General features: G+C 45.5%; 1 protein-coding gene across 1 annotated transcript; it reads left to right on the top strand.

Moving 5' to 3' along the window:
- The first annotated feature begins 42,156 nt into the window (after positions 1–42,156).
- On the top strand, positions 42,157–45,313 carry LOC137360211 (probable G-protein coupled receptor 139). Its single transcript, XM_068025749.1, has 2 exons — positions 42,157–42,226; positions 44,376–45,313. The coding sequence occupies exons 1-2, from the start codon at positions 42,157–42,159 to the stop codon at positions 45,311–45,313; spliced, it is 1,008 nt and encodes a 335-aa protein (XP_067881850.1).
- The last annotated feature ends 26,776 nt before the right edge of the window (positions 45,314–72,089 follow it).

Raw genomic sequence — 72,089 nt, 5'->3', positions numbered from 1 at the left:
TGGAGATGGTAGACTCGGGCACGATAGCGTCTTTTAAGATGTATCCAGACAGATACATGAATGGGCAGGAAGTAAAGAGATACAGACCCTTAGAAAATAGGCTTCATGTTTAGATAGAGGATCTGGATCAGCGCAGGCTTGGAGGGCCGAACGGCCTGTTCCTGTGCTGTAATTTACTTTGTTCTTTGTTCTTTGTATTCCACAACCACCTCCCTTAAACTTTTCAGAGCTGTGCCCTCAGTAATACCATTCCACACCTACCTCCCTTCAACAATGCAGAGCTGTGCCGTAAGTAAGGTCTTACCCCCACACACCTCCCTTCAAATATGCAGAGCTGTGCCCCAAGTAATACCATTCCCCACCAGCCTCGCTTCAAATATGCAGAGCTGTGCCCTAGGTAATACCATTCCCCCATCGACATCCCTACAGCTATGCAGATCAGTGCCCTAGGTAATACCATTCCCCCACCCACCTCCCTTCAGCTATGCAGAGCCGTGCCCTAGGTCATACCATTCCCCACCCACCTCACTTCAGCTATGCAGAGCTGTGCCCTCGGTAATACCATTCCCCCACCGACATCCCTTCAGCTATGCAGAGCTGTGCCCTAGGTAATACCATTCCCCACCAACCTCCCTACAGCTATGCAGAGCTGTGCCCTAGGTAACACCAATCCCCACCCACCTCCCTACAGCTATGCAGAGCTGTGCCCTAGGTAATACCAATCCCCAACCACCTCCCTACAGCTATGCAGCGTTGTGCCCTAAGATGCTCAATTTGCCACCCTCCTCCCTTCAACTATGCAGAGCTGTGCCCTAAGTAATACCATTCCCACCCACCTCCCTTCAACTATGCAGAGCAGTGCCCTATGTAATACCATTCCCCAACCACCTCCCTTCAACAATGCAGAGCTGTGCCCCAAGAAATACCATTCACCACCCACCTCGCTTCAAATATGCAGAGCTGTGCCCCAAATAATACTATTCCCCACCAGCCTCGCTTCAAATATGCAGAGCTGTGCCCCAAGTAATACCATTCCCCACCAGCCTCGCTTCAAATATGCAGAGCTGTGCCCTAGGTTATACCATTCCCCCACCCACCTCCCCACAGCTTTGCACAGCTGTGCCCTAGGTAATACCATTCCCCCAACCGCCATCCTTCAGCTATGCAGTGCTGTGCCACAGGTAATGCCATTACCCCACCCACCTCCTTTCACCTATGCAGAGCTGTGCGCTAATTAATAACATTCCCCACCCACATCCCTTCAGCTATGCAGAGCTGAGCCCTAGGTAATACCATTCCCCACGCACCTCCCTTCAGCTATGCAGAGCTGTGCCCCAAGTAATAGCATACCACCCTCCCCCACCTCTCTTCAGCTTTGCAGAGCTGTGCCCCATGTAATACCATTCCGCATCCACCTCCCTTCAACTATGCAGAGATGAGTCCGAAGTAATACTATTCCGCATCCACCTCCCTTCAACTGTGCAGAGCAGTGCCCCCAGTAATACCATTACCCCACTCACCTCCATTCAGCTATGCAGAGCTGTGCCCCAAGTAATACCATTCCATACCAACCTCCCTTCAGCTATGAAGAACTGTGCCGTAAGTAATACCATTCCCCACACACCTCCCTTCATCTATGCAGGGCTTTTCCCCGATTAATACCATTCCCCCACCCTCCTCCCTTCAGCTATGCAGAGCTTTGCCCGAAGTAAAACCATTCCCCACCCACCTCCCGACTGCTATGCAGAGCTGTGCCCTAATTAAAATAATTCCCCACACACCTCCCTTCAGCTATGCTGATCTGTGCCCAAAATTCTACCATTCCCCACCCACCTCCCTTCAACAATGCAGAGCTGTGCCCTCTGAAATACCATTCCCCCACCCACCTCGCTTCAACTATGCAGAGCTGCGCCCCAGGTAATACCATTCCCATCCCGCTTCCCTTCAACTATGCAGAGCGGAGCCCTAAGTAACACCATTCCCCAGCCACCTCCCTTCAACTATACAGAGATGTTACCTAGGTAATACCATTCACCACCCAACTCCCTTCAGCTATGCAGAGCGGGGCCCGAAGTAATATCATTCCGCACCCACATCACTTCAGCTACGCAGAGCTGTGCCCTAAGTAATATCATTCCCCACCCACATCCCTTCAGTAATGCAGAGCTGTTCCCCCAGTAATAACATTCCCCACCCACCTCCCTTCAGCTATGCAGACCTGTGCACGAAATAATACCATTCCCCACACACCTCCCTTAAGCTATGCAGGGCTGTGCCCCATGTGACACCATTCCCCACCCACCTCCCTTCAACGATGAAGAGCTGTGCCGCCAGTAATACTATTTCCCAGCCAACTCCCTTCAACTACGCAGAGCTGTGTCCCAAGTAATAACATTCCCTACCCACCTCCCTTCAAACATGCAGAGCTGTGCCCTAACTAATACCATTCCCCACCCACCTCCCTTCAGCTATGCAGAGATGTGCCTTAAGTAAAAGCTTTCCCCCACCCACCTCCCTTCAACTATGTGGAGCTGTGACCTTAGTAATACCATTCCCACATCCAGCTCCCTTCAACCATGCAGAGCTGTGCCATAAGTCATACCTTTCCCCACCCACCTCACTTCAGCTATGCAGAGCTGTGCCCGAAGTAATACCATACCCCACCCACGTTCCTTCAACTATGCAGAGCTGTGCCTGAAGTAATACCATTCCCCACCCACCTCCCTTCAGCCTTGCAGAGCCGTGCCCCAAGTAATACCTTTCCCCCATCCACTTCCCCACAACTATGCAGACTGTGCCCTACGTAATACCTTACCCAACCCACTCTCCTTCAGCTATGCAGAGCTGTGCCCTATGTAAAACCATTCCCCACCCACCTCCCTTCAACTATGCAGAGCTGTGCCCCAAGTAATACCATTCCCCACCCACCTCCCTTCAGCTACGCAGAGCTGTGCCCCAAGTGATACCGTTCCCCACCCATTTCCCTTCAAATTTCAGAGCTGCCTTGATGAATACCATTCCCCACCCACCTCCCTTCAACTATGCAGAGCTGTGCCCCAAGTAATACCGTTCCCCACCCACTTCCCTTCAACTTTGCAGAGCTGTGCCCTAAGTAATACTATGCCCCACACAGCTCCCTTCAACTATGCAGAGCTGTGCCCGAGGTAATACTATTCCCCAGCCAACTCCCTTCAACTACGCAGAGCTGTGCCCCAATTAATATCATTACCCACCCACCACCCTTCAACTTTGCAGAGCTGTACCCTAAGTAATACCATTCCACACCCACCTCCCTTCAACTATGCAGAGCTGGGCCTTAAGTAATACCATTCCCCATCCACCTCCCTTCAGCCTTGCAGAGCAGTGCCCTAAGTAATACCATTCCTCGACCACCTCCCTTCAACTATGCAGAGCTTTGCCCTAAGTAATCCATTCCCCAAGCACCTCCCTGCAACTATGCAGAGATGTGCCCCAAGTAATACCTTTCCCCCACCCACTTCCCTTCAACTATGCAGACTGTGCCCTAAGTAATACCTTACCCAACCCACTCCCCTTCATCGATGCAGAGCTGTGCCACCAGTAATACGATTCACCACCCACCTGCCTTTAGCTATGCAGAGCTGTGCCCTAAGTAATACCATTCCAAACCCACCTCCCTTCAGCTATGCAGAGCTGTGCCCTAAAATATACCATTCACCCACCCACCTCCTTTTTGCTCTGCAGAGCTGTGCCCCGAGTAAAACCATTCCCCCACCCACCTCCCTTCAGCTATGCAGAGCTTTGCCCTAGGTAATACCATTCCCCAACCATCTCAATTCAGCTATGCAGAGCTGTGCCCCAAGGAATACCATTCCCCACCTACCTCCCTTCAACTATGCAGAGCTGTGCCCTACGTAACACCATTCCCCCACCCACCTCGTCCAACTATGCAGAGCTGCGCCCTTGGTCATACCTTTCCTCTCCCACATCCCTTCAACTATGCAGAGCTGTGCCCAATGTAGTACCATTCCCCCACCCACCTCCCTTCAATTATACAGAGAAGTTACCAAGGTAATACCATTCCCCCACCCACCTCCCTTCAACTATGCAGAGTTGTGCTCAAAATAATACCATTCCCCTACTCACTTCCCTTCAACTATGCATAGCGGTACCCCCAGTAATACCATTCAGCCAACCTCATCCCTTCTGCTATGCAGTGCTGTGCCCTATGTAATACCATTCCCCACACACCTCCCTTCAGCTATGCAGAGCTGTGCCCCAAGTAATACCATTCCCCCACCCACCTCCCTTCAGCTATGCAGAGCTGTGCTCCAAGTAATATCATTCCTCCACCCACCTCCCTTCAGGTATGCAGAGCTGTGCTCCAAGTAATATCATTCCCCCACCCACCTCCCTTCAGCTATGCAGAGCTGTGCTCCAAGTAATATCATTCCCCCACCCACATCCCTTCAGCGATGCAGAGCTCTGCCCCAAGTAATACCGTTCCCGCACCCACCTCCCTTCAACTCTGCAGAGCTGTGCCCCCAGCAATATCAATCCACCACCCACATCCCTTCAACTGTATAGAAATGTGCCCCAAGAAATATCATTCCCCCACCCACCTCCCTTCAACTTTGCAGAGCTGTGCCCCAAGTAATATCATTCCCCCACCCACCTCCCTTCAACTTTGCAGAGCTGTGCCCCAGGTAATACCATTCCCCCCCACACCTTCCTTCTACTATACAGAGCTGTGCCCCGAGTAATACCATTCCCCGACCCACCTTACTTCAGCTATGCAGTGCTGTGACCCACGTAATATCATTCCCCCACCCACCTCCCTTCAACTATACAGAGCTGTGCCCCAAGTAATATCATTCCCCCACCCACCTCCCGACAAATATGCAGTGCTGTACCACAAGTAATATCATTCCCCCTCCCACCTCCCTTCAACTCTGCAGAGCTGTGCCCCCAGCAATATCAATCCACCACCCACCTCCCTTCAACTGTATAGAAATGTGCCCCAAGTAATATCATTCCCCCACCCACCTCCCTTCAACTCTGCAGAGCTGTGCCCCAAGTAATATCATTCCCCCACCCACCTCCCTTCAACTATGCAGAGCTATGCCCCAGGTAATACCATTCCCCACCCACCTCCCTTCAACTATGCAGAGCTGTGCCCTAAGTAATGCCATTCCCCATCCACCACCCTTCAACTATGCAGAGCTGTGACCCACGTAATATCATTCCCCCACCCACCTCCCTTCAACTATACAGAGCTGTGCCCCAAGTAATATCATTCCCCCACCCACCTCCCGACAAATATGCAGTGCTGTACCACAAGTAATATCATTCCCCCTCCCACCTCCCTTCAACTCTGCAGAGCTGTGCCCCCAGCAATATCAATCCACCACCCACCTCCCTTCAACTGTATAGAAATGTGCCCCAAGTAATATCATTCCCCCACCCACCTCCCTTCAACTCTGCAGAGCTGTGCCCCAAGTAATATCATTCCCCCACCCACCTCCCTTCAACTATGCAGAGCTATGCCCCAGGTAATACCATTCCCCACCCACCTCCCTTCAACTATGCAGAGCTGTGCCCTAAGTAATGCCATTCCCCACCCACCACCCTTCAACTATGCAGAGCTGTGCCCGAAGTAATATCATTCCCCCACCCACCTCCCTTCAACTATGCAGAGCTGTGCCCCAAGTAATACCATTCCCCCACCCACCTCCCTTCAACTATGCAGAGCTGTGCCCTAAGTAACACCATTTCCCACCCACCTCCCTTCCACTATGCAGAGTGCAGACTCCGATACTGACTTCTCCCCTCCCACCTCCCTTCTGGTATGCGGGTGGACACATTGATAGACAGAGACTTACCTGCACTGTGTCCAATTGCTGCCTATTGTCCTGTCCTGCCAGCTTCTCATATTCATGAATGGGACGGCACGTGACAGCTGCCCGTTCAGGGAAAAATGAGGAACTGAGGAGGTGAGAGCAGCGTGATGCATAATCAGGCAACGTATGTAACGCTTAGCATATGCAAATTGGGGTGGCGCTGCTGAGAGGATGGGGAGAGCCGCACCGAGGTCCTGCCACCGCTAGTTAAAATAAGGCGGGAGTCTTGGCGGGCCGCTCCTGGAAGAATTTTCCGGGCTCTCCCGCCACAACTCCCGACGCGGATGTCGAGTAAAATTTAGCCCTTAGTTTTTGAGTTATGGAAAGAGATTTTCAATGTTGGAACATTTTCCAAGGATTTGTGCTGATGTGGTCTCGCAGTCTCCGCCGATCTCCATTCATTGATTTTGCAATTTGTACTGGCTGCCTGTGTGGTAATGGTTGTTAACTGATTGCCTATGTTCCTGGATAATTCATCACAAGATATTCGGACTTCTCTCCTCCCTCCAATTGGTCTGCCCCACTGCCACACACTCACCATTGGTCACCCGACATGGCCATCCCCATGGTATTTCACCTTCCTGTGCCAATTAGAAAGCAAATTGATGCTTCATTACTCGATTGGTTGATTCTCTTTTTTCAGTGAAACAACCTTCCTCCCCATGTGCAATATTTTTATGACTAGGAAACAAAAGCTTTCACAGAAAGTATTTTAAAAGCACAATTGTATTTAATGCCCCTATGATTTTTCTCCTGGGTTGCTCACAGCAGTCCTGGAGATTAGTCTTTCAATTCTAGAACCTCTAGGATATTTCTAGTGAGGTCCCTGTGGTGATGAAAAGCCTTTGTAAAATTTACCAGTGAACAAATTCTGCTCAAATTTGGATCAGTTTCTTTCTTTCTGCCTGGCACATTGGCAACAGCCTTGGAATTAAATTGCTCAATTTGAGGTAAGTCACTGTGATACTGGGCAGTTTTAACTGATCTGAAGTGCGGTGATATCACTTTATTTTGATTTCCCTGATTCTTAACTAGGCAATTCGTCTGTATTCTAGGACTATAAGTATGTGCCAAAATAATAAGGACAAGCAAAATAAGGGATACATCTTCCTGGCAGCTGCAGTTACACTGCCAATTAGTTACAACAAATAACTCGATCTATACTCAGAGTAAGGTAATCCCCAGTGAAGAATAACGGTTAGCTACACTAAACATGATACAGCTGTTACTCTGACATTGAAAGATGATCAACATTTAGCAGACATGATCGGCCACATGTCGAATTTAATGCGTTTTCAAGTTCAGACTGAAAGTGGCTTACCAGAAACAAAATGCTAGTTGTTCAGTAATATGTCAGTCTATAGATCACATCGACTCAAACTGAAAGGAGGAAACAAGAGCTTTATAGTCAACCAGCAGGAGCAGTGGGAATATACTGCAGAGATGAATTAGTACATGATCCAACCTGTTAATCTGCTGTTAAATAGGAAGTAGGTCTCCTTCAAATCGAAATCATGGGACACAATCACTGACCAACGCTCTCAAATGGACCGCTGGGTGGACCACTACCTGGAACTGTACTCCAGGGAAAATGTTGTCACTGAGACTGCCCTCAATGCAGACCAGTCTCTGCCTGTCATGGATGAGCTGGACGTACAGCCAACAAAATCGGAACTCAGTCATGCCATTGATTCTCTAGCCAGCGGAAAAGCCCCTGGGAAGGACGGCATTACCCCTCAAATAATCAAGAGTGCCAAGCCTGCTATACTCTGAGCACTGCATGAACTGCTTTGCCTGTGCTGGGATGAGGGAGCAGTACCACAGGACATGCGCGATGCCAATATCATCACCATCTATAAGAACAATGGTGACTGCGGTGACTGCAACAACGACCGTGGAATCTCCCTGCTCAGCACACTGGGGAAAGTCTATGCTCATGTCGCTTTAAACAGGCTCCAGAAGCTGGCTGAGTGTGTCTACCTTGAGGCATAGTGTGGCTTTCGAGCAGAGAGATCCACCATTGACGTGCTGTTCTCCCTTCGTCAGCTACAGGAGAAATGCTGTGAACAGCAGATGCCCCTCTACGTTGCTTTCATTGATCTCACCAAAGCCTTTGACCTCGTCAGCTGATGTGGTCTCTTCAGACTACCAGAAAAGATCGGATGTTCACCAAAGCTACTAAGTATCATCACCTCATTCCATGACAATATGAAAGGCACAATTCAGCATAGCGGCACCACATCAGACCCCTTTCCTATCCTGAGTGGCTTGAAACAGGGCTGTCTTCTCGCACCTACACCGTTTGGGATCTTCTTCTCCCTGTTTCTCTCACATGCATTCAAGTCTTCAAAAGAAGGAATTTTACTCCACACAAGATGAGGTCGCAGGTTGCTGAACCTTGCCCAGCTAAGAGAGAAGACCAAAGTACGGAAAGTCCTCATCAGGGAACTCTTCTTTGCTGACGATGCTGCATTAACATTTCACACTGAAGAGTGTCTGCAGAGACTCATCGACAGGTTTGCGGCTGCCTGCAACGAATTTGGCCTAACCATCAGCCTCAAGAAAACGAACATCATGGGGCAGGACGTCAGAAATGCTCCATCCATCAATTTCGGCGACCACGCTCTGGAAGTGGTTCAAGAGTTCACCTACCTAGGCTCAACTATCACCAGTAATCTGTCTCTCGATGCAGAAATCAATAGGCGCATAGGAAAGGCTGCCACTGCTATGTCAAGACTGGCCAAGGGAGTGTGGGGAAATGGCGCACTGACATGGAACACACAAGTCCGATTGTATCCCAAGCCTATGTCATCAGTACCTTGCTCTATGGCAGCGAGGCCTGGACACTGCATGTCAGCCAAGAGTGATGTCCCAATTCATTTCATCTTCGCTGCCTCCGGAGAATCCTTGGCATCAGGTGGCAGGTCCGTATCTCCAACACAGAAGTCCTCGAGGCGGCCAACATCCCCAGCTTACACACCCTACGGAATTAGCGGCGCTTGAGATGGCTTGGCCATGTGAGCCACATGAAAGATGGCAGGATCCCCAAGGACACATTGTACAGTAAGCTCGTCATTGGTATCAGACCCACCGGCCGTCTATGTCTCCGCTTTAAAGATGTCTGCAAACACGACATGAAGTCCTGTGACATTGATCACAAGTCGTGGGAGTCAGTTGCCAGCGATCGCCAGAGCTGGCGGGCAACCATAATTTCGGGGCTAAAGAGTGGCGAGTCGAAGATACTTAGCAGTTGGCAGGAAAAAAGACAGAAGCGCAAGGGGAGTGTCAATTGTGTAAAAGCCCCAGCAACCAATTTTATCTGCAGCACCTGTGGAAGAGTCTGTCACTCTAGAATTGGCCTTTATAGCCACTCCAGGCGCTGCTTCACATTGTCTCTCGAGACAAGGAGGCCAAAGAAGAAGACTGAGTTATTCTCCCTGTTCTGGTACCTTGGTAATAGACACATTCAGTGACTCTCCCTGTGGTGATACGATCATAACGGACATACTCAGTGTCTCTCCCTGTTGAGAAACTATAAAAATACACCTACTCAGTGACTGTCCCTGTGGAGATAGTATAATTACTGACGCACTCAGTGAGTCTCCCTGCAGAGATTCTGTAAGAACAGAACCGAACAGTCTCCATGTTCAGATTCTATAGTGACAGACCCACAAACTGACTCTTCCCGTGGAGATACGATAATAACAGACCCACTCTGTGACGCTCCCGGTTCAGGTCCCATAAGAACAGTCCCATCGGTGATTCTGAGGAGATAGAATAATAACAGACCCACTCATTGACTCTCCCTGTGGGGGTACTATTATAACAGACCCACTCTGTGACTCTCCCTATGGCGATACTATAATAACAAACCCACTCAGTCAGTCTCGCTGTGGAGATACTTTAATAATGATACAGACACAGTGGTTCAGTCTGTTCTCCCCGCAGCCAGTGATACAGTCATTTAAGTCAATCTGCTCTCCCGGGGATCAGTGATACAGAGACAATGGGGACAGTCTGCTCTCCCTGGGGTCAGTGTTCCAGACACAGTGGGTCAGTCTGCTCTCCCCCGGGATCAGTGATACATACCGATTGGAGTCAGTCTGCTCTCCCCCTGGGCTCAATGCTGCAGACACAATGGGGTCTATCGGCTTTCCCCTGGTCAATGATTCAGACAGAGTGGGGTCAGTCTGCTCTCCTCAGGTCAGTGATACAGACACAGTGGTGTCAGTCTGCTCTCCCCGGGGTCGATGATACAGACACAGTGGAGTCAGTCTGCTGCCCCCCTTGAGTCAGTCATGCGGGGGCAATGGGCTCGGGCCTCTCTCTCCCCTGTGTTTTGTGACACCGAGACGGAGGGGTTGGTCTGTTCTCCCCTGGTTTAGTACATTCAGTGGAGACAGTTTTCTCTGCCTGGATTCCATGAGTTAAATACCGTTGAGTCAGTCGGCTGTCCTCGGGGGTCAGTGACATTTTAACAATCATCTTTAACATCGGCTTGACAACAACTACCCAGAGCAATAAACTGATGATTAATCATCAAATTTCTCATGACGCCAAAGCGCAGATGGAGAAATTTACAGTTAATTGTCACATTTCTCAGGAAAATAATACTCAGGGGAATAAACTGCAGTTAATTTTTATATTCGACCTAACTGTTTGTCTGCAGTATGAAATATTCATTTTCATCGCTACATTGGTCTTGAGAAGCAGACACAGAGCGATGATTTTGCATAAAATAAAAGCAAAATACTGCGGATGCTGGAAATCTGAAATAAAAACAAGAAATGCTGGAACCACTCAGCAGGTCTGGCAGCATCCGTGGCATGAGAAGCAAAGTTAACGTTTCGGGTCAGTGACCCTTCTTCGGAACTGACAAATATTAAAAATGTCGCAGGTTATAAGCAAGTGAGGTGGGGTGGGGCAAGAGATAACAAAGGATGAGGTGTGGATCGGACAAGGCCACATCGCTGACAAAAAGGTCATGTAGCAAAGGCAAACAATATGTTAATGGTGTGTTGAAAGACAAAGCATTAGTACAGAAAAGGTGTTGACGGACTGAATATTGAACAGCAGCAAGTGCAAACATGAAAAAAGACAGTGGATAAGCAAACTGAACAAACTAAGATGAAATGAAATAAATGCAAAAAAAGGGTAATAAATGAAGAAAAGAAAAAGGAAGAAAGAAAAAACAACTAAAAATGAAAATAAAATGGGGGGCTGTCATGCTCTGAAATTATTGAACTCAATGTTCAGTCCGGCAGGCTGCAGTGTGCCTAATCGGTAGATGAGATGCTGTTCCTCGAGGATGATTTTGCAGTTAGTTGTTCCATATTGATGGAACGAAGTAAGCTATTTTCTATGTTAGGCTTGATAATAGTTCTCATAGCAATAACGTTCGAGATAACATTTAGATCGACAATGCACAGGTTTAAATATAAAACAGAAAGCGCCAGAGAGACAATGGAATACCTGGCAACACAAATATATAGAGAGAGACTGAGTTAAAGTTCCAGCTGCATGACCTCACATTGGAATTTTTTTCAATTCAGATTTCCAACAGCCACAGTATTTTACTTTTCTTTTAATGCCTAAATAAAATTCATTAAATATTATTAATGGAAGTTAAATTACACTTAATTGTGAAATTATCCTTGATAACTAATGCACAGAATAATACATTTACAGTTAATTGCACAATTGGAGCGGATCACTAATACACAGATCAACAAAGTTACAGTTAATTATTATATTAGATTTGATAAGGGATACACTGTTTATAATGTTATTGCTAACTGTTGCACTGCTCCTAATAACAAGTACACAACTTACAAAACTGCACAAATTATTTAATATATTGAAGATAATGCTGAATGCACAGAAGTATAAAGGTAAATCTAATTGTTCAATCGGGTTGATAAGACATACTAATGGAAATAATGTTTGAGTTAATTGTTAAATTGGAAATGATAACCAATACACAGAGGAATATGAACATACGAATATATGAATTAGGAGCATAAACAGACCATTCGGCCCATCTAGCCTGCTCCACCATTCAATAAGATCATGGCTGCTCTGTTAGTGTCTCAAAATCCACACTCCCATCTACCTGCGATAACATTTGATTCTCTTGCCTAACAAGAATTTATCTACCCCGCCTTAAAATTATTCAATGACCCCGCTTTCAACACCTTCTGAGGCAGAGCGTTCCAAAGTTGCACAACGCTCTGCGAGAAAAAAAAAATCTCCACATCTCTGTCCGAAAAGGGCACCCCTAATTTTAAAACAGTGCCCCCTAGGTCCATGTTCGATGTTCTAGGTCTGGTCTCGCCCACAGAGGAAACATTGTTTCCACAGCCTCCTTGTCAAGGCCGTTCAGGATCCTATGTACTTCAATCAATTCTCCCCTCACTCTTCTAAACTCTAGTGAAAACAAGCCTAGTCTGCCAAACCTTTACTCATAAGGCAACCCGCTTATTCCAGGTATCTATCCAGTAAAGCTCCTCTCAACTGACTCTAACACATTTACATCTTGCCTTAAATAGGAAGACCAAAACTGCAGACAATATTCGAGATGTGGTCTCAACAATGCCTTGTATAACTGAAGCATAACATTCTTACTTTTATTTTAAATTTCCTTTGTAATAAAGGATAGCATTCCATTAGCCTTCTTTATTGCTTGCTTTACCTGCATACTACCTTTCTGTGACTCCTGCACTAGAACACCGAGGTCCCTCTGCACCTTGGATTTCTGCAGTCATTCTCCGTTTAAGTAATACTCTGCTTTGTCTTTATTCTTCCTGCCAAAGTGAACAATTTCAAATGAAGTTGCAGTTATTCATCACATTGAACATGATAGATAGCACACTTGCTGTGTTGGGCTTGATTTTTAAAAAACATCATGGTGTAAAGACTATATTTAGTTATGAAATTGAAATTGAGAAAATACACAGGGGAAGAAATTTGCATTGGAAGTTCATTTGGGTTTTATGGCAATTCACAGCAGAATAAAGTGGAAGTAAATTATTCAAATGCTTATAACTAATACATTAGCTAATAGAATTAGTTAATTGTTAAATGGTTCTTGATAACCGGTGTATGGGTTAAAAACTACAGCTGTTTGTTAATTTGGAAATAACAAAGCAGGCATAGGTTTGTTGTGATAAAATTGAATTATGTTTAATGGTTAAATTGGTCATGATAATTCATACACAAAGAAATAAAATTACAGGCAAATGACAAATTAGGCTTGATCACTGATACACAGTGAAATAAAGTTCCAGTTCTTGCTAAATTGCGCTTGATAACTCATATACAGGCTATCTAGTTGCAGTTAATTATTATACAGTGTTTGATAATAATTCACAAGTGAGTAATTTACAATTAATTGTTTAAGTGTACATGATAACCAATGTACAAGGGAAGAAAGGGACAAGTAATTGTAATATTGGACCAGATCTCTGGTACACAGGATATATAGTTGCCGTTAATTAGATTAGAGATACAGCACTGAAACAGGCCCTTCGGCCCACCGAGTCTGTGCCGAACATCAACCACCCATTTATACTAATCCTACACTAATCCCATATCCCCACCTGTCCCTATATTTCCCGACCACCTACCTATACGAGTGACAATTTATAATGGCCAATTTACCTATCAACCTGCAAGTCTTTTGGCTTGTGGGAGGAAACCGGAGCACCCGAAGAAAACCCACGCAGACACAGGGAGAACTTGCAAACTCCACACAGGCAGTACCTGGAATCGAACCCGGGTCTCTGGAGCTGTGAGGCTGCGGTGCTAACCACTGCGCCACTGTGCCGCAATGTAACAAAAGCACGAGATAATAAAATCATTCATTTAATTGGTCGGGATTAGAATATATGGGTTAAAAACATCACTGCAATGCCAAATTGGACATGGAAGCTAACGAACCATTTAAGGATATTACAGTTATTATATTTATTTAACAGCACCTAAGGGAAAAAAAATATCGCAATTTAAATCTGATATGGCAATTGTTATACTGGTGCCTAAATTTAACGCCATTGATGTATTGGGTTTGATAACAATATACAGGAAATTGATTGGCAAATGAAATATTCAATTGGGTATGGTAACCAATGCAGAATTTTGTCGCAGTAGAATTACACATGGTAACTCATACACAGGCGAATAGGGTTATTGTCAGTTGTTTAATCAGACATAATAATCAATACACAGGGGAACAAAGTCAGAATTAATTATTTAATTTGACCTGAGAAGTAATTCACAAGGAATAGCGTTGTCACCAATTGTTAAATTGGACCTGATAACTAGTACAGGGTATAAAAATTACAGTTAATAAGTACATTTGGCCAGATAGACTGTATGTAGAGGTATAAAATTACTGTCCCTTTTTTCAATTGAAAATAACAAATACACTGGGGCAAATGCCATTAGTTAATTGTTCAGTTGTTCATAATAACCCTTGTCTGGGGTATAAGGCTATAGTCACCTGTTAATTTGGACACAATAGCTAATAAACGGCTTAACAGAGTTACAGTTAATTAGAAAATTGAACATCTTAAACAATACATGGGGAAAATACATTATTTATATTTGATATGATAAATTATGCAAGGGTCAAACAACGACAGTGAATTGTTATATTGGATTATGATCAAAGGAAGGTGAATAAGCTGGTGCACCATTTCATGGTTAATTGTTCAATTGTTATACACGAATGAAAGGTGTTAATTCTTATACGGATCGAAATAATGACTGAACACGAGTACAACACGATAGGTAATTGCTAAATTTGGCTTGACAAGCAATAAAATTCGGAATAAATTTACAGTTAAGTGTTAAAGTGGACACGATGACGAACATGCAGGAAAGAGGATAGACAGTAAATTGTTATATTGTGCTACATAACCACATGCAAGGGAATAAAGTTGCAATTATTTCTTAAATGGGCCTTGATAACCGATACACAATGGAATAAATTTGCAAGTAGTGTTGCATTGTGCTTGATAACTCGTGTACAGCTAATCAAGCAGCGGTTAATTGATAGATTGAGATCCCGAACCAATACACGGGAAAGAGGGTTACCATTAATTACAAAATTGGACCTCATAACTAATGTACAGAGCATAAGTTTACAATAAGTGGTTTATTGTGCCTGATAACTAATGAACAGGGAATAACGTTGCAGTAGATTATTGTACGAGGATAGATGCAATGCAAGTGGGAATAAGCTTACTGTTAATGGCATAATTGCAAAATGACTGGTACACATGAAAATAAGGTTACAATACTGGCATATACCCGGCAATGTGCAAAATTGCTCAGCTCTGTCCTGTACACAAAAAGCAGGACAAGTCCAACCCGGACAATTGCCGCCTCATCAGTCTACTCTCAATCATAAGTAAAGTGATGGAAGGTGTCATCGACAGTGCTATCAATCGGGAATTACTTAGCAATAAGCTGCTGAGTGATGCTCAGTTTGGGTTCCGTCAGGGCCACTCAGCTCCTGACCTCATTACATCCTTGGTTCAAACATGGACAAAAGAGCAGAACTCAAGAGATGAGATGAGAGTGACTGCCCTTGACATCAAGGCAGCATCTCGAGTCACCAAAACAGGACCTTCGGCCCACCGAGTCCGTGCCGACCATCAACCACCCATTTTATACTGACCTTACATTAATCCCTTAATTCTCCTTCTACCTACCTATTCCAGGGTACTTTTTATAATCGGTAATTTACCTTTAATCCCACAAGTTTTGGCATGTGGAAGGAAAGCAGAGCACCCAGAGAAAACCCACAAAGTCACAGAGAGAACTTGCAGCCTCCGCCGTGGCAGTACCCAGAACTGAACCCGGCTGGTTGGAGTTGTGAGGCTGCCGTGCTAACCACTGTGTCACTGTGCCGTCATTCGGTGGCCGATGGCATCAAGGAGCTCTGGCTAAGCTGGAGTCACTGGGAATCGGGGGAAACGCTTCCCTGGTTGGAGTTGTACCTGACACAAAGGAAGGTAGGTGTCAATCATCTCAGTTCCAGGGCATCACTGCAGGAGTTCCTTAAGGTAGTGTCCTAGGCCTAAGCATAATCAATGACCTTCCTCCAATCATAAGGTCAGAAGTGGGGATGTTTGCTGATGATTGCACAATGTTCAGCACCATTCGTGACTCCTCACATACTGAAGCAGTCCGTGCAGAAATGCAGCAAGACCTGGACAATATCCAGGCTTGGGCTGATAAGTGGCAAATAACATTCACGCCACACATGTGCCAGGCAAAAGCCATCTCCACCAAGAGAAAATATAACCATGTCACCTTGACATTCAATGAATTTCTGATCGCTGAATCCCCCACTATCAACATCCTGGGATTACCATCGACCAGAAACTGAACTGGCTGCAAGAGCAGGTCAGAAGCTAGGACTTCTGTGGCGAGTAACTTACCTCCTGACTCGCCAAAGCCTGTCCGCCATCAACAAGGCACAAGTCAGGACTGTGATGGAATACTCTCCACTAGCCTGGATGGGTGCAGCTCCAACAACATTCAAGAAGTTCCACACCATCCAGGACAAAGTAGCCCACTTGATTGGTACCCCATCCATCAACATTTCCCCTCTCCAACACCGACACACAGTGGCAGTAGTGTGTACCATCTACAAGATGCACTGCAGCAACGTCACCAAGGCTCCTTAGACAACACCTTCTAAACCTGCGACCTCTACCAACTAGAAGGAAAAGGGCAGCAAATGCATGGGAACATCACCACCTGCAAGTCTCCCTCCAAGTTACACACCATCCTGACCTGGAACTATATCACTGTTCCTTCACTGTCGCTGAGTCAAAATTCTGGAACTCTCTTCCGAACAGCACTGTGGGTGTGCCTAGCCCACATGTACTGCAGCGGTTCAAGAAGACAGCTCACCAACACCTTCTCGAGGTCAATTAATTTTGGGAATTAAATTCTGGCCTAGCCAGCAATGAACTTAAAAAAATATTGGTTTACTCGGACACGATACACCATTGTTGAATTCAGCTTAATAACTAATATACATGACCTAAAGTTATTGCGAATTCTAACATTGGGTTTCATAACAGTTTAAGGGGAATTATGTTACAATTAGTTACCACTTTCGACTTGGTAACTGATACACAGTGGAATACAGTCCCAGTGATTGTTTACTCAGGATTGCCAGCTCATACACAGGGTATAAAGTTACTGTTAATTGTTTTATTTCATTTGATAACAATTAACAGGGGAGTAAGTAACATATAAGAAAACAGGCTCGCTCCTGGAGGTTACTTTAATGAGAAACACTACATGTTCTTCAGTCATTGGAAAGTACAAAGAGGCAACATGTGAGCATGAAGTGTGTTTCACAGTAATTTAAAAAAAAACACTACTTTCCTTGATTGGAACTCGTGGCTGGAGGCTTCGAGAGGCTTAGTAATCTTCTCCTATCAGCAAGTGTGGGCCCAGTTAATCCCATGTGCATCTATGCTGTAAAATTCGCCTCCCTCCAAGACATCGAGGATCAACTGGATGAGACACTTGAAGCTGCCATCAGGAGTATTCCCAAAACCCTGGGACTGTATCTTCAAGGGGAGTTCAACGAAAGGGTGGGTACCGACTCTTGACCAACGTGAATAGTGTACCAGGGGAATAGAAAGACGAACGGAAATGGACAGAATTTATTACAGTTATACTGACACCACGGACCCTTTGTGACAAAAAGCTACTCAGATCAACCGTGCTAAATGATGTGCTGACAGCATCTGAGAACATTTTCATGGCACCGGGGAGATCTTATCATCACAAGACTTATCACCCTCAACAGTGCCCTCATCACTCGCAGATATCAATGTGCTGACGATGACACTGATAATTCCCTGGTGTGTATCAAGGCCAAGCTTCATCCCAGGAAGCTTTACCCATCAAAGAAGATCAACATTTTCCGAACCACTGAACCAAAACGCTCCCAGGAGTTCCGAAACATTCTTTATGAGGCTCTTTCAGAGAACAACACCACAGTTCTGAGTGTGGTGTCGAAATAGGATCATCTGAACGTCACCATCTGTTACTCTGCACTCACTGTGTATGGAAAAGAGATCAGAGGAAGGCTGACTGCTTTGAGACTTATTGGACTGAAATGGAGACAGTGACTGTAATTAAAATGAAAACCTCCATGAACTACAAGCGTATTGCCAACAACAACAAAAAATGCTAGATCCTCTCAGAGCTGCCAGGAATAATTCTTAGCAGCCTGCCGGCACTGCGCCAATAAATACTGGTTGAATCTGCAACAACACACAATCTGCTGCTGACTCCAGGAATGCTAGAGGGGTGTATGAAGGAATTAACAAAGCAATGGGGCCAGCAGTAACTAAAACAGCTCCATTTAGATAAATACAGTGGTAATTATCACTGAATCTGGAAAGCAGATGGAAAGGTGTGTTGGGCATTATCGCAAACTCTGTGCAACTGACGACGCTGTCACTGAAGTAGCTCTCAGTGTTATTCAAGACCCCTGTTATGCAGGAGCCTCACAGCGAGACTTGGTGAGGACTGGACATGTACAGCAGTGTTTTTGATCAGTTGACATTGATGGCAGGTGGGGATTGCCTGGCCACTCAGGAGTGAAATGGAGGAATGGAGTCAGGAGGTGAGTTTATCCATTTTGATAGAAGGAATAGATGTGCAGAGTATTTCTTAAATGGTAAGAGATTAGAAAGTGTAGGTGCACAAAGGGACCTGGGTGTCCTCGTCAATAAGTCACTGAAAGTTAAGAGGCAGGTGCAGCCAGCAATTGGGAAGGCTACTGGTATGTTAGCTTTTATCACGGGAGGAGTAGTGAAGTCTTGCTTCAATTGTATCGAAGCTTGGTGAGACTGCACATGGAGTTTAGAACCAGGGGACACAACTCAAAGGAAGGGGGAAGTCACTTCGGACAGAGGTGAGGAGAAATTTCTATTCTCAGAGGGTTCTGAATCTTTGGAATTCTCTACTCCAGAGAGCTGTGGAAGCTCAGTCATTGAGTATTTTTAAAGCAGAGATTGAAAGATTTCTAAATACAAATAACATAAAGGGATATGAGGATCGCATGTGCAAAAGACGTCAAATTGAATGATTAGCCATGTAATTTTCTTTGTTCTTTGTTCTTTTTTCTATGATCGTATTGAATGGTGGAGCAGGTTCGATGGGCTAAATGGCCTAATGTTCCTATGCTCCTATTCACAAATTCACAGATTTACAGATTTGTTTCAGTGTCGAAGGATGCCATTCGGCTCATCATGTCTGCACTGGCTTTCTGAAAGAGTGATTCCCTCAGTCCCATTCCCCTGCATTCTCTCTGTGACCCTGCACAGTTTTCATTTTCTTTCCTCTGCCTGTCTAATTCCTTTTGAATTCTTCAATGGAAATATACTCCACCACTTTCTCAGGCAGCGTGTTCCAGACCTTAACCACTCGCTGTGTGAAAAAGCTTTTTTTTGTGTCACTTTTGCTTCTCTTACCAAATTATTTAAATTTTTGGACTCTCGTTCCCGATCCTTTCACGAGGTGGAACTGTTTCTCTCTATCTACTCTTTACAGACCTCTCATGATTTTAAACAGCTCTATTAAGTCACATCTCAGCCTTCTGTTCTCCAAGGAAAACAGCCCTAACTTCTTCAATCTATCTTCAGAACTGAAATTCCTCAACCCTGGAGCCATTCTCGTGAATTCTCGTGCACTGTCTCCAATGCCCTCACATCTTTCTTCAAGTGCGGCACCGAGAATTGGACACAATACTAAAGCTGAAGCTGAACTAGTGTCTTATACAAGTTCAATATACCTTTCCTGCTCTCATACTCTAGGCCACCTATTAATAAAACCCAAGATACTGTCTTGCAGTCATAGAGTTATAGAGCTCAGAAACAGGTCCTTCAGCCCATCGTATCTGTGCTGGCCATCAAGCACCCATCTATTCTAATCCCATTTTCCAGCACTTGGCCCGCAGCCTTGTATGCTATGGCATTTCAAGCGATCATCTAAATACTTCTCAGATGTTGTGAGGGCTCCTACCGCTCCCACTCTTTCAGGCAGTGTTCCAGATCACAACCACCCTCTGGGTGAAATTTCTTTTCTTCAAATCCCCACTAAACATCCTGCCCCTTACCTTAAATTTATAACCCCTGGTTATTGACGCCTCTACTAAGTGAAAAAAGTTTCTTCCAACCTATCCTATCAAGGCTACTCATAAATGTATATACCATCACCATCTCCATCTGCTGGTGTCCCTGTCTCACTGCAGCTTTTTCCCTCTCTCATCATCTCCATCTGCTGGTGTCCCTGTCTCAATACAGTTACTGCCCCTTCTCTCCCTCGCCATCTGCTGGTGTCCCTGTCTCACTGCAGTTACTGCTCCCTCACACAATTGCCATCTGCTTGTGTCGCTGTTCCACTGCAGTTACTGCCCAATCGCACCATCTCCATCTGCTGCTGTCCCTGCGTCATTGCAGGTATTGGTCGAACTCAAAGACAACATCTGCTGGTCTCCCTCTCTCACTGCAGTTACTGTCGGCTCCAACCACCTCCATCTGCAGGCGCCCCTGTCTCCCGACAGTAAGTATCTCTTCTCACCATCTCCATCTGCTGGTGCCCCTGTCTCAAGGCAGTTTTGCGATCTCTTACCATCTCAATCTGCTGGTTTCCCAGTCTGATTTCAATTACTGCCCCCTCTCTCCATCTCCATCTGCTAGGCTCCCTGTTAAACTGCTGGTGTCCCGGTCTCCCGACAGCAACAATCTCCTCCCACCATCTGCATCTGCTGGTGTCCCTGTCTCATTGCAGTTACTGCTCCGTCTCGCCAGCTCCATCAGCTGGTGTCCCCATCTTATTGCAGTTACTGTCCCCTCTCTCAAAGCTCCACCGTAATAGATCAGATTATCACTGAAATATAATCTAATATTTAGAGTTAAAATCATTTCTGTGCTTTGTGCTATGAATATAAAATGTATTTTCTGTCTTGTGGCGAGTGTAGGGAATGGAATATGAAATGGGATTTAGTTCCAAATCATTTATATTTACTACAAAGATCCCTGTGGAACACCACTAGTCACATCCCTCCATTCAGAAAAGCACCCTTCCACTGCTACCCTCTGTCTTCTATGACAGAGCCAGTTCTGTATCCATCTTGCCAGCTCACCTCTGATCCCGTGTGACTTCACCTTTTGTGCCAGTCTGCCATGAGGGACCTTGTCAAAGGCTTTACTAAAGTCCATATAGATAACATCCACTGCCCATTCTTCATTAATCATCTTTGTCGTTTCTTCAAAAAACGCACTCAAATTAGTAAGACACGACCTCCCCTTCACAAAACCATGCTGCCTTTCGCTAATAAGTCCATTTGTTCCAAATGGGAGTAAATCCTGTCCCGAAGAATCCTCTCTAATAATTTCCCTACCACTGATGTAAGGCTCACCGGCCTATAATTTCCTGGATTATCCTTGCTACCCTTCTTAAACAAAGGAACAACATTGGCTATTCTCCAGCCCTCTGGGACCTCACCTGTAGCCAATGAGAATGCAAGATTTCTGTCAAGGCCCCAGCTATTTCTTCCCTTGCCTCCCTTAGTATTATGGGGTAGATCCCATCAGGCCCTGGGGACTTATCTACCTTAATACTTTGCAAGACACCGAACACCTCCTCCTTTTTGATAATGAGATGACTGAGACTATCTACACTCCCTTCCCTAGGCTCATCATCCACCAAGTCCTTCTCTTTGGTGAATACTGATGCAATGTACTCATTCAGTACCTCGCCCATTTCCTCTGGCTCCACACATAGATTCCCTTCTCTGTCCTTGAGCGGGCCAACCCTTTCCCTAGTTACCCTCTTGTTCTTTATATATGTATAAATAGCCTTGGGATTTTCCTTAATCCTGTTTGCCAATGACTTTTCATGACCCTTCTTAGCCCTTCTGACTCCTTGCTTAGGTTCCTTTCTACTGTCTTTATATTCCTCAAGGGATTCGTCTGTTCCTAGCCTTCCAGCCCTGATGAGTGCTTCCTTCTTCATTTTGACTAGGCTCACAATATCCCTCGTTATCCAAGGTTCCCGAAACTTTCCAAACTTATCCTTCTTCCTCACAGGAACATTATAGTTCTGGATTCTTATTAACTGACGTTTGAAAGGCTCCCACATGTCAGATGTTGATTTACCCTCAAATAGCCGCCTCAATCTAAATTCTTCAGTTCCTGCCTAATATTGTTATAATTAGTTTCCCCCAATTTAGCACCTTCACCCGAGGACTACTCTTATCCTTATCCGCAATTATCTTAAAACTTGTGGAATTATGGTCACTGTTCCCTAAATGCTCCCCCACTGAAACTTCGACCACCTGCCCAGGCTCATTCCCCAATACCAGGTCCAGTATGGCCCGATCCCTAGCTGTACTATCTACATACTGTTTCAAGAAGCCTTCCTGGATGCTCCTTACAAATTCTGCCCCATCTAAGCCCCTAGCACTAACTAAGTTCCAATCAGTATAAGGGAAGTTAAAATCACCCACCACAGCAACCCTGTTACCTTTACATCTTTCCAAAATCTGTCCACATATCTGCTCCTCTACCTCCTGCTGGCTGTTGGGAGGCCTGTAGAAAACCCTCAACATTGTGACTGCACCCTTCCTATTCCTGAGCTCCACCCATTTGCCTCGCTGCACGTCCCCTCCGAGGTGTCCTCCCGCAGTACAGCTGTGATATTCTCCTGAACAAGTAATGTAACTCCCCCACGCCTTTTACATCCCCCTCTTTCCCGCCTGTAGCTTCTAAATCCGGGAACATTTAGCTGCCCATCCTGTCCTTCCCTCAATCAAGTCTCTGTAATAGCAACAACATCATAGATCCAATTACTAAGCCAAGCTCTAAGTTCATCTGCCTTGCCTGTTATACTTCTCGCATTGAATATAATATACTGGATGGATATTACAATTATGAGAGGCGTAACATTCATTTTCCATATTATTGTTTTAATCTTGTTGACTCCTGGCTTTTCTATTGTTAAATGTCGCTGATCTGCCTGTAGTGTACCCTGAATCCAGGGACAAAAGCAATTCTGGTTCACTCTGTTCCTGCCTTTTCCCAATTAAAATATGAAATTTGAGTCCTTGATTCGGGACCACATTCAGGTTTGCAGCCTAAAAACTATTGTGGGTGATATTAGGTTACAGACACTGTACACGTCCATTGGGGAGGCAGTCACGGAATCATAATAACAGTGGACTAGCAACCCAGAGCCCCAATGACTTCGCCCACAGCCCAAAACCTAAAAGCTTGCGGACAGGGTTCAAATACCACCATGACTGCTGCTGTAACTTAAATTCAATTAATTAACAAAAGTCTGCAATTGAAAACTATTCTATTTAAATGTGCCATGAAATAATCATCGATTGCTGTAAAAACCCATTTGTTTCGCTCAATACTTTTGGGAAGGAAATCTAACATCCTTACCTGGTATGGCCTACATGTGGCTCCAGACCCAGAGCAATGCGGCTGACTCTTAACTGACGTCTGAAACGGCCCAGCAAGTTGTCAAAGACAACAAATGATGAGCTTTTCAGCAGAGCCCACATCACATGAAAGAATAAAAGACAATCTTCTCTCTGCTATTTCACTGTAGATATTTACCTGTTTATTTTACTGTGGTTAATGCCTCTGGGAAAATTAGAATTTTGCCAACTCCTTACTCCTTTCCTCTAGTTCACCTCTGACCGGAGACTCATATTCCACATTCGTTCACTATCAACTGCTCCAAATCCCTGCTTCCATGTCCAACCCTCGTCAAGTCCAGCTCGCCAACATCTTCAGCCTAACTGACCTGCATTGGATCCCAGTCCTCTAAGTACTTCAATTTATAATTCTTCCCATGGATTAAAAATTTTCCATGTCCTCACCACTCCTCATCTCCAGTCACTGCTCCAAACATGCAGCAAATCCATCCGTGATCTTACCATACCTCTGTCATTGGTAACTTTCAGTGGAACTGCCCCCGCCTGGTTCCAATATTACGGATCTGATTGTAACCAGAGCATCTCCAGCCATGGCCTCTCTTCCCACACCAGCACTGTTACCTCTGGAATCAATCCATTCTTGCTCCCTCCTCTTCCGCATCTACACACTGCCCGCTGGCGACAATATCTACAGATATGGGGTTCGCTTCCACATGGGTGCTGACAACCCCCATTTCCAGCTCTCCATCGTCTCTCTCGACCCTCCACTGCCTCTGTTTTATCAGACTCTAGCAGTCTGTTTCCCATGAGCTGCAATTTCCTCCAATTATACATGGGGCAGAGTGAAGCATCCACCTTTGGCTCTACCACAAACACCAAACCCTTTCCATTGATTCCATCGTCATTCTTAGCTGTTGCATCAGGCTGAATATGATGTTGTGTAAAATACGATCCCTATTCATCCCTGACCTGAGCTTCTGACTTCATATTGGATTCAGCAGAAATGACGCCACTTTCACCCCCCGAACATCTTTGTCCTCTGCCCCTGCCTCAGCACATTAGGCACTGAAAACGCTCAATCACTCATCTGTGTAGGATTATTAGGTTACTACAATCTACTAACCAGTGTACTAATTGTTAAAATCTAGATATCATAAACTAACAATTGATTTTTTGTTATAAACTAACATTTAGCTTTATTAGAACCCTTCCTTGTAGTCTGGTAAAGTGGGGAAACTTGAGAAATAGGGCACAGTAGAGACAAGATATCAAGTTATACGGATTCTGGGAGATTATGTCATGTTTTGAAATGCTTATTTGCAAAAGGGTGAGACCATGAGAGCAGACAGTGGAAACAGCATCGATCTAGATTTGTCTCTTACTCAGATAAGGAAACTAGAAATGTAAGAGCATTGGGTAAAGTAATCAACACAACACTTGTGAAAATTGGAACGTTTAGCAACCATCAGATCATGATCCTTGGTTGGTTAAAAAAGACATCCTTTAATACAAAACTAGTCACTGATTTGCAGAGGGGATAGTTAACTGGAAAGCTGCCAGGATAAAAGAAGTCCTGTCTTTGACACTGTACGGCAGAGAATTTGAGAACAACAGGAGACCAGAGAAAGCTAGACTTACCAAAAACTTGAAGACCAAACGCTGCAAGAAAAAGAGTTATGCGCTCTGTTTTCCAGTCTCAAATATGGGTAGGATCTGTGTTAGACTGTTAATTATTGCCTGAGCTTGTGACTATGGTTTATCTTAAAACTGAACTAACTTGTCTTTGCCTTTATCTCAATTAAGTCGATTCACAACAAGCTTTGTGCTGCCAAATCTGTTTTCACCTTAGAAGGGGGTTATCAACCACCATCTTCTCGAATCTTACATTCTGAGACTTGGCACATTCCAAACACTTTTGGGAAGAATGGAAGGATCTCTGGATCGCGAGACTGGCCAACACAGGTTTTGAGAGGGAACCCGCTTTAGGAGGGTGTGGCGACCTTAATGTACCCAAAGGCATTTACACGAGAATATGTAATGCAAATTAATAAAGTCATGTCTTATAAAGATGTTAAATGGGTCTTCGAGGAGAAATACGAAGAAGTTATAGCGTTGATTAAAGATAAGACAAATAAGCAAAAGTTCAAGATGGACAAGACAAAAAACAAACCTTCTTTCTTACAGGATTTACAGTAATTTGGGGAGGTATGGCGTAGTGGTAATCTCACTGAACTAGTAATCCAGAGCTCAGGCTAATGCTCATGGGCCATGGGTTCGAATCCCAAGGCAGATGGTGCAATTTGAATTCAATTCATAAACCTGGAATTAAAAAGAAATTAGTGTAATGGTGACCATGAAGCATTTTTGAGTGATGTTAAAACTCATTTCGTGCACGGATGTCCCTTTAGGGAAAGAAATCTGCTACTCTTACCTTGTCTGGCCTACATTATATTTATTCGTTTGTGGGATGTGAGCATCATTGGCTCGGCTAGCATTTATTTCACATCCCTAATTGCTCTTGCACTGAGTCATTAGATAGGCAATTTTAAAGAGCACTTAAGTGGCGACCATATTGCTGTGGATCAGGAGTCACATGTAGGCCATACCAGGATATTTTCTTCTCTAGTGGACATCACTAAAAACAAAACAAAGTAATTCATGACAACGCTACTTAATCGTACACGTCATCAGGATGCGCCGCGGTGCGCACATGCGCAGACGGTCTCATGCCCCCTGCGCATGCGCTGCGGTCTGGCTTACCAGGACCGCTTTGCGCAGACGACGCGGTACGCGCATGCGCACACAGTCTCTTCATCACTGCGCATGCGCTGCGGTACTGCCTGCCATCATTGTTGTGCGCATGCGCAGTTGACGTCATCGCGTTATTTCGTCTTCCTCGCCGACGCGCCAGTTTGTCCTCTGCGCATGCGTCAAAGCTTCGGCGCGACTTTTTGAAAGTGGAAGGAGGGGAGGTTTCGCCGGGCATTTTCTCGCATTTTATCTGAATTATTTATTCGTTTTGGAGACGTGCTTCATTTTTATTTGACACAGGAGATTGTTCCAAGGTAAGTTGCTCTGCCTTTGTAAGTTGCTCTGAAAACATTTCCATTGTCTGGGCCACCGCATGTTCTCCAGTCCATGTTGTGAGTTGCTCTGAAAACATTTCCATTGTCTGGGCCACCGCATGCTCTCCAGTCCCTGTTGTGAGTTGCTCGGAAAACATTTCCATTGTCTGGGCCACCGCATGTAGCAGGATGAAGGCACAGTGACTGTGATTTCTGGCGCCAAACAGTACACACTGTAGATACATGATGGCCCGGCTACCTGCAGCTGCATCTTCTCCATTCAGACTTTGTTGCCTGGCAAACATGCTGTTGTTGTGCAGAGGCATCTGGGTCTGCCTTTGGACAGGCTCGCTTCCAATTGTCGCTGGCATGCATCTCAGACACCAACGATGACAGGCATGGCTGCTGCCATTGTGATTGCAGAGGAACAGCCAAGGCCCCTCAGCCACAATGAAAACTACCGCTTGCTTTCAGATCAATTGTACCAGCTACAACAGGCCGTTCTGCAGAGTGGAACGGCAGCATTCATGAGGAGACTGGACTGGCTGCGGAAACAGACTCTCCGCTGGCAGCCAGGACTGGCTGATGAGATGGAGCCATTTACTATGCCCAACAATTGCCCGGAAGCACCTTCGGATGGAGGTGGCCGCGTGCTGGACATCAGTCACGTGTCACAAACCCTGGATCCCGAGCGTCTCATCCCCTGGCCTAATGATCTGATGGACCATACATATGCCTGCCTGTTCAAATCTCCACTTCCCCTACCTGCGGTACCCTCTCCTTGCTGCTCAGTTACACAGTCACCTGCTCCTACACCCATCAGGGCAGTGCTCATGGGCACACAGTTACCTGCTCCTACACCCATCAGGGCAGTGCTCATGGGCACACAGTTACCTGCTCCGACACCCATCAGGGCAGTGCTCATGGACACACAGCCACCTGTTTCCCCATCCGACGTTGAAACAACCATGCAGAGCCTTGTGAGACTCCGCAATTGCCAGTTGCTGCCTGTCAAGCAGAGAGGGCGTCCAAAGGGGTCAAGCACTTGGGGAACATCCAGCAAGAAGAGACTGAGCACTAAAAGAAACAAGCATGCCGTGTCCAGTGGTAGCAGAAATGTGAATGCTCTTGCTGTGAACGCAACTGGTGATAGTCGTAGGCAGGATTAAATGGGAATGGATGGAAAGACGCACGAGTAACATAACCACTGGCAGGGAACTGCTGGGCTAAATGGCCAGCTTTATGTTCATAGCCCAAAAGAAATGTGCTTCTTTTCCAGCACCCTCACATCATTCATGTTTTTCCTGAGAGCAGCATTGAACCATCACGAGATAGGGGCAGTAACATCATCCTGCCTCCTACAGCTGAGGTGGGTACTAAGTGATTCATTGGCGGTGTTATCAGTACATGCCTTTACCGCAGAACACAAAGCATGCTCAACAGTAATTTCATTGGAGGGAGGGAAGCTCTGACACTGATGTACTTTCCTTATTTTCTTTCATGTAAAACGTGCCCTTGAGAAAACAATCCTTGACACTTAAGGACGGCATTCAAGCAAAGGTGGCAGTGCGGGAGAGGACGCAAGGATATGCTGATTCCTGCATCTGAGGTGGGTAATAAGTGCTTCATTGGCGACGTTATCAATTGGTGCCTTCACTGCAGAACTTAAAAAGGTGTGCACAACAGTAATTTCAGTGGATGGAGGGAGGCAAGCTCTGACTCTGATTTGCTTTTCTTCTATCCATGTAAAACATGCCGTCGAGAAAACAATCCTTGAGACTTAAGGTCAGCATTCAAGCAACGAAGGCAACTGGATCATGCTGCGGAGCTCGTCACGATGTGGAAAGGAACATTGCATTTATGGATGAATTGGGAATGCACATTGGAATGCGCTTGGGGAACATTCACCAAGAATGGACTGAGCTCAGACTCTTGTGACTTTGCCTTCTTTACATGGACAATACAGTAGTGGAAGAGAAAGCCAAGCGTTTATTCACCACAAGGCTCTCCAGGAACAATCTCTTTAGCTGTGCATAGCAGAGACTCGGCCTGTCTGTCTAACGGGAATGCTGGACACAACACTCATGTATCCATGCACAGCAGTTCCTCGGATACTTAATGAACTTAATAAAACTTTTCAATAATTAAACACAGAATTGTTGAGGTTTTGTTTTGCATGCTATTTCCCCGACTTTGCAACTGCACTTCAGATATTCAACTATAGTGGGGGTGGGGTAGGGGGAGGGGTGGGTGAAGAGGGGGAGGGGTGGGGAGAGCGGGGAGGGGTGGGGAGAGGGAGTATGCAAAATGCAGGGACCAAACAGTTGCAATGCCTGAAGAACTGTGGAGATGTAGAGAAAGCAACTGGGTAGGGGAGAAAGCAACTGGATTGGGCATCCGCAGCTGGAGGGAACGGCTGAATGGAGAGGGCCGGAAGCGAGAGGCCTCAGAGAGCCGCGGGGAGCGAGCGTGTGAAGACCTTGGTGTCACCGGGTCCAGGCACTGGCCAGTAAGTCTTTTGCTGTTGTGTTAATGGCGCATGCACTGAAAAAGGCACTCCTCTTCCGTTCCGCTGCTCCCCTCCCATTCTCTCCCCTTCCTCCCTCTCCCCCCAGCTTTCTCCCTCCCCCCTTCCTTACCCCTCCCTCTCCCTCTTTCTCCCCCCTTTCTCTCCCCCTCCCCCTCTTTCGCTCCCCCTCTCCCTCTTTCTCTCCCCCTCTCCCCCTTCCTCTTTCTCTCCCCCTCTCCCTCTTTCTCTCCCCCTCCCCCTGCCCCCTTTCTCTCCCCCTCCCCCTCTCCCTCTTTCTCTCCCCCTCTCCCTCTTTCTCCCCCTCTCCCTCTTTCTCCCCCTCTCCCTCTTTCTCCCCCTCTCCCCCTCCCTCTTTCTCCCCTCCCTCTCCCTCTTTCTCACCTCCCCCTCCCTCTTTCTCTCCCTCTCCCTCTTTCTTCCCCCTCCCTCTCCCTCTTTCTCCCCTCTCCCTCTTTCTCCCCTCCCTCTTTCTCCCCCTCCCTCTCCCTCTTTCTCCCCCCTCCCCGTCCCTCTTTCCCCCTCCCTCTCCCTCTTTCTCCCCCCTCCCTCTCCTGCTTTCTACCCCCTCCCCCTCCCTCTCCCTCTTTCTCCCCCCTCCCTGTCCCTCTTTCTCCCCCCTCCCTCTCCCTCTTTCTCCACCCCTCCCTCTCCCTCTTTCTCCCCCCTCCCCCTCCCTCTTTCTCCCCCCTCCCTCTTCCTCTCCCTCCCCCCCCTCGCCCGCCGGCACCGCCATCGCTGGTCTCCCCGCGATGCTGTCCCCGGCCCCCACGCAGCTCTCCCCGGCCCGCTCCACTCTCTCACTCCGGCCATTGAATTCTGCCACGTGTTTTTCAGGTTTCATCTCTGTGATTCTTTGAGCAGCGCCATCTTTCGTCCTGGCAGCTGCCACAGTCGCAAGTTGTGACGTTTTCGTGGCACATGCTGTATTTGCGCATGTGCCAAAACAGCGCCACCTACCGATCGCGTTGTCAACAATTGCGGTCTTAAAGATATGACAGCTCAGTATTTCATCCAGGACCTGTATTTAAATTTGTGACAGCTCAGTATTTTCTCAAGGCCCTGTGTTTACAGTTGTGACAGCTAAGTATTTTCTCACGGCCCTGTGTTTAAAGTTGTGACAGTTTAGTATTTCCCCCAGGACCCTTTTTTAAAGTTATGACAGCTCAGTATTTCATCCAAGACCTGTGTTTAAATTTGTGACAGCTCAGTATTTCATCCAAGACCTGTGTTTAAATTTGTGACAGCTCAGTATTTCATCCAGGACCTGTGTTTACAGTTGTGACATCTAAGTATTTCCTCCAGGCCCTGTGTTTAAAGTTGTGACAGTTCAGTATTTCCTCCAGGATCCTTGTTTAAAGTTATGACAGCTCAGTATTTCATCCAGGAACTGTGTTTAAATTTGTGACAGCTCAGTATTTCCTCCAGGTCCTGTGTTTACAGCTGTGACAGCTCAGTGTTTCCTCCAGGCCCTGTGTTTACAGTTGTGACAGTTCAGTATTTCCTCCAGGTCCTGTGTTTAAATTTGTGACAGCTCAGTATTTCCTCCATGTCCTGTGTTTAAATTTGTGACAGCTCAGTATTTCCTCCAGGTCCTGTGTTTAAATTTGTGACAGCTCAGTATTTCCTCCAGGTCCTGTGTTTAAATTTGTGACAGCTCAGTATTTCCTCCAGGTCCTGTGTTTAAATTTGTGACAGCTCAGTATTTCCTCCATGTCCTGTGTTTAAATTTGTGACAGCTCAGTATTTCCTCCATGTCCTGTGTTTAAATTTGTGACAGCTCAGTATTTCCTCCATGTCCTGTGTTTAAATTTGTGACAGCTCAGTATTTCCTCCAGGTCCTGTGTTTAAATTTGTGACAGTTCAGTATTTCCCCCAGTCCCTGTCTTTACAGTCGTGACAGTTCAGTATTTCCCCCAGTCCCAGTGTTTAAAGTTGTGACAGTTCAGTATTTCCCCCAGTCCCTATGTTTAAAGTTCTGACAGTTCAGTATTTCCCCCAGTCCCTGTGTTTAAAGTTGTGACAGCTCAGTATTTCCACCAGTCCCTGTGTTTACAGTTGTGACAGTTCAGTATTACACCCAGTCCCTGTGTTTAAAGTTGTGACAGCTCAGTATTTCCCCAAGTCCCTGTATTTACAGTTGTGACAGTTCAGTATTTCCCCCAGTCCCTATGTTTAAAGTTGTGACAGCTCAGTATTTCCCCCAGTCCCTGTGTTTACAGTTGTGACAGCTCAGTATTACACCCAGTCCCTGTGTTTAAAGTTGTGACAGCTCAGTATTTCCCCAAGTCCCTGTATTTACAGTTGTGACAGTTCAGTATTTCCCCCAGTCCCTATGTTTAAAGTTGTGACAGCTCAGTATTTCCCCCAGTCCCTGTGTTTACAGTTGTGACAGCTCAGTATTTCCTCCAGGACCTATCTTTAAAGTTGTGACAGTTCAGTATTTCCCCCAGTCCCTGTGTTTACAGTTGTGACAGTTCAGTATTTCCCCCAGGGCCTACGTTTACAGTTGTCACAGCTCAGTATTTCCTCCAGGACCTATCTTTAAAGTTGTGACAATTCAGAGTTTCCCCCAGGCCCTGAGTCTATCAATCTGACTGTTCAGGAATTCCCCCAAGCCCGTTGTTTAATATTGTGACAGTTCTGAAGTGGCTTAGTGTCAATTTTCTGTGTTTTTAAAATTAATTTGATTCAAGTGACATGTGTGTCAGTGGCAAGGCCAACATCTATTACCCATCCCTAATTGCCCTTTGAGAGGGTGGTGGTGAGCCATGTTCTTGTACCACTGCACTCCATGGCGGGTAGGTACAGCCGCAGTGCTGTTAGGGAGGGTGTTCCAAATTTTTGACACAGTGACAGTGAAGGAAGTGCAATATAGTTCCAAGTGAGGATGGTGTGTGACTTCAGTTGTTGTGTGTGGCCATATTTTTCAGATTTTGATCTTTCTGATATTTTTTTAACACGGTTAGATGTAAAATCTCTCCTCAAATCTGCCTGTCTCTCCCTGTCTCTCCCTCCATCTTTCTGCGCGTCGCTCCCTCCCTCTCTCTCTTTGTCTCTCTGAAGACTAAGATCGCATACGTCTTATGAATTACTCTCTTAATATATCCTATCGCCTTCAAAGATCACTGGTCGTGATCCTCCAGGTCCCTCAGTACCTGCACACGCTTGAGAAATATGACATAGTGCAATCAAACAATGTCAACATGGTTTCACGAAAGGGAAATCTCCTTTTAATCTTCTCTGCTCTAAGGAGAACAAGCCCAGCTTCTCCAGTCCATCAGTGTAACTGTAATAATCTCATCCAGGAACCGTTCTAGTAAATCTCTTCTGTACATTCACCAAAGCCTCCATGTACTTCCTAAAGTGTGGTCCCAGAATTGGACACAACACCTCAGCTGGGGACAAACTATTATTTTATAAAGGATTCACATCACTTCCTTTTTCAAACAGAAATGCATTGGCAGTGATATTATTAAAGCCCTTAGGAAGACGGAGAAGGCCATTCGGCCCCTCAAACCTGTCCCGCCATTCACTCAGGTCTTGGCTGATTTGCTCCTTATCCACATTGAGCTGTCTCGGCTCCGTAAACATTAATAACCTTTCCTAACAAATCTCGACCGACAATCAGGAATTAATGTCACTGCCTGTTAATACTGGGGAATTCCTTCCCTAAACCTCTCCGCCTCTCGACCTCTCATACTTGCTTCAAGATGTTCCTTAAAACTAACCTCTTTGATCGAGCTTTTAATCTCAATTTATATGGGTTTGGTGTCAGATTTTGCTTTTTAATGGACCCTGTGCAGCAGCTTTGGGACTTTTTATTTCTTGCCTTCTCCATCATCCGGTCTCTCTCTCTCTCTTTCTCCTCCTCACCCACCCCTCTCTCTCTTTCTCCCCCTCACCCCCTCTCTCTTTCTCCCCCTTACCCTGTATCTCCCTCCCTCTCCTCCTCACCTCTAAGACAAGTATATCCTTCCTTCAGTACTGAGACCAGGACTGTACACAGTACTCCAGGTGTGGGCTCACCAAACCCTGTCCCATTACAGCAAGACTTCCTCACTCTTGTACTCTAACCTCCTTGCAATAAAGGCCAACACTCCACTTGCTGTACCTCCATGTTAACTTTCTGTTATTTGTGTACAAGGATACCCAAATCCCTCTGAATACCAACATTTAATAGTTTCTCACCATTTAAAAAATATTCTCTGTTTCTATTCTTTTGGCCAAAGTGAAGAACCTCACATCTCTCCACATGATATTCCAGCAGCCACTTTCTTGCCCACTCGCTTAACCCGTCCATCTGCCAATGCAGTATCTTTGTGCCCTCCTCACAGCTTACAGTACCACCTATCTTTGTATCATCAGCCCATATAAACCATTCATAGGCCGTGTTTGAGAGGGGAACTTTTGTCCTGACAAGTATTAAGATACAACTGGTTGATATTTTGTGCAGGATATTTCTGTATATTTATTGGAGTTGTTAAGGTGAAAGATCTTTAATAAGAGATTAGAGTATGTCCTTAGTGTCCTCGCCCACCCTCACATCCAGAATTGGAAACACAAACAGACAGAGACACAAAGACAGCCAAGTAAACACAGACAGACTAACACGGCCAGATAAAAACACACACAGACACACACACAGACACACAAACACACACACACAGACACACACACAGACACACAGACACACACACACACACAGACACACACACACACAGACACACACACAGACACACACACACAGACACACACACAGACACACACACAGACACACACAGACACAGACACACACACACACACACACACATACACACACACACACACACACACACACACACACACACATAGAAATCCACACCCAGGCACATCCACTCCCACTGATCGAGAGAGAGAAAAACCCACACAGAGACACATATATTCACATTGACCAACTTAGACAGATAAACACAAATACTTCCTTCTGTTTAAATAATGTTTTTACAAACATCATAATCTCTCTTTTCTCCTTTTATATCTCACTCTCGGGTTTTAAACTTATTGTCAATCTGATTTCACAGGGACCAGGAGAATTTTTGCTTTCCTTTTCTTGCCTTTGGGGTCAGGGGTCATTGGTCAATCCCAGTGTCTGTACAGTCTGTGACCCCTGACCCAGCACTGTGACCCCGAGGGGGGTGGAGGGAGGAGGGAGAGAGTCAGTCCCAACCTCTTAAAGGGACCCCGCACTGCCAGAAATGCTCCTTCGGGTTAGAACTTCGAGGGAATCAGTAGGACTTTGAACAAGGATGGGAACAAAATGACATTGAATCTTTCAATATTAATTTATTCAGTGATGTTAATAAACAGCATATTATCTGTCAACCCCAAATTCACACAAATACTATTGTGAATTCGAATTAATAATTTTAAAGGAGAACTTGTTAATTACTTGCATTTCATTTGCTAAAAAATGACCAAGGCCTTGTTTATATCAGGATGTAATATTAATAAAGACCTTAGGAAGACAGGAGGAGGCTGTTCGGCCCCTCGAGCAAATCCCATCCCGAGGAGACATTCTATTCCTCGCCCTCTCCCTGACTGTGTGTGTGTCTCTCTCTCTCAGCCTGTCTCTCTCTCTATTCCTTTCCATCACAGGTATCTTTCTCTCCCTCACCCTGTCTCTCTCTATCCCCATCAGCCCATCTCTCTCTCTCTCTCTTTCCCTCACCCCGTCTATCCCTCTCTCTCTCTCTTTCCCTCACCCCGTCTATCTCTCTCCCTCTCTTTCCCTCACCCCGTCTATCTCTGTCTCTCTCAGAAGATGACTATAGAATCAAAGAGTAGTACAACACAGTAGGAGGTGATTCGATCCATTGAATCTGTGCTAGCTCCTTTGAAGAGCAGTCCACTTAGTGCCACTCTCCTGTTCTTCCCCAACACTTCATTCTTTTCCTGTTTCAGTTATTTATCCAATTCTCCTATTGAAAGATACTATTGAATCAATATCCATGGTACCATCAGACAGTGCATTTCAAACCCAAAGCGAGTATTGTTAAAAAGAAACGGTTTTCCTTCATGTTGCCTCTTTTTTTTTTGCCAATCACCTTCAGTCTACGTTCTCTGGTTATTGATCCTTCAGCCATTGGAAACAGTTTCTCTTTGTTTACGCTATCCAAACTTTTCATGATTTTAAACACGTCTATTAAATCACTTTTTAAACTTCTCCACCATAAAGAGAACAACGCCCGCTTCTCCAGTCTATCAGCGTATCACCCCTAGAACCATGCTAGCAAAACTTTTCTGTACATTGACCGAAGCATCTATGTCCTTCCTAATGTGTAGTGTCCAGAATTGGAGACAATACTCCAAACGAGGATAAACTATTATTTTATAAAGGATTAGCATCACTTCCTGACTTTTGTACTCGAGACCGCTGCATCCCCTATACCTTTTACATTAGTCTCAGTTATCAATGCACCAGTTAAGACCGGAATTGACCATGCTTCTGTTTATATTGTACGAACCCTGTCTCTGGTAAGAAAATGGTTAAAAAGTGAGTTAAAAAGGGTGAGATGTCTGTGGGCTTCCCCTGCATTTTTTTGTAAAGGGGGAGCTCCCACCATTTTATACACATTGGAGGAGCGCCCTCCATTTTAAATGTAGAGGGAGAGCTGTCATCATTTTGTACAGAGAGGGGATGTTCCCTCCATTTTATACACAGAAGATAAGCTCCCTCCATTTTTTACACTGATGTAAAGCTCCCACCATTTTATACACAGATGGAGAGCTCCCACCATTTTCTACACAGAGGGTGAGCTGCATCCATTTGATATGCAGAGGGAGCTCCCTGCACTTTATATGTAGACAGGAAGAGTATGTGGCTCTGTCACTGGTCCCAGTACATCACCCCAGGATCCCCACACAGCCTGTCTCCCGTCCCCTTGATTCAAAAGTGTCTCACGATAAACTGACACTTTCTACCTCTATGCTTCTGTCTCTATCCTTCACTATCTCTCTGCTCTCACTCCGTTTCTATCTCTCCCTATCTATCTGTTACTCTACCACTGTTCCTCTCTCTCTCCCTGCCTATCACTCTCTCTCACCATGTTGGTTATCATTAGGGTTCGAGTTAAATCATCGAGAAAATAAACACTTCACCTGTCTGTCCCGGAATAAATAGGAACATTTATGGTTATTTTATGTCTGTATTCAGGCAACATAGACAGCAAAGTATATTATATGATGGGATGCTGCACATCGATTTTCACTCATTTTGTCGGAAGAACAACTTAAAAAAACAATTATTCTCAGGTCTAGTCCTACTTAACTAAAGATTCGATCCGATAAGGAAAAGATTAAATATTCCACATAGGTTAGGATACATAGAATTCCAGTAAAACAGCACTAAAATCCCAGTGAATATTCCTGGAAAAATCAATACTGCAAATGATTCCCACAGACTCTCACCTAGTCTGTGTCTTTAATCTCACCAAGTTCCCACTGATGGATGATCAGTCGTTCAGGAGGGATCTTCTTCCAATAGCTGACCCGGGTATCTGGACTGCAGTGTCAGATAAAGGAAAGGGAGCCCCTTTTATCCAGGACTGACCGTCACTCTTCCCTCGTGCACCATGTCACTGGGCTCAGTGTTCGGGTCTTTCCCTGCATGATCAATCACTGTGTGTGATCAATATCTTTTCCTATACCCACATCTCATTGCACACGACTCCGCACACACATTGCAATTGCTTCTACATTCCAAGCCTCACCCGTACATAATCTCTTGTAATTAAAGACTCATTTTTATGATCCATGTCCTGCCTTCTTGTAATTCCAGGCCTTTGGTCATTTACTGTTCATATCTTGTCTTCGATATGCAGCACACAGGATATTCCATAGCAATGTCAGTTAAATGTTTATTTGTACAAGTGAATTGGCCATTTAATATGTTTAACTTACTTAACCCTTGTGTTCCCACAAAGATCAAGCTAGCAAATTCAACAGTGGCCACTTTGACTTCATCCCATCGTGTGTTATACACATTCTCACAGGATAGCAGGTATAACTGTAGACATAGCATGCAGCCGAAAATTGATCAGTTACATTGTCATTTCAGTCCACGTTTACAGTACACACAGGACCATACTGCCTCACATAGAGACAACATTTCACTGGGTCACCATTCTCACCAAATACAAAAGCATTCCACAATGCAAGACTCACAAATTCAACACAAGTTTCCTTTTCTGAGTCTCACTGGCCTGTTCTGATTCTCTGAGGCATTACTGATGCTTATCCTCCACATGAGCTGTCGTCCTAATCCCATGTGCCTGTCCTGCTCCCAAACCCGGAATCCACTGACATTAAGGCAAGTGACACAGGAGCGTCTCACTGACTGAGGCAGGTGAGTCTTGAGGCTGACCCGGTTACAGTGAGTGAGCCGGGTTAATCCGACATTCCAGGGACAGTTTAAATGGAGCTTTACTCCGTATCTAACCTGTCTGGTACCTTCTCTGAGTGTATTCGATGGGTCAGAGTAGACGTGGAGAAGTTATTCCTTCAACTACATATCCAAGTGTTTTTTTAATGTGATGAGGTTTCTATCTCTACCAGCTTTTCAAGCTGTGAGTTCCAGTCCCCTACCTGGGTGAAAAAATTACCCCTCATCTCTCTTCTAATCTTTGTACCAATTCCTTTAAATCTATGCTCTATACTTATTGACTCCTCTGCAAAGGGAAATAGGTCCTCCCGATCCACCCTATCAAGACATATCATCATTTTGTTACACCTCAATTAAATCTCCCCTTCAGGCTGACAGCCTGTCCAGTCTTTCCTCAAAGCAAAAATTCTCCATTCCTGAAAACATCCTCTGTAAATCTCCTTTGTATCCTCTCTTGTACAATCACATCCTTATTGTAATGTGGTGACTACAACTGTATGCTGTGGTCTAACTAGAGCTTTATATAGTTCTAGCCTAACCTCCCTGCTCTTATATTCTGCACATCGGCCAATAAAGGAGACTTCAATCGACAATCCTGTGAGAAAAACTATCAGCAATTGTCACAGTGCAACACAAGTGTGATTTATTAAACTTTGACAGAACAAAGTTTGTCACTATGTCGTGTGAAGTGCATTGCACTGTTACTGACCTTTACTCCAGTCCCTCAATCCCACTTCATCTCTGGGAGATTGTTATAAGATTCACCCCATCCTTTCAAACATAAATTTTACCCACATCAAACCAGAGCAATTAGAAATTGTACACAGCTGCTGATAGCTAATAACAAGACTGAAGGTATTCGAATAACCAGCAAATGAATTCATCCTCCAAATCAGAAAAATATATATCTTTATTTATCTGAATCTCTATCTGTGTGAATGGAGTCAAATGTAGGCCAGGCCTCTCCCATAAAGACATTGCTCGACCATTTCACTTCTTATTAAACACAGAAAGCTTTCCATCTGTCTTGTCTCTATTTTACTCAAATTCTTTCACTGATATTAATGAGATGTTTCTTTCTCTAGAATTTGCGATGACCTCTCCTGTGACAGAGAATCCACTGACAAGAACATCAGGTGACATCTTTCTCTCCTGAAATCTGTGTTTCCTGTTTGTTCTTTGCTGTCTTGTAGCCAATTCCATCTGTTTCGCTGTATTCAATTCCATCTTTTATGATTTTAAGCACCTTGATCAAATCTCCTTTTAAGCTTTGCTCCAAGGAGAACAGCCCCAGCTTCTCGAGTATATCAGCGTGACTGTAATAATCTCATCCCCGGAACCGTTCTCATATATCACTTCCATACATTCACCAAAGCCTTCATGTCCTTCCGAAAGTGTGGTCCCAGAATTGGACATAATTCTCCAGCTGGGAACAAACTATTGTTTTATAAAGGTTTAGCATCACTTCCTGACTTTTACACTCGATACATGTTTATAAAGCTCAGGATCCCATCGGCTTTACTAACCCATCAGTAAAGAGAGAAATTCTACCAGAACCATTGACCAGTTCCCTTAGACGTGAATCCAAGAGTCATTCAAAGGCTGGCAGGAGGGTTTAGGGGAGTCCAGAGAGAACCCCGACCTGGTCATATTTTTTCAAACAGAAATCCATCAGTGCATTGGCACCAATGACCTGGAACGAAGCTTCCTCCAGTTGGAACATTTGCAGCTGTAAATCAATGGATACAGAGTTCAAATCCATCACCACACCATCCTAGTGACTGCACACTGGAGATCTGCCTCTGAATTCTGTGCAGACATCTAGCGAGCTATTCAGCTGTGTGATCCATCCCACCTTTCTCTCAGTACTTCTCCACCTTGGCCTCGGCCTCGCCCTGTCATTCGCTGTGTCTTTCCCTCTGTCAACACCTCTTTGTCCTTTTCTCCCTTCCTGTCATAAGAACATAAGAAATAGGAACAGGACTAGGCCATATGGCCCCTCAAGCTTGCTCTGTCATCACCGCTAAGACAAGTATATCCTTCCTTCAGTACTGAGACCAGAACTGTACACAGTACTCCAGGTGTGGGCTCACCAAACCCTATACCATTGCAGCAAGACTTCCTCACTCCGGTACTCTAACCACCTTGCATTAAAGTCCAAAACTCCATTTACCATGCTAATTGATGCCTGTACCTGCAGGTTAACTTTCTGTGATTTGTGTACAAGGATAACCAAATCCCTCTGAGTACCAACATGTAATAGTTTCTCACCATTTGAAAATATGTACTGTGTTTCTATTCTTGCTTCTCCACATGATATTCCAGCTGCCACTTTCATGTCCACTCAAAACCCGTCCATTTTCCTTTGCAGCCTTTTTGTGTCCTCCTCACAACTTACTGCCCCACCTAACGTTGCATCTCTTTGTTTCACCCCTTTCTCTCTCCGTCACTCCAATGCACAAATTAAGAGAGAATTTGACCATGTCTCTGTTTATATTATATTCGATCGCGGCGCTGGTATAAAAATAGTTAAAAAGTGTTTTAAAGTGAGTGAGGTGTCTGTGGGATCCCCCTCCATTTTATACATACAGGTGAAACGCCTTCCATTTTATATGTAGAGGGGGAGCTCCTTCCATTTGTTATATAGAAAGGATCTCCCTCCATTTTATACATAGAAGGATATCTCCCTCCATTTTATACATCGAGGGGTAACTCCCTCCATTTTATACGCAGAAAGGGAGGTCCCTCCATTTTATACGTAGAGGTGGAGCTCCCTCCATTTTATACATAGATGGGGAGCTCCCTCTATTTGATATGCAGAGGGGGAGTGCCCTCCATTTTATACGTGGAGGGGAGCTCCCTCATTAATAATAAGTCAATTGTTAGTTTACAATAACTCGATTTTAACAATTAGTAATCTGGTTAGTAGCTTTTAGGGACCTAATAATCTTACACAGATGAGTGGTTGATCCTTTTCAGTGCCTGATGGGCTGAGGCAGGGACAGAGGCCGGAGATGTTATGGAGGTGGAAGGAGGTGTCATTTCTGATGGAGACAACATCAGGTCAGAAGTTCATGTCAGGGATGAATGGGGAGCATATTTTACGCAACATCATATTTAGCCTGATACAACAGCTAGGAATGGTAATGGAATCAATGACAACGGTCTGGAGTTCGTGGTGAAACCAAAGGTGGAGGTTTCGTTCTAAACTAAGTTTAATTGGAGGAAATTGCATCTCATAGGAAACAGACTTTTACAGTCTGATAACACAGAGGAAGTGGAGGGTCAGGAGAGATGACGGAGAGCTGCAGTTGGGTGTTGTCAGCGGACATGTGGAAGCTCACTGCATATCTGTAGATTATGTCACCAGCAGGCAGTCTGTGGATGTGGTAGCGGAGGGAACAAGAATACAAATTTCCGGGATTCCAGAGGGAATAGTGCTGGTGTGGGAAGAGAGGCCTTTGCTGGAGATGCTCTGGTTACAATCCGATCAGTAATATTGGAAACTGGCGGGGCAGTCCCATTGAAAGATAAGGAGTGGTGAGGACATGGAAGAATTTTAACCCAATGATAAGAATTATAAATTTTAAATACTTAGAGGACTGGGATCCAATGCAGGTCAGTTAGGCTGAAGATGTTGGGTGAGATGGACTTGGCTAGGGTTGGTCATGGAAACAGGGATTTGGAGCAGTTGATAGTGAGGGAAAGTGAACTTTGGATGTCTGGTCAGCAGTGAACTGGAGGAAAGGAGTCAGGAGTTGGTACAGTTCTAATTTTACTGGAACCATTAACCACTATAGAATAAACAGGGAAATATCTGCAGTGAAATAGCAGGTAGACGTTTGTCTTTTATTCTATCATGTGATGTGAGCTCCGCTGACAAGGTCAGCATTTGTTGCCTTTGACAACTTGCTGGGCCGTTTCAGAGAGCAGTTAAGAGTCAGCCACATTGCTCTGGGTCTGTAACCACATGCAGGCCAGACCGGGTAAGTATGGCTGATTTCCATCACAAAGTAATTACCGAGCCAAATGGGTTTTCACAGCAATCGATGATAGTCTCATGGCTCCATGACAGAGACTAGCTTTCAATTGCGGACCTTTGCTCATTAATTGAATTTAAGTTCCAGCAGCTGTCATGCTGGGATTTGAACCCCTGTCACCAGGCCATTGTGTTGGACCTCTGGATTACTATCCCAGTAATATTATCGCTACGCAACTGCCTCCCCAATGGACGTGTACAGTATCTGCCCCCAATATCAATACCTAGCCTGTAACTCTGAGCGTGGTATCGAATCAGAGACTTAAAGTTCACGTTTTAACTGGGAAAAGGCAGTAACAGAGTGAAACGGGATTGTTTTCGTCCCTGAATCCAGTGTCCACTGTAGACAGTTCAGTTACATTTACAATAGAAATGCCAGGAGTGAACAAGGTCAATACAACAATAGGGAAAATGTAAATGATGCCACTCATAATTGTCGCATGCGTTCAGTATGAGGACAGATTTCAGGTTTATTCCCGAGAGAGGACTTACTGAGAAAATGTCATTGACATTGGAATGATTGTGTTTTATCCACCACATTATTTACCAGTGTCAAAGCTGCTGATGTAATGTGTTTGTTCAGGTGAGTGTAACTAATAGCAATGATCAGGGGTATAACCGTGTCAGTGGAGACTTATCCCCTGTATAAATCAGGACCCACTAGAATGGATCAGCTCAGAGTGTCTGCTGGAGCTGTGGATTCCAGGCTAACAGAACTCAGCTTCTCTCAGAAATGGGATATCCAGTAATGTATCAGATAGAACGCATTTATTATCCTGTACTTGCAGCAATTGGAGTTCCTGGTAAGTCTGTATCTCAGCTGTTAATGGTGTAAATCGATATTAGTTGCACTGCTGTGCTCGGTATTATTTCTCACTGTGTGTTTTACACAACCGCCTGTACTTGTCCAGCAGGTTACTGATGGAATCTTCTCATTGTCTTCTCTTTCAGTCTGACTGGAGCTGTATGATGTCTTTAATGACATTGGTTTAACTAACCCTGGCATTGTTGCTGCATTATTCTGTGAATTGAATGCCGTTGAATGTGATGTCTTTGTTAGGATCAAGAAGCAGACCATCAGGAGATTTTAACAGTTTCATGATGTGGATCTAACCAGTCCTGGAATTTTTTTGGGATGTGTTTTGCGATGCTTGATAATGAGATATCTCACGGTCTCAGTGTTACAATGTCCTCCATCCCTATTAATATGGAGCAATGTAACAGAGATTTCAATATATTTATTGGTTATCACTGTTATAAAATATTATTTCATTCTGTGTGTGTCTGACGCTGCTTCAGAAGTCTGGTTACCGAACTGAGTTTGCTGCTGACTCTTTCACATCTCCTTCTCTGCTTCACTGCGGACCCTTCACTGTCACTGGACTACATTGTAAAACTGAAAGTATTGATGTGATCTTTTATTGGTTTACACTCTATCAGTTGGAATCCAGAGTCTTTCCATTTATCTGTAGATTATCAGCTGCAGCGCTGATGTCGGTGTTTTATTAATTAAACAATCCCACATTCTAACAGTGTACTTTATAATTCCAGGAGAAGGAATTTCAATGATTGTGAGGTTTGTCTGGAAGAAACTTTCGATCCTGTTTATTCCATGTATTGTTGATGAAGTGAAGAGTGTGGGTGAGCAGGTGGAGACTTGGGTGACCTGTAGACACTTTAAATTATTCACAGAGGTTTCACCATTAAATGAACTGACTCTGAGAATAGAATCATTGAACACAGGGCTGGGGAGCGGAACACAGGCACAGAATGTTAGGAATAAATTGTATGTGAAAAGCGGCTTTAAGGAACAGTTTGCAGGGTGTGAGCACATCGGAGAGATAGGGAGGGCGACTGAGAGAAGGAAGGAGAAAAGAAGCAGGGAGAACGAAACCGAGGGAAAGTGATAAGCAGAAGGAAAGAGAAAGAGAAAGAAGCAGCAGTGTGTTAATTTTACTGTTGGACTTGATCCTCAGTGTTTATTTCTGTCAGATATTTATTTTGTTTTGCAAAAAGTTCCGATTCCTTACTTACTGACTGAATAAACAGAATAGAATCAGTTCTTCACTGATGGTAATTCATTATTTAAATACTACACTTTAAAAACTCTGTGACTGCTGAATTCAATAAAGAACGAGGCCGATATCAGAAATATATTTAAATTTATATTTAATTGCCTGTACAAGTTAAATATATTTACTATATTGGACAACCAATGAACTGTTCTCCAACACCAATAACCGCAGGTATTACTGTTTAAATGTATTAATTGAGTTGTGCTACTGAGATCTCTAGCTGACATTTCCTCTAACACTCTACTGCAGTCTCTCCGTATGAATCTCAGCCTCTCCTCTCAATGTATTGAATCCTCTGTCTCCTCATCCATTGCTTCATTTTATCCATTTTCCCAAACCATCTGCTCCTGTCTCCCCTCCATCTCCAACATGTTCTTTTCCTTCTCTCCCTCCCAATCTCACTCACTGTCTCATCCTCCAGTTGCCTCTTCGAAATAAATCCCAGGCCAACTCACCGCAGCAGCTCTCAGTCTTTTCCCATGTTGTACCAGCCTCTGGCGGCTCTCTGAACCCACAGCAACAAACCATCGGCACCTTCCACTCTCCCCAAACCTGGAGACAAATTCCCATTTAACCCATTGGATTCCATCTCTGTAAAACACCTTCTCATTTCCCCAATGTCACTGCATTCTCACTCAGTACTTCCAGTGGATCCAGTGTTGACTTTATTCACTTTCTGTCTCAATTTCCCAATTCATTCTTAATAATTGTGTTTTAAACATTTCACTGTGACAAAACACTGCCCAGGTCAGTGAATCAGTTTTTACTGTTCGATGCAGCAACAAAGCTGGAAATTTCAGCCCAGATCCTGTCAGACTGCTGCTTTGTCTCCAGGTCTGATCAGTAATTTCTCTGCTTCCTTTTCTCTCTCTTCCAGTTAACTTGGTGGCGATTGTGGTCTTGTCCCGAGGAAAGTGCGGACTCTCCAAATGTATCACTGTCTACCTGGTGGGAATGGCAGTGTCTGATCTCCTGGTCGTTATCACTGATCCCATATTGAGTTGGATTGTTTTAATTTATATCCAGGATTCATTCCTGAGAATTACCCCCGTGTGTACTATCATTATCGTTCTGCTTTCTGCAGCCACTGTTGTTTCTGTCTGGCTCACAGTCGCTTTCAGCTTTGATCGATTTGTGGCCATTTGTTGTGAGAAGCTAAAAACAAAATATTGCACCAAGAAAACAGCGGCTGTGGTTGTAGGAACAGTGAGTGCTCTGGGCTGTTTAGAGTCTCTCACCTGGTACTTTATCTATAAACCAAAGTACATTATTGATAATGTTCCCATGGGTTGTACCATTAAGCCCAGCTTCTTTACTTCCCCCCTATGGGCCGCATTTGAATTGTTTCACTACATTTTAACTCCTTGTGTCCCGGTCTTTCTGATTTTTCTGCTCAATGTTCTGACGGTCAGACGTATTTTATTCTCCAGTAAAGTCCGCAAGGGATTCCGGGGCCACAGTAATGGAGAGAATCACAAAGACCCAGAGATGGATAATCGGAGAAAATCAATTATTTTACTCATCAGTATATCCGGCAGTTTTATACTGTTGTGGGTGAGCCGGATTGTGTATATCACTTATAGGCGAATGACACATATTCGGTATTTTTACTCCGACACTGACCCTGTCTTTATAACAGATCACACATCAAAGATGCTGCAGCTTCTCAGTTCCTGCACCAACACATGTATTTATGCTGTGACCCAGACTAAATTCCGACAGGAGCTGAAGAAGGCGGTGAAATACCCTCTCAATCTCAATGTTAAATTCGTGAAATCAGAGAAAGAACTGAAGGGTGTCAAACACTGGAACTAAATCACATTTCCACTGCAACGAGCCCGGAATTGAACTTAAATCTAATTCTGAGACTATATTTTATTGCTAATCAGACCTATTCTCCTGGGACCTGCTCTGCAGATGATTCATTAATTGTTTATCAAAAAGACAACCTGAAAAGCTCAGCTGGACTTGAACGAAGACCACTTGGAACCACAGTAAAACGGAGAAAGCAGCCAATCACAGTGATTAAGAAATGGAGAGAGAGGTCATCAACTGCAGCGAGACAGTGACACCAGCAGATGAGGATGGAGAGACAGGGCAGTGTATGCAGTGATACAGGGACACCAGCAGGTGGAGCTGGTGAGCTGGGACAGTAACTGCAGTGAGGCAGGAACCCCAGCAGATGGGGATGGTGAGCGGGTGGCAGTTTATGTAGTGACACAGGGACACAAGGAGATGGAGATGGTGAAAGGGGGCAGCAACTGCAGTGAGACAGGGTCGGAAACAGATGGAGATGGTGAGAGGGGGCAGTAGCTGCAGTGAGACAGGGTCACCAGCAGATGGAGATGGTGAGGGGCGACAGTAACTGCAATGTGACAGGGACACCAGTAGATGGAGATGGTGAGAGGGGCAGTAACTGCAGAGAAACAGGGCCACCAGCAGATGGAGATTTTGAGAGGGGTAGAAACAGCAGTCAGACAAAGATACGAGCAGATGGAGATGGTGAGAGGGGGCAAGTAGCTGCAGCGAGATAGGAACACCACCAGATGGAGATGGTGAGGGGGGGACCGAAGCTGCAGTGAGGCAGAAGCACCAGCAGATGGAGATGGCAAAGGGGGACATTAACTGCAGTGAGACAGAGACACCAGCAGATGGAGATGGTGAGGGGGGACAGTAACTGCCGTGAGAAAAGGACACCAGCAGTTGGAGATGGTGAGAGGAGGACAGTAACTGCAGTGAGGCAGGGACACCAGTAGATGGAGATGGTGCGAGGGAGGCAGTTTCTGTAGTGAGACAGGGTCACCAGCAGATGGAGATGGTGAGAGGGGACTGTAACTGCAGTGAGACAGGGATACCAGCTGATGGAGATGGTAAGAGGGGTAGGAACAGCAGTCAGACAAAGATACGAGCAGATGGAGATGGTAAGAGGGGGCAAAGTAGCTGCACTGAGATAGGAGCACCAGGAGATGGAGATAGTGAGAGGGGACAGAATCTGCAGTGAGGCAGGAGCACCAGCAGATGGAGATGGCAAAAGGGGACATTAACAGCAGTGAGACAGAGACACCAGCAGTTGGAGATGGTTAGGGGGGGGTCAGTAACTGCAGTGAGAAAAGGACACCAGCAGATGGAGATGGTTAGGGGGGTCAGTAACTGCACTGAGACAGGGACACAAGCAGATGGAGATCGTGAGAGGGAGGCAGTTTATGTAGTGACACAGGGTCACCAGTAGATGGAGATGGTGACAGAGGGCAATAACTGCATTGAGACAGGGTCATTAGCAGATGGAGATGGTGAGAGGGGCAGTAACCAGAGAAACAGGGACACGAGCAAATGGAGATGGTGAGAGGGAGCAGTAACTGTAGTGCGACAGAGATACCAGCAGATGGAGCTGGTGAGAGGGGCACAGTAACTGTTTGGAGACAGAGACACCAGCAGGTGGAGACGTTGAGAGGGGACGAGTAACTTCATTGAGACAGGGACACCAGCAGATGGAGATGGTGAGAGGGAGACAGTAACTGCAGGGAAACTGCTACACCAGCAGATGGAGATGGTGAATGGGACGGTAACTGCAATGAGACAGGGACACCACCAGTTCCACATTGTGAGGGGGAGCAGTAACTGCAGTCAGATCAGGACACCAGCAGATGGAGATGGTGAGAGCCGGACAGTAACTGCTGTGAGACAGGGATGCCAGCAAATGGAGATGGTGAGCGGGGGACAGTAACCAAAGGGAAACAGGGACAACCGCAGTTGGAGATGGTGAGAGGGTGACATTATTGAAGGGAAACAGGGACAACAGCAGATGGAGATGGTGAAAAGGGGACAGTAACTGCAGTGAGACAGGGACACGAGCAGATGGAGATGGTGAGAGTGGGGCAGTAACTGCAGTGAGATAGGCACACCAGCATATGGAGATGGTGAGAGCAGGACAGTAACTGTAGTGAGGCAGGGATGCCAGCAGATTGAGATGGTGAGAGAGGAACAGCAACTGCAGGGGAATAGGGACAACAGCAGATGGAGATGGTGAGAGGGACAGTAACTGCAGTGAGACAGGGACACCAGCAGATGGAGATGGTGAGAGGGGGACAGTAACTGCAGTGAGACAGGGACACCAGCAGATGGAGATGGTGAGAGGGCTTGTGTGATTCTGTGAGATAGCGAACGTTTGTCGCCTATTGTTAAATAAATGTATTCCATGCTTCAATTTCTGATGCATTAATATTTGTTTTAATGGATCAGACAGTTATTTTCTTTAGGTGTTGTGTTATTTCTTAGTTTCATGGTTAGTTTTATCAATGCAGGAAAATCACACCACACGTCTGTCCCTGATAATCACAGTGCATGTCCCCTTTCCACTTCCTATGTGTCGCTGCCATATGTGTGGCTTGTTTAGTGTTCAGAACAGGGTTTGTTCCAACCGTCCTTATTCCGAGGAGTCTCCCTTTTCTCCCTTACGGGAAATTCTGAAGTTTCCCAGGAAACCTGACTTACAGTTTTTTGCTCAATACCACCACAATGTTGGATTTGTCTGACTGATATTTCCACGAATACATTTCAACTGTACTCCAAATCCTTCATCCACAACTACAAATCATTACTTTCCTGCTTGTCATTAAAATGTAATTAGCCTTTTCATTCACCCGCTAGTATTATTAATGCTGTTACACAGCTTGGCGTGTTCCCTGAGCCGCAGTTTTACACTGGCATGTGTATGTATTGTTAATGTGGGTCATAAATTCAGAACAACACAACTTAGTCGCGTTTTGTGATGATTTGTAAGCCACAGTGCTTCTTTTCCAGCTCCCTGTTGATCTAACTGATTCTAACGTGTAAAAGGCAGCATCTCTGGTACTGGTACAAGTGTATTCAAAGCAGACCCTCTGTTCATGTTCAACTGCGTAGCCTTATCATGTTAATGTCAGTTTGCCTGATGTAAAGTGACCCTACAGCTTTGTATCTGCGGGCCTCATAATTGTTAGGGTTCAATTTTGCCAGAGTTTATTCCAAGAAATATTATTCCCAATCAGTAGTATAACGTGCAACATCTTCATCACTCGTTATCATGCAGACATAAGACTAAATGTAACACTTATTCTCAATTCAACACCAGTCCCCTTCTATTTAGATAGTTTACACCGAGTGCTATGATACCACAAGTACTGCATTTTCTTTCATCGTCTCTGGATGGCCAATGTCATGTTGGTTCCTCCCAAGTTATATATGATGTCCGACAAATCTTCCCTATCAGCCATCCAGACAAGCCCCATACGAAACATTATTATTAGCATCAATTCATTACCAATTGTTTAGTGCCCATCACCCCTTCCCACTCCCTCCATGAAATCACACAGCTTACTTGTTAGGGCCTCTGCTCAGGGATAGGAGCTAACAACCCCACTGCCTTGTGGGCGTCTCGAGAGAGACCAAGGCTAAGGGAGTAAACCCTAACAGAAAATCAAGAGTGGAACCCCACAAGTGGTCATGTGTCACCTTTGCATTTTTCCGGCAGTTTCTGCAGCCATACCGGTGCCAAACGTCGTGCTCTGCACTCCTTTGGACCCCACCAGGAAGGGGGTTTTGACGCTTGGGAAACTCACAACCTCCATACATTCGCCCAGACATGCGCCATGGAGAGGTCACTCTATAGTCGCCTCACAGCGACCAAAACAACACAGAAGGCAGCAGTTACGGGTTTTTGGTCCAGCTCAATTGGCATAGAGATTGGGCGCCACGGGTTGCCTTTGAGGGTGGGAGAGTTCATCGCATCTCACTGGACAGCTACCGCCCGCCTCAAACCGGGCAACCCCAGGTCAGTACGGCTCTGTCCCTCCACAGTCCACCTGCTTCAATGGGTGCTTGGAGATCAAGGTCATTGCCCGACAAGAAGACTGTAACACCGCACCAAACAGCACGATAAAAAAGGAAAGAAGGTACCAGCCCTTCGTTTTGCAAGCTGGAACGTCAGAACTATGTGTCCTGGCCTGTCGGAAGACCTTACACAAATCAACGATTCTCGGAAGACCGCCATCATTAACAACGAGCTCAGGAGACTCAATGTGGACATTGCAGCACTTCAGGAGACACGTCTCCCTGGGAGCGGATCTCTAAGAGAGCAAGACTACACCTTCTTCTGGCAGTGTAGGGATCCGGAAGAATCAAGACAGCATGGAGTGGGCTTCGCCATTAGAAACTCTTTGCTCAGCATGACAGAGCCAACTTCAAATGGCTCGGAACGGTTGTGGAGGGAGTGAATGTTTGTGGATGGGGTGGCAATCAAGCAGGCTGTTTTGAACTGGATGGTGTCGAGCTTCTTGAGTGTTGTTGGAGCTGCACCCATCCAGGCAAGTGGAGAGTATTCCATCGCACTCCTGACTTGTGCCTTGAAGATGGTTGGCATGCTTTCGGGAGATGAGTTACTCGCCGCAGGATTCCTTGCCTCTGACCTGCTCTTGTAGCCACGGTATTTATATGGCTACTCCAGTTCAGTTTCTGGTCAATGGTAGCCGCAAGGATGTTGATAGTGGGGGATTCAGTGATGGTAATGCCAATGAATAACAAGGGGAGATGGTTAGATTATTTCTTGTTGGAGATGGTCATTGCCTGGCACTTGTGTGGTGCGAATGTTACTTGCCACTTATCAGCCTAAGCCTGGATATTGTCCAGGTCTTTCTGCATTGTTGGTCCCAGGAATCTACCCTGAGGAACCTCTGCGGTGATCTCCTGGAGCTCAGATGATTGACCTCCAACAACCACAACCATATTCCTTTGGATTCTGTATGACTCCAACCAGTGGAGATTTTCCCCCCTGATTCCCATTGACCTCATTTTTGCTAAGGCTCCTTGACGCTCCACTCGGTCAAATGCTGCCTTGATGTCAAGGGCAGTCACTTTCACCTCAACACTTCAGTTCAGCTCTTTTGTCCACGTTTGGACCAAGGCTGTAATGAGGTCAGGAGCTGAGTGGCCCTGGCAGAACCCAAACCGAGCGTCTCTGGGCAGGTTATTGTTAAGCAATTGCTGTTTGATGGTACTGTTGATGACACCTTTTACAACTTTACCGATGATTGAGAGTTGACTGATGGGGCGGTAATTGGCTGAGTTGGATTTGTCCTGATTTTTGTGCACAGAACCTACCTATACAATGTTCCAAATTGCCGGGTTGATGCCAGTGTTGTAGCTGTACTGGAACAGCTTGGCTCGGTGTGCAGCAAGTTCTGGAGCACAGGTCTTCAGTACTATTGCCAGAATATTGTCAGGGTCCATAGCCTTTGCAGTATCCAGTGTCTTCAGTTGTTTCTTGATATCACACGGAGTGAACTGAATTGTCTGAAGTCTGGCATCTGTGATGCTGGGTACTTCAGGAGGTGACCGAGATGGATCATCAACTCGAACTTCTGGCTGAAGATTGTTGCTAATGCTTCAGCCTTATATTTTGCACTGATGTGCTGGGCTCCCCCATCATTGAGGATGGGGATATTTGTGGAGCCACCTCCTCCTGTTAGTTGTTTAGTTGTCCGCCACCATTCACGGCTGGATGTGGCAGGACTGCAGAGCTTCGATCTGATCCGTTGGTTATAGGATTTCTTAGATCTGTCTATTGCATGCTGCTTACGCAGTCTGGCATGCAAGTAGCGTTCTGTTGCAGCTTCATCAGGCTGACACCTCATTTTGAGGTATGCCTGGTGCTGCTCCTGGCATTCCCTCCTGCACTCTTCATTGAACCAGGGTTGGTCTCCTGACTTGATGGTAACAGTAGAGTGCGGGATATGCTGGTCAATGAGGTTATAGATTGTGGTTGAGTGCAATTCTGCTGCTGATGATGGCGCACAGCGCCTCCTGGATGCCCAGTTTTGCATGCGAGATTTGTTTGAAATCTATCCCATTCAGCACGGTGATAGTGCCACACAACATGATGGACAGTATCCTCAATGTGAAGGCGGGGCTTCATCTCCACAAGAACTGTGCAGTGGTCACTCCTAACAATACTGTCATGAACAGATGCATCTGCAGCAGGCAGATTGTTGAGTACATGGGCAAGTTTGTTTTCCCTCTTGTTGGTTTCGTCACCACCTGCCGCAGACCCAGTCTAGCAGCTATGTCCTTTAGGATTCTCCCAGCTCGGTCAGTAGTGGTGCTACCGAGCCACTCTTGGTGATGGACATTGAAGACCCCCACCCAGAGTACATTCTCTGCCCTTGCCACACTCAGTGTTTCCTCCAAGTGTTGTTCATCAGCTAAGAGAACGTGGTAGATGGTAACCATGAGGAAGTTTCCTTTCCCATGTTTGACATGATGCCATGAGACTCATGGGGTCCAGAGTCGATATTGAGGACTCCGAGGAGAACTCCCTCCCGACTGTACACCACTGTGCCGCCGCCTCTGCTGCGTCTGTCCTGCCAGTGGGATAGGACCACCCGGGGATAGTGATTGCAGTGTCTGGGACATTGTCTGTAAGGTATGATTCCATGAGTATGACTATGTCAGGCTGTTGTTTGACTACTCTGTGGGACAGCTCTCCCAACTTTGGCACAAGCCCCCAGATGTTAGTAAGGAGAACTCTGCTGGGTCGACAGGGCTAGGTTTGCCATTGTCATTTCCGGAACCTAAGTCGAAACCAGGTGGTCCGTCCAGATTCATTCCTTATTTATTGACTACGTAGTGGTTAGATACAACTGAGTGGCTTGCTAGGCCATTTCAGAGGACATGTAAAAATCGACCACATTGCTATGGATTTGGAGTCATCTGTTGGCCAGACCAGCTAAGGGCAGCAGATTTCCTTCCTGGAAGGGCCTTAATGAATCAGATCTGTTTTTACGGTTGACAATGATTTCATGACCATCATTTCAATTCCAAATTTTTTTATTAATTGAATTCAAATTCCACCTTCTGTTGTGGTGGGATTCGAACCCATGGCCCCAAAGCAATACCCTGACTCACTCGTTCAGTGATGATACCAGCCACCGCCAGCCGTAAAGCATTCCACAATGCAAGGCTGACAAATTTAACACACGTCTCCTTTTTGAGTCACGCTGCTCTGTTCGGATTCTCTGAGGGATTACTGATGCTTACCCTGCACATGAGCAGTCGTCCTAATCCCGTGTACCTGTCCTGCTTCCAAACCCGGCATCCACTTACAAGAAGGCAATTCACACAGGAGCGTCTCAGTGACTGAGGCAGGTGAGTCTTGAGTCTGAGTCGGCACAGTGTGTAACCCGGCTTAATCCGATACACCAGGGACAGTTTAAATGGAGCTTTACTCTGTACATAACCGGTGTTGTACCTTCTCTGAGAGTATTCGATGGGACAGGGTAGACATGGAGAAGTTACTTCAATTGCAAATCCAAGTGTTCTTTAAATGTGATGAGGTTTTCTGTCTCTGCCACCCTTTTAGGCTGTGAGTTCCAGTCCCTCAGCAGCCGCTGGCTGAAAAACAAAATAGTCTGGGACAGGGTAGATGTGGAGAAATAATTCCTTGAAGTACGTATCGAACCAGAGCACTATATCTCTCTCTGCCACTGCCTCTTCTCTCTCTGTCTCTCTCTCTCTATATCTATCTATCGCTCCCCCTCTCTGTCTGACTCTCCCCCTCTCTCCCTCCATCTGTCCCCCTCTCTCTCACTGTTTGCATCTCCTTCTGTCTCTCCCTCTCTCCCTATCTGCCCCCTCTCTCTGTGTCTTTCTCTGTCTCTCTCTCTCTCTATGTCTCTCCCTCTTACTCCGTCTGTCTGTATTTCGCTTTCTCCACCTCTGGCGATGGCTTTGTCTGTCTCCCTCTCACAGCATCTCTCCCTCTCTCTTTTCGTCTCTCTCTCCCTTCCTCTGTCCTTGGACAGTAATGTTTTCAGCCATTTCATGGTTATTTTCGAACCTGTAACTCTTGCCCTTGCTGGGAATGTCACTGCAGTTTGAAAATATCAAAAGCAGATCCAATACTCACCCCTAAAGCACTCACACTAAAGCCCCAAATACTGGACTGAACATGGCATGGGGATTATAACTGAGGTTCTTCCCAGGTCTCCTCACACCCTGTCTCCCTTTTCCCCTGGTTGTAAAGTGTATCAGTTTTTAATTTTTTTTCAACGACATTATATGTAAAGTAAATATAAACAAGTGGCTCAACATCAATTGCCATATGAGGAATAGAGTTCTAAACCGATACCACACTTGGTGTGTTGATTTTTTTTCCATTCCGCTCCTGAAAGGTTTTTAGACTAGGTTTAGATTTATAAAATTAGTCCCCAAGTTATAGACTCCACAGCCAATGCGAATAGTTACTCTCTGCGTACCCGATCAGTTTCCCTTAGTATCTTGAAAACTTTAATCAAATCACCCCTTAACCTTCTAAATTCTAGGGATCAGAGTAAAGTTTCAGCGACACTGACCCACTAAACACTCCCAAGCCAAGAACAGTGTGGGGTTAGACACAGAGTCAATTTCCGTCTTCACTGTTGTATTAAACACTCCGAGGGAAGAGGCAGCATGGGGTGAGGTACAGGGTAAAGACAGGGCCTATTGCATTATAAACTGATAATGGGTCTTGTGCAGTACAGACTGAGACCGGGTGAAATGTGGCATAAGCAGAGACCTGGCCGAGTGTGACAAACTGAGAAGTTGCCTAGTGCAGTAATAATGGAGGCAGTTTCTGGTGTATTATGAACAGAGGCAGGATCTAGTGCAGTAATAACTGAAATAGATTATTGGTCTTAAATAGATTAAGACAATGGGGCTACTTGAATGGGGGATGAAGGGATGGAGAGTAATGTATCCAGTTAGCTGATAACACAAATTGAGGTGATACAGTAAGCTGTGAGGAGGACACAGAGAGTGTATGGAGTATGGAGTGTGGAGTGTGGACAGGTTCAGTGAGCGGGCAAGAAAGCGGCTGATGGAATATACTGTAGAGAAAAGTCAGGTATTCACTTAGGCTGAAAGAAAAAGGTCATTGACATTGAAATGATTGTGTTTTATCCACCACATTATTTACATCAGAGTCAAAGCTGTTGATGTAATGTGTTTGTTCAGGTGAGTTTAACGAATGACAGTGATCAGGGTTATAACCGTGTCAGTGGAGACTTATCCCCTGCATAAATCAGCACCCATTGGAATGGATCAGCTCAGAGTGCCTGGTGGAGCTGTTAGATCCAGGCTAACAGAAGTCTTTATTTTTCACAGAAATGGGATATCCAGTAATGATTCAGATCATATCCATTTATTATCCTGTACTTGCAGCAATTGGAGTTCCGGGTAAGCCAGTATCTCAGCTGTTAATGGTGTAAATCTATGTTACCTGTGCTGCTGTATTCGGTATTATTTCTCACTGCGTGTTTTACACAGCCAGTTGTTTCTTTCCCAGCAATATACTGATGGAATCTCCTCATTGTCCACTCTTTCAGTCTTGCAGGAGCTTCATTATGTCTTTGATAATATTGGTTTTAGTAACCTTGGCATTGTTACTGGATTATTCTGTGTACCGAATGTATTTGAATCAAGCGTCTCGGTTAGGATCAGGAATCAGACCATCAGGAGCTTTTCATAGTTTTATGATATGGAACTAACCGATCCTGGAATATGTCTATGATTTTTTTTCATTGATTGATAATGAGAGATCTCATGGTAACAATACTACAAGGGGTCAGCATAATGTCCTCCCTCCCCAATAACATGTTCAGTTTAACTGGGATTTCAATGAATTTATTGGTTATCACTGTTGTGAAATATTATTTCATTCTGTGTGTGTCTGATGCTGCTTCAGAGGTCTGGTTACTGAACCGAGTTTGCTGCTGACTCTTTCACATCTCCTTCTCTGCTTCACTGTGGAACCTTCACTGTCACTGGAATACATTGTAAAACAGAAAGTACTGATGTGATGTTTTATTGGTTTACACTCTATCAGCTTCAATCCATTTATCTGTAGATTATCAGCTGCAGCGCTGATGTTGCTGTTTTATGAATTAAACAAACCACATTGGAAGACTTAATTTATAATTCAAGGGAAGGAATTTCAATGGTTGTGAGGTTTGTCTGGAAGAAGCTTTCGATCCTATCTGCAGACACATTAAATTATTCACAGAGGTTTCACCATTGAACAAACCGACTCTGAGAATAGAATCATTGAACACGGGGCTGAAGAACAGAACACAGGCACAGAATATTAGGAATATATCGTATGTGAAAAGCAGCAATGGGGAAGAGTTGCAGGGTGTGAGTACTTCAGAGAGATAGAATTTAGAATTTAGAATTTAGAATATTACAGCGCAGTACAGGCCCTTCGGCCCTCGATGTTGCGCCGATCATCTGACCTACACTATTCCATTTACATCCATATGTCTATCCAATGACCACTTAAATGCCCTTAAAGTTGGCGAGTCTACTACTGTTGCAGGCAGGGCGTTCCACGCCCCTACTACTCTCTGCGTAAAGAAACTACCTCTGACATCTGTCCTATATCTTTCACCCCTCAACTTAAAGCTATGTCCCCTCGTGTTTGCCATCCTCATCCGAGGAAAAAGACTCTCACTATCCACCCTATCTAACCCTCTGATTATCTTGTATGTCTCTATTAAGTCACCTCTCCTCCTCCTTCTCTCTAACGAAAACAACCCCAAGTCCCTCAGCCTTTCCTCGTAAGACCTTCCTTCCATACCAGGCAACATCCTAGTAAATCTCCTCTGCACCCTTTCCAAAGCTTCGACATCCTTCCTATAATGCGGTGACCAGAACTGCACGCAATACTCCAGGTGCGGCCTCACCAGAGTTTTGTACAGCTGCATCATGACCCCGTGGCTCTGAAACTCGATCCCCCTACTAGTAAAGGCTAACACACCATATGCCTTCTTAACAGCCCTATTAACCTGGGTAGCAACTTTCAGGGATTTATGTACCTGGATACCAAGATCTCTCTGCTCATCTACACTACCAAGAATCTTCCCATTAGCCCAGTACTCTGCATTGCTGTTACTCCTTCCAAAGTGAATTACCTCACACTTCTCCGCATTAAACTCCATTTGCCATCTCTCAGCCCAGCTCTGCAGCCTATCTATGTCCCTCTGTACCCTACAACACCCTTCGACACCATCCACAACTCCACCGACCTTCGTGTCATCCGCAAATTTACTAACCCACCCTTCTACACCCTCATCCAGGTAGGGCAACTGAGAGAAGGAAGGAGAAAAGGAGGAGGGAGCACGAAATCGATGGAAAGAGATAGTTAGAAGGAAAGAGAAAGAAGCAGAGGTGTGAATATTTCACGAACATAAAGTGCTGGAATATCCAGAACAATTAGTGAGAGTTGAAGTTGTCAGTTGTCAGATTGCGTTAATTTTACTGTTAGACTTGATCCTTTGTGTTTATTTCTCTCAGGTCCTCATTTTGTTTTGTAGAAAGTTCATATTCCTTACTCAGTGACTGAATAAACAGAATAAAATCAGTTCTTCACTGATGTTAATTCATTATTTAAACACTGCACGTTAATATTTCTGTGACTGCTGAATTCAATAAAGAGCGAGGCCGGTATCAGAAATATATTAAAAATCATATTTAATCGAATGCACAAACGAAAACTGTATGGCATAACCAATGAACTGTTCCCCAACACTAATAACCACAGGTATTATTGTTTGAATGTACTCATTGAGTTGTGTTACTGGGATCTGTAGATTAGATTTCCTCTTGCACTCTGCTGCAGTCTTTCCCTGTGAATCTCAGCCTCTTCTCTCACTCGACTGAATTCTCTGTCTCCTCATCCATCATTTCAGTTTATCCACGTTCACAAACCATCTGCTCCTGTCTCCCCTCCAGCTCCAACATGTCCTTTTCCTTCTCTCTCTCCCAATATCACTCACATGCTTCACGTCCGGCTGCCTCTTCCAAATAATTCCAACCCTCAAACACACCGCAGCAGCTCTCAGACTTTTTCCATTTCGTACCAGCCCCTGTCGGCTCTCTGAACCCACAGCAACAAACCATCTGCATCTTCCACGATCCTCAAACCTTCCCGACCAATAGTCTGGAGAAAAATCCCCATTTAACCCATTGGATTCCATCTCTGTAAAACACTTTCTCACTTCCCCACCGGTACTGCATCCTCGCTCAGCACTTCCAGTATTTCCGATGCTGACTTTATTCATTTTTGTGTCACTTTCCCAATTCATTATGAATAATACTGTTTCAAACATTTCACTGTGGCAAAGCACTGCCCAGATCAGTGAATCAGTTTTCACTGTTCGATGCAGAAACAGAGCTGGAAATTTCAGCCCAGATCCTGTCAAACTGCTCCTTTGTCTCCAGGTCTGATCAGTAATTGCTCTGCTTCCTTTTCTCTCTCTTCCAGTTAACTTAATGGCGATTGTGATCCTGTCCCGAGGAACGTGCTGTCTCTCCAAATGTATCACTGTCTACCTGGTGGGAATGGCAGTGTCTGATCTCCTGGTCGTTATCACTAGTCCCATATTGTTGTGGATTGTTTTAATTTATTTCCCAGATTCATTCCTGAGAATTACTCCCGTGTGTTGCCTCATTGTCTTTCTGTTTTCTGCAGCCACAAATGTTTCTGTCTGGCTCACAGTCACTTTCACCTTTGATCGATTTGTGGCAATTTGTTGTGAGAAACTGAAAACAAAATATTGCACCGAGAAAACGGCGGCTGTGGTTGCAGGAACAGTGAGTGTGCTGGGCTGTTTAGAGTCTGTCCACATTTACTTTCTATTTATACCAAAATATATTATTGACAATGTTCCCATGGGTTGTGCCTTTAAACCCAGCTTCTTTACTTCCCCCATATGGGCCGCATTTGAATTGTTTGACCTCATTTTAACTCCTTGTGTCCCGGTTTTCCTGATTTTTCTGCTCAATGTTCTGACGGTCAGACGTATTTTATTTGCCAGTAAAGCCCGCAGGGGATTCCGGGGCCACAGTAATGGAGAGAATCACAAGGACCCAGAGATGCAGTATCGGATAAAATCAATTATCTTACTCTTCAGTATATCCAGCACTTTTGTACTGTTATGGGTGACCCGGGTTATGTATGTCATTTATAGGCAAATTGCAGATATCCGGTATATTTCCTCTTACACTGCCTCTCACTTTATCGCAGATAACACATCACTAATGCTGCAGATTCTCAGTTCCTGTACCAACACGTGTATTTACGCTGTGACCCAGACTAAATTCAAAGAGGAGCTGAAGAACGTGGTGAAATACCCTCTCAATCTCATTGTTAAATTAGTGAAATCATCGAAAGAGCTGAAGGGTTTCAAACACTGGAACTAAATCAAATTTCATCTCCCATTCCCTGTAGTCCCATTCAGGACAGAAGGTACATTTTACTTTCACAGCACTGAGCCCTGAAATGATTTTAAAACTGATTCCTAGATTATATTTTATTGATAATCTGACCTATTGAGGTAGCACGAGCATTGCCCCCCCTCACCATCTCCATCTGCAGGTGTCTCTGTCTCACTGCAGTTACTGCACACCTCACCACCTCCATCTGCTGGTGTCTCTGTCTCACTGGAGTTACTGTCCCCTCTAATAATCTCCATCTGCTGGGGTCACTCTCTAATTGCAGTTACAGCCCACTCTCACCATCCCCGTCTGCAAGTGTCCCTGTCTCATGGCAGTTTCTGTCTCCTTCTCACCATCTCCATCTGCTGATGTCCCCGTGTCACTGCAGTTACTGTCGCCTCTCACCATCGCCATTTGCTGGCATCCCTACATGACTGCAGTTACTGTCCCCCTCTCACAAGCTCCATCTCCTGGTGTCCCTCTCTCACTGCAGTTACTGTCAAAGGAACATCGGAAGATCGGAACAGGAGTAGGCCATTCAGCCCTTCAAGCCTGTCTCGCCATTCAATGAAGGCATGGCTGATCCGCGGACTGACTCCATAAACCTGCCTTTGGCTCATATCCCTTTATGTCTTTGCTTCACAAAAATCTATCTATCTCAGATTTAAAATTAACAACTGTTCTAGATTCAGTTGCTGTTTGTGGGAGAGAGTTCCAAACCTCTACCATCCTTTGCATGAAGAAATGCTTCCTAACATCTCTCCTGAATGGTCTGGTCCTAATTTGTAGACGATGTCCCCTAGTTTTAGAATCTCCAACCAGTTGAAATAGTTTATCTTTATCTAGCCTGCCTTTTCCTGTTAATATCCTGAAGACATCGATCAGATCACCCCTTAACCTTCCAAATTCATGAGAACACAGGCATAATTTGTGTAATCTCTCCTCTTAACTGAGCGCCTTAGTCCAGGTATCATTCTTGTAAACTTACCTTGCACTACCTCCAAGGTCAATATATCCTTCCGAAGGTGTGGTGCCCAGAACTGCTCACAGTACTCCAAGTGGGGTCTAACCAGGGTTTTGTACAGCTGCAGCATAACTTCTGTGTCTTTATACTCCAATCCTCTAGATATAAAGGCTAGCATTCCATTAGCCTTTTAGATTATTTTCTGCACTTGCTAGTGGCATTTTAAAGATCTATGCACCTGAACCCCCCAATTCTCTTTGGACATCCACTGAACTTAACCTCTTCTCATTTAGAAAGTAACCTGTTCTATCCTTTTTTGGTCCAAAATGGTTAATCTCACATTTGCCTGCATTGAAATCCATCTGCCACAGTTTTGCCCACTTACTGGTCCGTCAATATCTCTTGACAGTTTTATGCTATCATCTAGACTGTCTACAATGCCGCCTAACTTTGTTTCATCAGCAAATGTTGATATATGACTTACTATGCCATCATCCAAGTCGTTAATGAATGATTCGAATAATTGAGGCCCCAACACAGATCCCTGCGGGACACCACTAGTCACATCCTACCAATGGAAGTACTTACCCATTATCTCCACTCTCTGTTGCCTACCACTCAACTAACTTCCTAATCATGTCAATAATTTGCCCTCAACTCCATAACCTTAGTTAACAGCCTCTTATGTGGGAATTTATCAACTGCCTTCTGAAAGTCCATATAAATAGCATCCAAAGACACTCTCCTGTCCACTACCTTAGTTACCTCTTGGAACAATTCAATGAGATTTGTCAGAATGACCTTCCCGTCATGAATCAATGCTGGCTGTCCCTGATTAACTGAATTTTATCTTGGTGTTCAGTCACCCTATCCTTGCTTATAGACTCCTGTAACTTGCCTGCCACAGGTGCCGGGCTAACTGGTCTGTAATTTCCTTTGTTCCCCCTTTCACCCTTCTTAAAAAGTGAGGTGACGTGTGCAAGTTTCCAATCCAGAGGGACCACTCCTGAATCTAGGGAACTCTGAAGGACTATGGTTAAGGCATCTACAATGGGCTCACCTACTTACTGTAACACTCTCGGATGGAAACCGTCAGGGTCCTGGGGATTTTTCACTCTGCTGTTCCGTTAATTCGTGCACAGTGGCGCAGTGGTTAGCACAAAAGCTTTACAGCGCTAGGAACCCGGGTTCGATTCTGGATGCTGCCTGTGTGGAGTTTGCAAGTTCTCTATCACAGTGTAGGTTTTTGTTGGATGATTCTGTTTCCTCCCATAGCCAAAGACTTGCAGGTTGATAAATAAACTGGCCATTAAAAAAAGACCGCAATTGTTGACAACGCGATCGGTAGGTGGCGCTGTTTTGGCACATGCGCAAATACAGCATGTGCCACGAAAACGTCACAGCTTGCGACTGCAGCAGCTGCCAGGACCAAAGATGGCGCTGCTCAAAGAATCACAGAGATGAAACCTGACAAACACGTGGCAGAATTCAATGGCCGGAGTGAGAGAGTGGAGCGGGCCGGGGACAGCAGCGCGGGGGCCGGGGACAGCAGCGCGGGGGCCGGGGAGAGCAGCGCGGGGACACCAGCGATGGCGGTGCCGGGGGGCGAGGAGGGGAAGGGAGAGGGAGGGTGGGAGAAAGAGGGAGAGGGAGGGGGGAGAAAGAGGGAGAGGGAGGGGGGAGAAAGAGGGAGAGGGAGGGGGGAGAAAGAGGGAGAGGGAGGGGGGAGAAGGAGGGAGAGGGAGGGGGGGAGAAAGAGGCAGAGGGAGGGGGAGTAAGAGTGAGAGGGAGGGTGGAGAAAGAGGGAGAGGGAGGGGGAAAGAGGGAGGGGGAGGGGGAAAGAGGGAGGGGGAGGGGGGAGAAAGAGGGAGGGGGAGGGGGGAAGAAAGAGGGAGAGGGGGAGAAAGAGGGAGAGGGAGGGGGGAGAATGAGGGAGAGGGAGGGGGAGAATGAGGGAGAGGGAGGGGGAGAAACAGGGAGAGGGAGGGGGGAGAATGAGGGAGAGGGAGGGGAGAGGGAGAGGGAGGCGGAGAAAGAGGGAGAGGGAGGGGGGAGAAAGAGGGAGAGGGTGGGGGGGAGAAAGAGGGAGAGGGAGGGGGCAGAAAGAGGGAGAGGGAGGGGGAGAAAGAGGGAGAGGGAGGGGGAGAAAGAGGGTGAGGGAGGGGGAGAAAGAGGGAGAGGGAGGGGGAAAGAGGGAGGAGGAGGGGGAGAAAGAGGGAGAGGGAGGGGGGAGAAAGAGGGAGAGGGAAGAGGGAGAGGGAGGGGGGGAGAAAGAGGGAGAGGGAGGGGGAGAAAGAGGGAGGGGAGAAAGAGGGAGAGTTGAGAAAGAGGGAGAGGGAGGGGGGAAGAAAGAGGGAGAGGGGGACAAAGAGGGAGGGGGAGGGGAGATAGAGGGAGAGGGAGGGGAGAAAGAGGGGGAGAGGGGGAGAAAGAGGGAGAGGGGGAGAAAGAGGGAGAGGGGGTGAGAAAGAGAGAGAGGGGAGGGGGAGAGAAAGGAGGGAGGGGGAGGGGGAGAGAAAGGAGGGAGGGGGAGGGGGAGAGAAAGAAGGGAGGGGGAGAGAAAGAGGGAGAGGGGGAGAGAAAGAGGAAGGGGGAGAGGGGTAGAGAAAGAGGGAGAGGGGGAGAGAAAGAGGGGGAGGGGGAGAGAAAGGGGGGGAGAAAGAGGGAGAGGGAGGGGTAAGGAAGGGGGGAGGGAGAAAGCTGGGGGGAGAGGGAGGAAGGGGAGAGAGTGGGGGGGGGGGAGCAGCGGAATGGAAGAGGAGTGCCTTTTTCTGTGCATGCGCCATAAACACAACATCAAAAGACTTACTGGCCAGTCCCTGGACTCGGTGACACCAAGGTCTTCGCACGCTCGCTCCCCGCGGCTCTCTACGGCCTCTCGCTTCCGGCCCTCTCCATTCAGCCGTTCCCTCCAGCTGCAGATGCCCAATCCAGTTGCTTTCTCCCCTACCCAGTTGCTTTCTCTACTTCTCCACAGTACTTCAGGCATTGCAACTGTTTGGTCCCTGCATTTTGCATGCTCCCTCTCCCCACCCCTCCCCGCTCTCCCCACCCCTCCCCCTCTTCACCCACCCCTCCCTCTACCACCCCACCATAGTTGAATATCTGAAGTGCAGTTGCGAAGTCGGGGAAATAGCAAGCAAAACAAAACCTCAACAATTCTGTGTTTAATTATTGAAAAGTTTTATTTAGTTCATTAAGTATCCGAGGAACTGCTGTGCATGGATACATGAGTGTTGTGTCCAGCATTCCCGTTAGACAGACAGGCCGTGTCACTGCTATGCACAGCTAAACAAATTGTTCCTGGAGAGCCTTGTGGTGAATAAACGCTTGGCTCTCTATTCCACTACTGTATTGTCCATGTGAAGAAGGCAAAGTCACAAGAGTCTGAGCTCAGTCTATTCTTGGTGAATGTTCCCCAAGCGCATTCCAATGTGCATTCCCAAATCATCCATGAACGCAATGTTCCTTTCCACATCGTGATGAGCTCTGCAGCATGATCCAGTTGCCTTCGTATCTTGAATGCTGACCTTAAGTCTCAAGGATTGTTTTCTCGACGGCATGTTTTACATGAAAAGAAATAAAGCAAATCAGAGTCAGAGCTTGCCTCCCTGCATCCACTGAAATTACTGTTGTGCACACCTTTTTAAGTTCTGCAGTGAAGGTACCAATTGATAACGTCGCCAATGAAGCACTTATTACCCACCTCAGATGCAAGAATCAGCACATCCTTGCGTCCTCTCCCGCACTGCCTCCTTTGCTTGAATGCCGTCCATAAATGTCAAGGATTGTTTTCTCAAGGGCACGTTTTACATGAAAGAAAATAAGGAAAGAACATCAGTGTCAGAGCTTCCCTCCCTCCAATGAAATTACTGTTGAGCATGCTTTGTGTTCTGCGGTAAAGGCATGTACTGATAACACCGCCAATGAATCACTTAGTACCCACCTCAGCTGTAGGGGGCAGGATGATGTTACTGCCCCTATCTCGTGATGGTTCAATGCTGCTCTCAGGGAAAACATGAATGATGTGAGGGTGATGGAAAAGAAGCACATTTCTTTTGGGCTATGAACATAAAGCTGGCCATTTAGCCCAGCAGTTCCCTGCCAGTGGTTATGTTACTCGTGCGTCTTTCCATCCATTCCCATTTAATCCTGCCTACTACTATCACCAGTTGTGTTCACAGCAAGAGCATTCACATTTCTGCTACCACTGGACACGGCATGCTTGTTTCTTTTAGTGTTCAGTCTCTTCTTGCTGGATGTTCCCCAAGTGCTTGACCCCTTTGGACGCCCTCTCTGCTTGACAGGCAGCAACTGGCAATTGCGGAGTCTCACAATGCTCTGCATGGTTGTTTCAACGTCGGATGGGGAAACAGGTGGCTGTGTGTCCATGAGCACTGCCCTGACGGGTGTAGGAGCAGGTAACTGTGTGCCCATGAGCACTGCCCTGATGGGTGTAGGAGCAGGTAACTGTGTGCCCATGAGCACTGCCCTGATGGGTGTAGGAGCAGGTGACTGTGTAACTGAGCAGCAAGGAGAGGGTACCGCAGGTAGGGGAAGTGGAGATTTGAACAGGCAGGCATATGTATGGTCCATCAGATCATTAGGCCAGGGGATGAGACGCTCAGGATCCAGAGTTTGTGACACATGACTGATGTCCAGCACGCGGCCACCTCCATCCGAAGGTGCTTCCGGGCAATTGTTGGGCATAGTAAATGGCTCCATCTCATCAGCCAGTCCTGGCTGCCAGCGGAGAGTCTGTTTCCGCAGCCAGTCCAGTCTCCTCATGAATGCTGCCGTTCCACTCTGCAGAACGGCCTGTTGTAGCTGGTACAATTGATCTGAAAGCAAGCGGTATTTTTCGTTGTGGCTGAGGGGCCTTGGCTGTTCCTCTGTAATCACAATGGCAGCAGCCATGCCTGTCATCGTTGGTGTCTGAGATGCATGCCAGCGACAATTGGAAGCGAGCCTGTCCAAAGGCAGACCCAGATGCCTCTGCACAACAACAGCATGTTTGCCGGGCAACAAAGTCTGAATGGAGAAGATGCAGCTGCAGGTAGCCTGGCCATCATGGATCTGCAGTGTGTACTGTTTGGCGCCAGAAATCACAGTAACTGTGCCTTCATCCTGCTACATGCAGTGGCCCAGACAATGGAAATGTTTTCAGAGCAACTCACAACAGGGACTGGAGAACATGCGGTGGCCCAGACAATGCAAATGTTTTCAGAGCAACTCACAACAGGGACTGGAGAACATGCGGTGGCCCAGACAATGGAAATGTTTTCAGAGCAACTACAAAGGCAGAGCAACTTACCTTGGAACAATCTCCTGTGTCAAATAAAAATGAAGCAAGTCTCCAAAACGAATAAATAATTCAGATAAAATACGAGAAAATGCCCGAAGAAACCTCCCCTCCTTCCACTTTCAAAAAGTCGCACCGAAGCTTTGACGCATGCGCAGAGGCCAAACTGGCGCGTCTGCGAGGAAGACGAAATCACGCGATGACGTCAACTGCGCATTCACACAACGGCGATGGCAGGTCTTACCGCAGCGCATGCTCAGTGATGAGGAGACTGTGTGCGCATGCGCGTACCGCGTCGTCTGCGCAAAGCGGTCCTGGTAAGCCGGACCGCTGCGCATGCGCAGGGGCCATGAGACCGTCTGCGCATGTGCGCACCGCGGCGCATGCTGATGACGTGTCCGATGAAGTAGCGTTGTCATGAATTACTTTGGTTTTTTTTAATGGCCAATTTATTTATCAACCTGCAAGTCTTTGGCTGTGGGTGGAAACAGAATCATCCAACAAAAACCTACACTGCAATAGAGAACTTGCAGACTCCACACAGGCAGCATCCAGAATCGAACCCGGGTTCCTAAAGCTGTAAAGCTTTTGTGCTAACCACTGCGCCACTGTGCACGAATTAACGGAACAGCAGAGTGAAAAATCCCCAGGACCCTGACAGTTTCCATCCGAGAGTGTGACAGGAAGTAGGTGAGCCCATTGGAGATGCCTTAACCATAGTCCTTCAGAGTTCCCTAGATTCAGGAGTGGTCCCTCTGGATTGGAAACTTGCACACATCACTCCACTTTTTAAGAAGGGTGAAAGGGGGAACAAAGGAAATTACAGACCAGTTAGCCCGGCACCTGTGGCAGGCAAGTTACAGGAGTCTATAAGCAAGGATAGGGTGACTAAACATCAAGATACAATTCAGTTAATCAGGGACAGCCAGCATTGATTCATGACGGGAAGGTCATGCTGACAAATCTCATTGAATTGTTCCAAGAGGTAACTAAGGTAGTGGACAGGAGAGTGTCTATTTATATGGACTTTCAGAAGGCAGTTGATAAATTCCCACATAAGAGGCTGTTAACTAAGGTTATGGAGTTGAGGGCAAATTATTGACATGATTAGGAAGTTGGTTGAGTGGTAGGCAACAGAGAGTGGAGATAATGGGTAAGTACTTCCATTGGTAGGATGTGACTAGTGGTGTCCCGCAGGGATCTGTGTTGGGGCCTCAATTATTCGAATCATTCATTAACGACTTGGATGATGGCATAGTAAGTCATATATCAATATTTGCTGATGAAACAAAGTTAGGCGGCATTGTAGACAGTCTAGATGATAGCATAAAACTGTCAAGAGATATTGACGGACCAGTAAGTGGGCAAAACTGTGGCAGATGGATTTCAATGCAGGCAAATGTGAGATTAACCATTTTGGACCAAAAAAGGATAGAACAGGTTACTTTCTAAATGAGAAGAGGTTAAGTTCAGTGGATGTCCAAAGAGAATTGGGGGGTTCAGGTGCATAGATCTTTAAAATGCCACTAGCAAGTGCAGAAAATAATCTAAAAGGCTAATGGAATGCTAGCCTTTATATCTAGAGGATTGGAGTATAAAGACACAGAAGTTATGCTGCAGCTGTACAAAACCCTGGTTAGACCCCACTTGGAGTACTGTGAGCAGTTCTGGGCACCACACCTTAGGAAGGATATATTGATCTTGGAGGTAGTGCAAGGTAAGTTTACAAGAATGATACCTGGACTAAGGCGCTCAGTTAAGAGGAGAGATTACACAAATTATGCCTGTGTTCTCGAGAATTTGGAAGGTTAAGGGGTGATCTGATCGATGTCTTCAGGATATTAACAGGAAAAGACAGGCTAGATAAAGATAAACTATTTCAACTGGTTGGAGATTCTAAAACTAGGGGACATCGTCTACAAATTAGGACCAGACCATTCAGGAGAGATGTTAGGAAGCATTTCTTCATGCAAAGGATGGTAGAGGTTTGGAACTCTCTCCCACAAACAGCAACTGAATCTAGAACAGTTGTTAATTTTAAATCTGAGATAGATAGATTTTTGTGAAGCAAAGACATAAAGGGATATGAGCCAAAGGCAGGTTTATGGAGTCAGTCCGCGGATCAGCCATGCCTTCATTGAATGGCGAGACAGGCTTGAAGGGCTGAATGGCCTACTCCTGTTCCGATCTTCCGATGTTCCTTTGACAGTAACTGCAGTGAGAGAGGGACACCAGGAGATGGAGCTTGTGAGAGGGGGACAGTAACTGCAGTCATGTAGGGATGCCAGCAAATGGCGATGGTGAGAGGCGACAGTAACTGCAGTGACACGGGGACATCAGCAGATGGAGATGGTGAGAAGGAGACAGAAACTGCCATGAGACAGGGACACTTGCAGACGGGGATGGTGAGGTGTGCAGTAACTGCAGTGAGACAGAGACACCAGCAGATGGAGATGGTGAGGGGGGGCAATGCTCGTGCCACCTCAATAGGTCAGATTATCAATAAAATATAATCTAGGAATCAGTTTTAAAATCATTTCAGGGCTCAGTGCTGTGAATATAAAATGTACCTTCTGTCCTGAATGGGACTATAGGGAATGGGAGATGAAATTTGATTTAGTTCCAGTGTTTGAAACCCTTCAGCTCTTTCGATGATTTCACAAATTTAACAATGAGATTGAGAGGGTATTTCATTCCGTTCTTCAGCTCCTCTCTGAATTTAGGCTGGGTCACAGCGTAAATACACGTGTTGGTACAGGAACTGAGAATCTGCAGCATTAGTGATGTGTTATCTGCGATAAAGTGAGAGGCAGTGTAAGAGGAAATATACCGGATATCTGCAATTTGCCTATAAATGACATACATAACCCGGGTCACCCATAACAGTACAAAAGTGCTGGATATACTGAAGAGTAAGATAATTCATTTTTTCCGATTCTGCATCTCTGGGTCCTTGTGATTCTCTCCATTACTGTGGCCCCGGAATCCCCTGCGGGCTTTACTGGCAAATAAAATACGTCTGACCGTCAGAACATTGAGCAGAAAAATCAGGAAAGCCGGGACACAAGGGGTTAAAATGAGGTCAAACAATTCAAATGCGGCCCATATGGGGGAAGTAAAGAAGCTGGGTTTAAAGGCACAACCCATGGGAACATTGTCAATAATATATTTTGGTATAAATAGAAAGTAAATGTGGACAGGCTCTAAACAGCCCAGCACACTCACTGTTCCTACAACCACAGCCGCCGTTTTCTCGGTGCAATATTTTGTTTTCAGTTTCTCACAACAAATGACCACAAATCGATCAAAGGTGAAAGTGACTGTCAGCCAGACAGAAACATTTGTGGCTGCAGAAAACAGAAAGACAATGAGGCAACACACGGGAGTAATTCTCAGGAATGAATCTGGGAAATAAATTAAAACAATCCACAACAATATGGGACTAGTGATAACGACCAGGAGATCAGACACTGCCATTCCCACCAGGTAGACAGTGATACATTTGGAGAGACAGCACTTTCCTCGGGACAGGATCACAATCGCCACTAAGTTAACTGGAAGAGAGAGAAAAGGAAGCAGAGCAATTACTGATCAGACCTGGAGACAAAGGAGCAGTTTGACAGGATCTGGGCTGAAATTTCCAGCTCTGTTTCTGCATCGAACAGTGAAAACTGATTCACTGATCTGGGCAGTGCTTTGCCACAGTGAAATGTTTGAAACAGTATTATTCATAATGAATTGGGAAAGTGACACAAAAATGAATAAAGTCAGCATCGGAAATACTGGATGTACTGAGCGAGGATGCAGTACCGGTGGGGAAGTGAGAAAGTGTTTTACAGAGATGGAATCCAATGGGTTAAATGGGGATTTTTCTCCAGACTATTGGTCGGGAAGGTTTGAGGATCGAGGAAGATGCAGATGGTTTGTTGCTGTGGGTTCAGAGAGCCGACAGGGGCTGGTACAAAATGGAAAAAGTCTGAGAGCTGCTGCGGTGTGTTTGAGGGTTTGAATTATTTGGAAGAGGCAGCCGGACGTGAAGCATGTGAGTGATATTGGGAGAGAGAGAAGGAAAAGGACATGTTGGAGCTGGAGGGGAGACAGGAGCAGATGGTTTGTGAACGTGGATAAACTGAAATGATGGATGAGGAGACAGAGAATTCAGTCGAGTGAGAGAAGAGGCTGAGATTCACAGGGAAAGACTGCAGCAGAGTGTAAGAGGAAATCTAATCTACAGATCCCAGTAACACAACTCAATGAGTACATTCAAACAATAATACCTGTGGTTATTAGTGTTAGGGAACAGTTCATTGGTTATGCCATACAGTTTTCGTTTGTGCATTCGATTAAATATGATTTTTAATATATTTCTGATACCGGCCTCGCTCTTTATTGAATTCAGCAGTCACAGAAATATTAACGTGCAGTGTTTAAATAATGAATTAACATCAGTGAAGAACTGATTTTATTCTGTTTATTCAGTCATTGAGTAAGGAATATGAACTTTCTACAAAACAAAATGAGGACCTGAGAGAAATAAACACAGAGGATCAAGTCTAACAGTAAAATTAACGCAATCTGACAACTGACAACTTCAACTCTCACTAATTGTTCTGGATATTCCAGCACTTTATGTTCGTGAAATATTCACACCTCTGCTTCTTTCTCTTTCCTTCTAACTATCTCTTTCCATCGATTTCGTGCTCCCTCCTCCTTTTCTCCTTCCTTCTCTCAGTTGCCCTCCCTATCTCTCTGAAGTACTCACACCCTGCAACTCTTCCCCATTGCTGCTTTTCACATACGATATATTCCTAATATTCTGTGCCTGTGTTCTGTTCTTCAGCCCCGTGTTCAATGATTCTATTCTCAGAGTCGGTTTGTTCAATGGTGAAACCTCTGTGAATAATTTAATGTGTCTGCAGATAGGATCGAAAGCTTCTTCCAGACAAACCTCACAACCATTGAAATTCCTTCCCTTGAATTATAAATTAAGTCTTCCAATGTGGTTTGTTTAATTCATAAAACAGCAACATCAGCGCTGCAGCTGATAATCTACAGATAAATGGATTGAAGCTGATAGAGTGTAAACCAATAAAACATCACATCAGTACTTTCTGTTTTACAATGTATTCCAGTGACAGTGAAGGTTCCACAGTGAAGCAGAGAAGGAGATGTGAAAGAGTCAGCAGCAAACTCGGTTCAGTAACCAGACCTCTGAAGCAGCATCAGACACACACAGAATGAAATAATATTTCACAACAGTGATAACCAATAAATTCATTGAAATCCCAGTTAAACTGAACATGTTATTAGGGAGGGAGGACATTATGCTGACCCCTTCTAGTATTGTTACCATGAGATCTCTCATTATCAATCAATGAAAAAAATTCATAGACATATTCCAGGATCGGTTAGTTCCATATCATAAAACTATGAAAAGCTCCTGATGGTCTGATTCCTGATCCTAACCGAGACGCTTGATTCAAATACATTCGGTACACAGAATAATCCAGTAACAATGCCAAGGTTACTAAAACCAATATTATCAAAGACATAATGAAGCTCCTGCAAGACTGAAAGAGTGGACAATGAGGAGATTCCATCAGTATATTGCTGGGAAAGAAACAACTGGCTGTGTAAAACACGCAGTGAGAAATAATACCGAATACAGCAGCACAGGTAACATAGATTTACACCATTAACAGCTGAGATACTGGCTTACCCGGAACTCCAATTGCTGCAAGTACAGGATAATAAATGGATATGATCTGAATCATTACTGGATATCCCATTTCTGTGAAAAATAAAGACTTCTGTTAGCCTGGATCTAACAGCTCCAGCAGGCACTCTGAGCTGATCCATTCCAATGGGTGCTGATTTATGCAGGGGATAAGTCTCCACTGACACGGTTATAACCCTGATCACTGTCATTCGTTAAACTCACCTGAACAAACACATTACATCAACAGCTTTGACTCTGATGTAAATAATGTGGTGGATAAAACACAATCATTTCAATGTCAATGACCTTTTTCTTTCAGCCTAAGTGAATACCTGACTTTTCTCTACAGTATATTCCATCAGCCGCTTTCTTGCCCACTCACTGAACCTGTCCACACTCCACACTCCATACTCCATACACTCTCTGTGTCCTCCTCACAGCTTACTGTATCACCTCAATTTGTGTTATCAGCTAACTGGATACATTACTCTCCATCCCTTCATCCCCCATTCAAGTAGCCCCATTGTCTTAATCTATTTAAGACCAATAATCTATTTCAGTTATTACTGCACTAGATCCTGCCTCTGTTCATAATACACCAGAACTGCCTCCATTATTACTGCACTAGGCAACTTCTCAGTTTGTCACACTCGGCCAGGTCTCTGCTTATGCCACATTTCACCCGGTCTCAGTCTGTACTGCACAAGACCCATTATCAGTTTATAATGCAATAGGCCCTGTCTTTACCCTGTACCTCACCCCATGCTGCCTCTTCCCTCGGAGTGTTTAATACAACAGTGAAGACGGAAATTGACTCTGTGTCTAACCCCACACTGTTCTTGGCTTGGGAGTGTTTAGTGGGTCAGTGTCGCTGAAACTTTACTCTGATCCCTAGAATTTAGAAGGTTAAGGGGTGATTTGATTAAAGTTTTCAAGATACTAAGGGAAACTGATCGGGTACGCAGAGAGTAACTATTCGCATTGGCTGTGGAGTCTATAACTTGGGGACTAATTTTATAAATCTAAACCTAGTCTAAAAACCTTTCAGGAGCGGAATGGAAAACAAATCAACACACCAAGTGTGGTATCGGTTTAGAACTCTATTCCTCATATGGCAATTGATGTTGAGCCACTTGTTTATATTTACTTTACATATAATGTCGTTGAAAAAAAATTAAAAACTGATACACTTTACAACCAGGGGAAAAGGGAGACAGGGTGTGAGGAGACCTGGGAAGAACCTCAGTTATAATCCCCATGCCATGTTCAGTCCAGTATTTGGGGCTTTAGTGTGAGTGCTTTAGGGGTGAGTATTGGATCTGCT

Source organism: Heterodontus francisci, unplaced genomic scaffold (assembly GCF_036365525.1).
Source record: "Heterodontus francisci isolate sHetFra1 unplaced genomic scaffold, sHetFra1.hap1 HAP1_SCAFFOLD_97, whole genome shotgun sequence".
Taxonomy (NCBI): domain Eukaryota; kingdom Metazoa; phylum Chordata; class Chondrichthyes; order Heterodontiformes; family Heterodontidae; genus Heterodontus; species Heterodontus francisci.
The sequence above is the reverse complement of the archived record's forward strand: the minus strand, read 5'-3'. Positions and strand labels throughout refer to the sequence as shown.

Coding starts and splice junctions, on each gene's coding strand:
- LOC137360211 (XM_068025749.1), top strand. CDS start 42,157: ATGGGATATCCAGTAATGTATCAGATAGAACGCATTTATTATCCTGTA. Junction 42,227..44,375: donor TGCAGCAATTGGAGTTCCTG/GTAAGTCTGTAT, acceptor TCTCTCTTCCAG/TTAACTTGGTGGCGATTGTG.